Source organism: Ciconia boyciana, chromosome 1 (genome assembly GCF_034638445.1).
Source record: "Ciconia boyciana chromosome 1, ASM3463844v1, whole genome shotgun sequence".
Lineage (NCBI taxonomy): Eukaryota > Metazoa > Chordata > Aves > Ciconiiformes > Ciconiidae > Ciconia > Ciconia boyciana.
The window spans coordinates 59,500,704-59,571,085 of NC_132934.1; the positions used below are offsets into that span (position 1 = coordinate 59,500,704).

Here is a 70,382-nt window from a genome sequence, read left to right on the forward strand (position 1 = left end):
CCTGTACTCAGCACTGGTGAGGCCGCACCTCAAATACTGTGTTCAGTTTTGGGCCCCTCACTACAAGGGAGACATTGAGGTGCTGGAGTGTGTCCAGAGAGGGGCAACAAAGCTGGTGAAGGGTCTAGAGCACAAGCCTTATGAGGAGCAGCTGAGGGAACTGGGGTTGTTTAGCCTGGAGAAGCGGAGGCTGAGGGGAGACCTTATCGCTCTCTACAACTACCTGAAAGGAGGTAGTAGAGAGGTGGGGGTCAGTCTCTTCTCCTGAGTAACAAGCCATAGGATGAGAGCAAATGGCCTCAAGTTGCACCAGGGGAGGTTTAGATTGGATATTAGGAAAAATGTCTTTACTGAAAGGGTGGTCAAGCATTGGAACAGGCTGCCCAGAGAGATGGTGGAGTCACCATCCCTGGAGGAGTTCAGAAAACGTGTAGATGTGGCACTTCGGGACACGGTTTAGTAGGCATGGAGGTGTTGGGTTGGTGGTTGGACTAGATGATCCTAGAGGTCTTTTCCAACCTTAATGATTCTATGATTCTATGATCTCTAGCTGATCAGGGTTACTTGGGATGGAGCAGCTGTGAGACCAGGCCCAGCTCTCTGGAAAGGCCCAAATGCTCTGCAGCAAGAGGGAAGGAGAACTGAAAGTGGGGTGTCATCATCTTTGCAGTTGCTGGCCTAGGGCGTTTCTGGCCCCATCCAGTGTTCTGCAGTGAGGACTTGTATAGTTTCTGCTGTGCTTTTGCTATGCCGTGTGGGAAAGGATAGTGACACCGAGCGTGCCAATGTGCTGGCAGAGATTTGCGAGGGACCATCTCTTCCTCGAAGAGAACTTGGGAAGTCGACACTTGAGAGCGATGCACGGGGAAGGAGGTGTATGCTTTTAGTGGAAGGAACAAACTGGCCCCCAGAGCAACTCTGGGCGTAGTGGGCCATGGGAAAGCAGAGGCCAGCCCGCATCCAGGTCACTAGGAGATTTTGCTTGGACCTCATCGAAGTGTCAGACCTGTGGTCTCCACTGTGCCTGCCAGAAGTCCTGTCATCTCCTATTCTTCCAGTGAGCAGTGGCTGGGTGGTGCCGGAGCTACTCGCTGTGAGGGCGATGTGCATGGGCACCAGTGAAACTGCTCAGGAGATTTCTAGCAAAGATGAATCAAGTAGCCTCAAGCAAGATATTTGTAATAGTTCCTGCTGGGCTTAAAAGCCTCCATCTGCACAGAGAAAATGCTTAATCAAGAGGTGGGTTAGATGAATGGTTAACAACAACAGAAAGTTATTGAGGGGTCGGTGTTTTCATCAGGAATAGGGAAGTGGGGGATTTTCTCCTCTTTGGAGACTTAACAGTGTATTCTGCCAATAGATTTATGGTCAGAAATGCCTAGTTACACAGGCAGTCACAGAGTGCCAAGTCAGCTCTCCTGAACCCATGTGGGAAGTGCTGTTCCACGCTGGGCTCTGGCAGCTCCCAGCAGCTCGGCTTGGCTCGGCTGGGCAGGGGAGGCACCACTGGGTGAAAACCAGCCTTCCCTGCTCGGAGGGGTTAATGGGCCGTCTTGGACCATGACACAGCAAAACGCACCATGACACAGCACAATGCAGCCACCCGGTTTGCACCCGGAAAGCTGACTCAGTAACCAGGACTTGCTGTGTAATGGCAGAGGAAAAAAAAAAAAAAGTTGCGATAACCGCTTAAAATGACTTCCTGAATAAGGGAGTCAGTGCTGGAGTATAGAGGGATACTCTGTGGGTTAATTCATGTTTACCAAAGGGAGGTTGCCCAGCCCAGCCCAGCCCGGCCCTGGCAGAACTGACTGTGCTTGCTGTGTCAGCATCAAACAATCCAACAATCCAAGTCTAGATCAAAGATATAGGTGGGAAAAGGGAGGTCGGGAGTGCAACACACTGGAAATCCCATGGGGAGCGAAGGCACTGCAGCTGTCCTCTGGACTGGCGTTGCTGCTACCTTTGGGAGGGTCCTGTAGACAGACACGGCTGTGCTGGGCAAACCCCGCACAAGGGAACCCCAGAGACCGACGTGGTGGGAAAGGCAGGTGCAGGCAGGTTTCTCAGGCATAAATGAACCAGCATGGCAAAAATAGGAAGCACAGATTACAATACATATTTTTATAGATGTATGGATGTATGTGCTGCAGCGCATGGGTGTCTCCAGCACATGGCTACGAGCAAGGAGAGAACTCCAGGCTGGCTGGGAACAGACCTGGGAGGAGGAGGGAGGACAGAGCAAGCACCCTGCAAGGCATGTGCCTGCTTTGCAACCAGAGACCCAGGGTCAGGCAGCGACCTAAAGTATGAAGCAGCTGTCCAGGTTACAGGTACACTGGGCTGAAATTTTGGGGGAGGGTGCACAGAGCCCACCACACTCCTCAGAGTCTCAGTGCTGGTGGGGACAGACCCCGTGCCCTGCTGGGGATTTGCTTTGGGAGCAAAAGGGAGGTGTGGAAGGGAGTAAGGCAGAGTTAGCAAATAAAAATCCCATTTGTGCAACTGTTTCAGACTGTGCCGCCTCCTCAGTTTCAGTGCTACAACCATGTAAAACAAAGCTTGCCTTGACTATGAGAGGGGACAAACTGTGAAAGTCTGGATTTGAAAATCACACCTATGCAACAAGGAGGACCTTGTGCCACAGCTCATACCCCTTTCTCAGAGGAGGTGAGGAGACGGAGCTGGAAACCAAGTCCTGCAAAGACCGAGACACCCCCCTACTCCCCCCTCCCCCCCCATGCCAAACCACCCCGGCATGGCTCCCTGCCCCTGGGGTAGGGTCCTCTTCCTCCTGCGGGCAGCCGGGGCTGTTTCTGGAGAGTTCTCCGATTGTCCCGAGAAGCGGGACCGGGGCCAAGAGCAGCAGCTGCAACCTCAGAGCGGCATGCAGGAAACCGCCCCTTAGTAAACAGCTTCACGTGGACCCTGCTCCACCGTGACTCAGCAAAAGAGCCTGTCTGCCACAGACTGAAACCTTTACTCAGCAATTAGGGGCGGCCCGGCGTGACCCTGACTCAGCAGGACGCCCACGCTGGGGAAAGAGCGAGTCAGCATTAGCGGGAGGCAGGCTGCGGGGTTTGGGGGTTCGTGCAAGAGTGGGGAGTCCCGGCGGGACATGCGGCATCACTGCTAGCGGCAAAACGCTCCCCCTCCATCTCTGCTTCCCAGCCCTCTGCAGCTGCACTGCGAGGGGGGGCAGGGGGGACACGGTCGGACAGGAAAGGTCAGAAAAGCTGGCGTCCCACGCTGGGAAAGCTGCCCACCTTGCTGACCCGGGACCACGGAGGATGCCGTGGCCGTCTGCCCTGGGAGTGGGACAGTCCCTGCTCCATGTGGGGGGGAATCGAGGCATGGGAACCCTGCTCTCTGGGGTGCTGCATGGGCACCTGGCTTTGCCTGTGCTGGTGGAAAACACCAAACCCAGGAGATACGGGGTGTGGGAAGGAGTTTATTTTAGAGGCTGGGATGCGGGGCGTGCCGAATTTAAGCGACTTACCCAAGGCCATACAGCGTGTCTGTGGCACAGCCTGTGTCCCCGCTTCCCCCTCCCTTTTTCTTCACTCATTACAAAAGATCGCCTCAGGGCAGGCAGGCAAGACTGAATTTACCTGAGCTGCTCTTTGGAAGAGATTTGTTTTGAAAGTATGACGCTACGTGCTAATGAGAAGGAATAAGAAAAGAAGGGTTTAACGGGCAGGTATTTCTTCAAAGCCCGTCGTTTAGGGGCAGGGTGGGCTCAGCGTTGGAGAGCACTGGGCACCGCACTGCTGTGCTTACGGACCGCAGCTGCTAGTGTGAAAGAGCAAGAACATCCCCCTTTTTTGGGTGGTCTTCCCTAGCATCCTGGGCACCGGGGAGCCGGGGCTGTCAGCCCTGTGTGGCCGAGACCGCCTTTCCCTGCGCAGCATCTAGCCCAGCAGGACCTCAGGACCATGGCTGCGGCTCTTAAGCTAAATAATTATTAACAAGAGCACCTGAGCAACGTAGGATTTGAATTACAGTGTTCAGCTGCCAGGTGCGGTCTGGCAGAGGCGAGAGGGACCAAAGGTGCTTGGCACAGGGTGAGCCACCCCCTTATCGCTCTGCTGGAGCTGCTGATTGATGGTGTGAATCGCTGTACAAGACATGTCCCTGCCTGGAGGCAGTAGGGACAGGCGGAGGGGCACTGCTGGCAGGAGATCACCCACACCCTGGCTTTTTTTCTTGTTTTTTTTCTATTTGGACTGAAATTGTACAAAGAAGCTCAGAGAAACTGGCACCTATCTCCCACTGAGACTGGCCTGGTATTTAAGGCCCTTTTTTTTTTTTGGTCAAGGAGCTAAAAATACCACTGAAATGCCTCACAGCAATTTTTCTAAACACAGATTTTCCTGCTGCTCTGTGCTGGAGAAAGAGCCTCCCCTAAAGCTGCAGGAAAGCTGCCTCCTCGCCTCACTCTGCCATCAAATTCACCTTGTGCCTGATCCACGCTTTTCTGCCAAGATCGGCCAGGAAAACACAGTGCCAGAAGACTGGCACATATGGCTTTTCAGTGCCAGGAGGGAATTACTGATTCTCCCCAAGAAAAGCGCTGCTGCAGACCCCATCTCCCCGGGGGTCTCCTCAACAGGGCTGAGCCCCCAGCGTCGTGGTTGCAGAGCAAAACACCCCTGCGCCCCCCAGCCAGGGGCTCCCGGCCCCACCAGAGGCTCCCGGCAAGGACCAAGGTCCAGCCCTGCAGAAATACTGCTGGAGACAGTGCTGCAGCGAACTTGTCCTACCCCCAGAGAGCGACCCTGTCCTCCCCTCACCCATCTCCATCCCTCTGACTGCTGGTGACCCCGCCAGGAGGGGAAGCGAATCTGCCCACTCCTGCAGTCTGAACCCGCTGCAGTTCCCATGCACCCGCACACACACAAGATTTTGCAAGGACGACGGCAGATAGGGAAGAGGAAGCTTTTGCTTGTGACGCTGTGCCCCTGAATCCTCTTTCCCTTGCTCACGTTTTGCTGGTCACTGACACAAAGCAACAGGGACAGACGGCAGAGCTGCCAGGTGCCATGCGGGATGCTCTGGGTGCCCGAAAAGCCAGGGCAGAGCAGGCAAATCAACGAAAGAGAAATCTCCTCAAGGCTACCAACCACCTTGGCATCACCCTGGTGCAAGAAGTCACTTCTGTCTGCGTGGTTTGTGAAATATCTTCAGGAGAAAGAGAAAAAAACCCAGACTGGTTGCCAGTACAACTCCTTGTGTTGCACCAGTGACCATCAGCCACTTCCATTTCCTTGCTCCTGAGCACTGGGGTACCTACTTTGCCTCTCATGTGTTTGCAAATTTTCCTATCCTCCTTCCTTTTTTTTTGTCTCTTTCCTCTCATGCTTCCATTTGCTTATGCCCCCACACAGATAAAAATGAGTTACCTACAGAAATGTTTTCCTTCCTCACAACCCCTCTCCCTGCTGCCCACTGGGTCCCCACCGTACGTCCCTTCCCAGCATCTCCATCTGCCCCAAGCAGCACCACTAACAGTAATCTGAAGGGAAGGAAAAGTGGCTTTATTCTCATTTTGTAAAGGAAGGGGGAATTTTGTTATCCAAAATAAGCTTTGAGGAAGTTTTGACATGGCAGAGCAACATGAAAGTCCTGTGGGATGGAGAACAGGCTTCCCAGTGTACTAGCACGGGACATTTCTGTGCTGATTTGTGAGGCGATGTTGTGGGAAATCAGGAGATATTTTTGTTAACCACTCTTTAAAAATAATATTCATATACTATTTGGAGGTTAGTAGCAGGTAAAGAGAAGCATGTATTTTTTTGCCTCTATGAATGCGATGCTGGTATGCTAAGAACCACACAACCCAAACATCATGGAAATTCTCATTAACTTTTAGCATATATTTGATTTTTAGAGGTGTGGAACAACTCTGACCCAGTACAAGGAAGTTATGCCTTTCTTCAGCTTACATAGAAACAACTGCTCTGGGTCATGCAAAATATCCGTCCAGATCAGGATCCTGTTCCTGGTGTGGTTATTAATGGATGCTTAGACACAGCGCAAGTGCTCCTTCCTGGCCCCCGTGCAGTCACAACGCCTGAATACGTGCTCTGGAGCGGTCGCCGTGTGAGTCCGCGCTGGGCTAATGGTTGCAACATAATACTTAGAATAAGGAAAAACTTTGTTTTGATTTGTTTCCAGTGGTTGCATAGCGTGCTAAGCAGGTCACTGCGAAGAGAGGTTGTCCTCTGCAGTTGGTGGAGCTCAGGCTGAGTGTGTGAGGGACCACGGCCATCTGGTGGTCAGAAGCAAGCAGGCAGCATTAGTTCTTTTTAAAATAGCAACATTAGAAAACACTTTTAAAAAGGGAAAGGCATTTAAAGGAATTCTTTATAGTGGTGTCATTTTATCTTTTCGCAATCATAAAGCAGTTTTGCCAATGGAAAACACCTGGCCTCTACTTAAGCGATCCCTTGCAGACCTGGCAGGTTTTTTTTCCAAGTTCCTCCTCAAAAGACAGCTTGCAAAATGATTCAAGCTATTACTGGTATAATCTATAACAAGTACGACAGTACTAATTTGGGCATGAAAACATTCCATGCCCTCGTCCCCATTCTTCATATTTTCAGTTGCTTGAAAAAAAGAGACGTCATCCCTGTAGGATAAGTCTCTGCGCTGAGTGGCCCGCAGTGAAGAGCACCACGACCACGGCTGGCTGCGTGGTGGGGAGGGGACAGGCTCACCCGGAGGGCCACGAGCAGTACTCTGAATTTTCACCTGTTGGTCATCGCTTCAAACTGACTCCACTTGGCAGCCACCAAAAACCCTTCCCATCTCTTCACCCCGTGATGAAAATAGCAATGAGCCAATTCCCCTGCGCTCAAGTCGTGCTTAGGGACGGTCCCCTCTCGGCTTTGCCAACTCCGGTGCAGGCTGTCTGGGGAGGGAGAAAACAAGGTGAGGGTGGAGAAGATGTCCTTACCCCGAGGTGGGCTCAGGGCATCCCAGGGGCAGCAAGGAGGAGCTTGAACTCCCCATGCTGGAGGTGTACATTCAGGGATGGCTTCGTTTCTCTTTCAGGGGAAGTCACAGGCAATGCACTGAGGGAGTGGGAGGCACCGAAAGCTTTAAGTGCTCGCTGAGGCACGAACTGGTGTTCAAAACATCCCTGGTGTGAACAGGCTGGTGCCCTCTGGAAATGCTGACTGGGCACCAGAAGCCCTCCCATCCTGGCAGGGCCAGGCAGCCCAAGTCCAGGGACTGGCAAGAGGGTTTGGGCATCGGGCCCCTTGCTCCGGAGGTCCTTCTGGCCCCACAATTACAAAACCCACCAGCCTGGGCTCCATCGTGCCTCTGTTCTTGCTTACTCTCCTGCAGGTGCTCCAGGAGGGGAAGCTCAGCATTTCACCCTTTTGCCTTTCCTCCTTGTTCTCTGTTTTTCTGTTGAGACTCGCAGGAGGGAAGCTGCAGGGGCTTTCAGACCCTCACATCTCAGCTCAGAGCCCTGTCTCGCAGGAGGGACCTGCCCTTGCAGGTCTGCGGCACTGGGGAGATGCTGCACTGGCCTGTAGCTCATGGAACCTCATGGTCTCTTGACTTCGAGTGTCCTCCTGCGGGCCACACTCATAGCACAGAGCCTTTGGTGCAAGCTCTGCATGCTCTGGCTGGGAAGGGGGGGAGGCTGCTCTCCAGGGAGCCGAGTTCGGCTCTGGGCTTGCTGCAGGGGTGACAGCAGAGGCCAGAGCCAGCAATGCGTGGGCAAATTCAGCTTCTCCACCCAGGTTTCACTTCCAGCATCTGCTGGAACAAGGATGCTTTGGAGATTAAAAAAAAAATAAAGAAAGAAGGATATTTCAGGAAGCTGTGAGTATGGTAAAAATGGCCTTGTGCTGGGTCGGCAGCTGTGCCACTCCCCAGCATTTACTCGTGTTTCCCGCGTGAAACCCTCATGCAGTTGATAAGGCAGAAACCCATGGCTCTTAGGCTGCGCTCTTCAGAGAGAAAGTGCTTTGCACACTTCATTTGATCTAAGCCTTTCTTAGGTGAGGAGCATAGGGTCCTGCGGCACAGTGAAGTCGTGCTGGAGAACTGGCTGTGGGAGGGGGAGTAACTCAGAGGTGAAGCCATGACCCTTTAGCTTCAGGCAACCTCCAGCAGAGCCACTCATGGACTCATCAGCAAGATGGGGCAGGACGGGTGTCTTTTAGGCCCATTAGGCTGGGCTTTCCCCTCCCCACCACCTCCAAACGATAGCATGCACACCCTGGTTTGAGGACTGCTGCTCAAAGAGGGTTATATTAAATATATAATACAAACTGGTTCAGAAAGGAAGGGGGATCTCCCCCCGTTCCTCCCAGAGGCATTGGGAATGCAATGAAATTGGAAATGGCGATCCATTTTTCCAAGGGACAGACTGTCCAAGGATGGTATGTGCTGTCCATCTTGGAAAGCTGAAGAAGAAACAAAGCCTCCTCCCATCCCACAAGTGCTTACAGAGGAGGAAACCCAACACCCTGCTTTTTCCAGCCCCGCTACCACTAGCTACAGACCAACTTTGCTCACAGCTCTTATCCTCAAGCCTCTGCCTGAGCTTGGTACAGCTGAGACTGCAGTGCAGGCGCAGGGAGAGGGAGGTGCTGAGGTTTGGACAACTTCAGCTAATTTCACTCCTTCCTACAAGTCTGGGGCTCAGATGACACTTTTGACCTGTTCAACCTCCTTTTAAGAATCCTTCCCCCAGCTCCCACTCAGCTGGACACCACAGGATGGCACGGGGACAACTGAGGATGCCCTATGGATACCAGAGAGCCCTTTCATAGCAACTGTATTTCTTGCATGTCTTTAAGTGATTTATGGGCTGCGAGGTGGGTATTAGGATCTGGTCACAAGGCAGAGAAGGAAAGGAGAGGAGGTAGCTCACCCTCTTGCTATTTTGAGATGGGCTGTAGTCACCTCCCCAGGAGACTTTTTAAGCAGCAAGCACCTGCCTTGGTTTGCAGCACCCTCAGCCCCTATGCCGTGCCTCATCTCGGCACCACAGTGCCCTTGCCTTTTTGCGGAGAGCAAATGTGGCTGCATGGCTGCACCCCTCTTTTCCCCCACAGCGTCCTCCCCTCACCACACCAGCACTGACAGCACACACCTATCTTTGAGGGAGGCTCAAGACTTTGCTCCTTTAATGTGCAATAAAAAAGGGCAGTTCTCCCACACTCAACAAGAAATCCCACGAGCAGGAGCCCCGGGCTTGACACCCTCCTCCCTGGCTGCCTTTTGCAATTGGGCAGCTTGTGCGGTTTGCTCAGAAGGGTTTTTCTCCCCGTGTGCAAAGGAGCTCCTGGCTGCTGCAGGGCTGCTTTGCTGGCGTGAGATGACTGATGTCTCGCTTCACCTCTGTGCTCACCAGCTGAAGAAGCTACCCCAGCAACAGCATGTTCTCGCTGGTATAGCAGTGCCTATGTAAGGGCCTCCTGCTTCAGGGAACACAGCTCTTTGCCCGCCGCACGCACAGCTACCCCAAGGTTGTCTATAGCGTTGGCCTGATGAGAGGCTCAGATAGACTCCCTGCACCACGGCACAATGTGGTGGAAGGCATCAGTGGAAATGAGAGAGGGAGGTGGGATCGCATCGGGGAAAGAGGGGAAAAAAGTATAATAATGGGAGAATTAAATTAACTGCAAAGAGTTTGCTGAAGGCACATCCTACCCCATAGCAGACAGCCCCTTCAGCCTGGGGTACCGTTCGCAGCTCAAGCCCTGTGTGCAGCCAAGGGCTTTGGTAACAGGCTGTCATGCAATGGAAACATTCGGGCTGTGGGTAGGATTCTGGATAAACTGATGGAGCAAGGGAGGAAAGGAAGAGGAAGAGAAGGGGTTGTGACTGGGAAGGTGTTGCATACCATAAGCACTTGTGCAAGAGAGACTAAAGCAACAGGGCCCCCCTACCATTAGTGTTCCTCCCCTGCCACCTGTAATGCTTTGCATCCTTATGCTTTCCAGTCTAACAGTGGCAGGCAGAGGGATGGAGATCCATTCTAGGGATGGGGCAAGGAAAGAGGCAGGCAGGAATGATTTCAGCAGCAGACTGCAGCCTCTCCTGTTTCTTGGGCAAGATCTCTGACTACCTCACTGGAGAGGAGGATGAGGAGCTTGTTCTACTTTGCCTGCACTGTACCAAAAAAAAAAAAAAAGCCCACTGAACTCCCACATTCTCTAGCAGCTTTGAAAACCCCCTTCACAAGTCTATTGTGTGACATCCCTAAACACAACAAAGATTATCTGAAATCTGAAAGCAGCTTAAAAATAAAAACAACTCAAAGGGAAAACAGGAAGAGAGTGGAGGAAGGGGACAGAGTCCTTCCCCTGCTGGCCCCTGGTCGGAGGCAAGCAAAACAGCACACACAGCCTCTTGCTCCACAGCACACCAGTCCATAGCATTCACAAGGCAAACATAGCATCATCTTCCTTTGCTTGCTTCCGATGATGGCTGGCAGCAGGAGGGGAGACAGATGTCCCTGCTGAGGAGCTGGACAAAGTGGGTAGCCGGTCTGCAACTTTTGCTCGCTCTTCCAGAAACTTGTCAAACTCTGGGGCAAGAGAAGAGCAGAGCATTAGCAAGGAGGGAGGTTTGTGGAAGAGCCAAGGTGCTGCCAGGACAGCTGGAGAAAGGGGTTGGCTGCCAAGTCTTACCTTCACTGGTGACACCTTTTGCATCCTCTGACTCTCCCTAGGGAAGGAGGAGAAGGGCATGGTTAGAAGCAAGGTAGTCAAAGGCACCTCCACTGATGTGATTCTTTGTCTGCATGGAGGGAGACAGGATAGTGCTCCCCCCACTTCCGCAGTACAGACATGTTAGAGTAGCCCTGAGTCTCAGCTCATTAGCTATGCCTCCCGGAGGCTAATCATACTGGTGTGGTATCCCAAACCCTGTGTACTTGGCTTTTCCCCCCCTGCTCCCTCTGAGCAGCCTGTGTCACACATTCAGCAGTGCCAGTACTACTGTACACTGCCTAAAATCCAGCCCTGCAGACAACTCTGGCAGGACTGCTGGCTCCAGGAAAGCAGCCCCTCACTTACCACATCAGTGGAGAGCCACTTTTCTATGTCTTCCATGAAATTGGCTTGGGGAACCGGCACCTGGGACAGAAGGAAAGAGAGCGATGAGGCCAAAAAAAAGAGAGGATGTTCCAGGAAACCCACTCTGCAAAAAGAAAGCCCAGCCCAAAAGCTAACCCTCTTGCTCCACTGTTCAGTCAGCTCAGGCCCTTTCAAATCCAGCCAATGCCACTGCAAAGCTCTCCCAGCTACCAATGCCACTGCTCACCTGCTTCTTTTGCCTCATCCACACCCAGACACACATACTTTCCAGGATACGTGCCATTAAAAGCATCTGGGGTTTGGTGGTTGGCTTTGGGGTATTAGGACTGGACCAGTCTTTCCATTTTGGTGAGGACTCACTAGGTGGAAGTTGGCTGCTTGTGTTAGGCAGCCAGAGAACAAGAGATGTGCTTTTCTCCACATCTCCTCCCTTCTACAAACCAGTGACAGTCTGATGTCAAAGTCTGTGATGCTGAAGATACCAGACGTGCCAAGTTTGGCACCACATTAGGGGGGAAAGACACCTGCCAAGAAGTGATTCCCTGGTAGGATCACGGAGCACAGCAGGATCTGACATCACACCAAACTACAGAAACAGACCCATCAAAGAGAAAGTCCTCTAAAATTCCAGTAGTGACTAGGCTAGCTTAGAAGACTTCATGTTCCTGGCCAATTTAAGCACCAGAGACACTCTGTCTAGTGGACAGAGATAACCTTGAAGGAAACCAAGTCCAATTCAAAACCCCAGATCCTTTTCTCCAGTCACAAGCTCCTGAACAAAGCTGAGCAAGGAGCAGCCCTTGCTAGAGGCTCCACAAGCACAAGCACGAGAGGGACTTCTGGGAACTTATTTATTAGTCTCCTAATAGGTATAGCTCCCTTGCTCTCAGGAAAACAGCAAGACCAAGAAAAAGAGCAATGCCCTCTTACCAAGGACAGGCAGATTTCCCCAAACCAGGGAGCAAATGCAGATAGTTACCACAGCTGGCAGATGGATGAACGGGGATGGAAGAGGATGTGTGAGATTAGGGAAGTTTCAAAGAGAACTGGCTTTGTCTTCCCAGAGAGGAACTCTTTGGGGTAGAAGTGCATTCAAGCCAACTGGATAGCATGTGAGGAAACTTCCTAGAGCAGACATCAGTCTGGGCAGTGCCCATTTCAGGAAGACAGGTTAATGAGCTTCAGACCTGGGAGTGTGTCAAAACCTCAGTGTGCCTGAGGAGATGTAATTGCAGGAATTCCTGCTGCCAAAAGACCAAATTCAACAGCCTGAAGGCTCAAGCACTTTAGCTAGAGGAGGAGGCCTTGAACAGGGTAAAAGCCGGAATGTGTTTTCCTCAGTGGGGCAGCTCATGCTGAGCAGGAGAGGCTGCAGTGGGAATGAATAGCAGCAGCCTTCCTCATGGTGCCACTGTCTAGTGCCTCTGCCCCAGACACCCACCCCAAAACAGGCCATCCTCTAGCTCAAAGAGTGGCACATGCTCTTTTGGCCTCAGAGCTCCTAGGATTTTTTCCTGCAGACATGTTTACTTGAGGAAGGACTGACACACTTCCTGCTTCCTTCCCAACCCTGGTCTCCACTACTGGCCCAGACCAGGGTTGCTCCATTTCAGTTTGCAGTCTCTGCTCATGTCTCCTGTGCATCTTCACGTGCTGTGCCAGCGCCACCTCTAGTTCAGCAGCCCCAGCCTCCTTCCTCCCTGCTGGCACTCCACCATCTCACCATTCCTTGCCGCATCATCCACTTAGTCAGTTGGGCTCCATCACTAGAGGTACCAGACTCCCCCTGGTCGAGAGAGAGTCTGCACTGAAAGCTGCTATCGTGGAGGGTGAGGGGAGAGGGGAGGCAGTGGGTTTAGGGTGGGGGAAAGAACACACTAGTACTGGTGGCCTACTTCTCTGATTGCAGAGAGAAGGCAACTGGACTTGGAAACCTGCTGAAGAGGAATAAAACATACATTTCCAGGTAGAAATTTCCCTGCAGATATAAAGAGGCCATCCTGTTACTGAGTCAACCCCAGGCCTTCCATAACTCCCCACCTTTGGGGTTTAAAGAATGAGGTATATAGCCCAGGTAGGAAATGCAGGTTGGTGGAGACTGGGAGTTATCATCAGTCATGTTAAACACTTGATTTTTTCCAAACAGACAGCCCATTTATTGCATTAGTGAGGAAGGAGGATACTCTCATTCCTGGTGACGCACTAAAAGCTCTGTGGCCACTTACCGTTCCTGTGTTCTGCTGCCGGGCATCCAGGGCACCAGCGAGTCCTTTGGAGGCTTGGGGATCTTCGTACTTTACCCTGAAAGCATGAAGTTAGATAACATACAGGCTGATGAGATGCCTGAGAGCGAAGAGCAGGAACCCCTAAACATATTCAGTGCTTCTGACTGCACAACTTTTAATCTCTCATCATTCTGCTCCCAAGAGCTTCTAGAAAGGTGCAAAACCCCATACTAAAAGTGTAGCCCACCACACAACAGACTAATCTACTCAGTGCAACATCACTGTGGGATACCACAGGACAGCCCTGGCACATGACAGGAGGATGACAAGGCATCATAGGAAAACAACCATCCAGCAGACTAAAACACAGACTTACAGACCTAGATGCATCAACCATGACACTCGTCTCTGGGGTTGACTACAGAAGAGAGATAACTAACGCAGGCTGACCAGAAGATTACAGCTACTTTAGAAAGGATTCGAGCAACAAGCTCCTATATACTCACCTACCTTCACAGACACAAACACAGCTCAAAACCATCTCTTTAACTGATACCACTCAAGAACTGATGGTGGCAGAGACTCACTGGTCTATGCTACATAGGAGGTGAGATTGGATGATCAGAAGAGCCTAGTGTTGCTTCAAGGTCTCCAAATGCACCATTACAGCAACCTCTTCCCACACACAGACACGTCTCACCCATAATCTCCCTTATCCCATTTCTGTGTCTCCTCTAGGCTGCTACCACACATGCTAATACCACACGTCACCATTTGATCCATGCAGAGTGGGGAAAACAGTCCGTCCATGCTGGGAGAATGAAGCCTCTCCCAGAACCTCTCCGCAAGTCTCCTCTCCAGCTGCTCCCAGGCCCTTTTTCGCAGATCCAGCAGACCATCAAGTGGAGCTGTTTTTGTTGGGGGCCAGGGGCTTGGGCCACCGGCGCTCAAACTTCTCGAAGAAGTGCTCATCAGTGAAGGGGCCGCTGTGGACAATGGCATCAAGGATGAAGTACAATGCTGCTATCATGCCACTGATGAGGAAGAATGGCAGGAAAGGCTTGAGATGTTTCAAGCACTGCTTCGCCGAGACGCACATGAAGCATAGGGGGTTCAGGAACAAAACCCAGCGGCCCTGCCTGTGTCTCCTGCCAGCACGTCCTGTCTGGGAGCAGCAGGGCAATGGGTCTGTTCAGATGGAGGGAGACGCTGAGAGCAGAGGCTGGTGAGTGAAATGTGAAGCCTGAGCCAGTGAGAGTAGAGGCTACCTGGCAGGAGTGCAAGTGCAGGCAGATGGAGGGCAGTGAGGAATAAATAGAATATCTCGTTACTTGTAGAGAGATCACAAGCTTCTGTCTGTTAAGGATTGCACCACAGCGGAGAGGATATGACTCCACCCCTGCCCAGATCTCCCCCAGCCTCCAACACTGAGCACATACCAGTGGCTCGGATTTCAGCCCCAGATTGGGTGCTGTCGGGCACCACTGGTTTTGTCCTGGACTGCCTCTGCCCTCAGACAGCACACTCCACAGTAAAAGTGGTGGGGAAACCCATGGCCAAAACACATGAAGTTGTGTGTAGGCCATGGGTTTCCCCACCACTTTTACCAGAACCAGTCTGAGGCAGAGGAATGAAAGGAGACATCCTTAAGAGATCTTAACTTGCTACTGCCCAGCTGCAGAACAAGGCATTCCAGTGGATGGAGATCAGGAGCACAGGTCTTTGAGGGCTGGAGGCAGAAATGTGCCTGTGAGCTCTACTGCTTGGTAACTGATGGAGAGCAGTGGATGAGTCTGACAGAGACCCAACTATAAGTGCTATACACCAAGAGGTCTCAAACACACTATGGAGGAAGAAACATCAGTCCCACTTACCATCAGGGAAGCTGAGGCACAGAGCAGTGCCCTGCCTTGCAAGGCACAACTGACTGCATAATTCCTGCACTCCAGATCAATACTCTGTCCATTAGGCTGCATCGATATTCAGCAATTCCCAAATTCAACATCACCCCAGTCACGGCACGAGTTCAGAGACAGACAAGAAAACTCAGCCAGTCCCACTCCACACTTTCATCTCCAGACACGGCATCTCCCCAGCCCATGCAGCACTGCAGTCCCCACACGCAGAGACCACTTCCTTCTCCCCATGCCCAGGAGGACACTGTGAAGGGGAGATGACAGCAGCAGGAAGGACTGGGAACACAGAGGTTATCCTACAAACACTGTGCATCAGAAGAGTGCATTTCTATTGCATCCTACTGTTTCCCAGGAACTGCTGCTGGTTGGGGTCACAGCCCCAGTTGCCCTGAGCCCTCCCCCCTTGCAAGAAGGCAGGACAGGACAGAGTGGGCTGCTACACTCACTCTCTGCGCTGCTCAGCCAGCGAGCTGCCGCGGGTCAGGGCAAACATGTCAAACTCTTCTTCCAGCTTGCCAGAGGTGTCGAGGGAGTGCAGCCCCGCACTCACGCTGCTCGAGCCCAGGTCTGTGGGAGAGAGAGCAGGGTGAGCAGGCAGCACAGAGCAGTAAACAGAGGGTCACGGGCTTGGAGGTGCTAGGTGGAAAGCTAGCATCAGAACAGGCTAAACTGCTCTAGGACCACCTATCCTGCCCCTCAGCTGCAGCACAGTCTACATCTGTGTGCAGCATCATGGGTGAAGAAACAGAAGCAGTTTCTTCACCTGCTCAGCAGATATTTTTAGCTCAGTCTCAGGCAGCAGCAATTCACTGCACTGATGCTGAAGGCTAGATGTTCCTGACCATTTAAGACAACTCAGAGGGAATTGCTCCATAACCTGTGGAAGAGGATAACCTGTGCTTCTGGGCAAGCACCTCTGAGACAGATGAGTGGATTTTCATGACTCAGGCATCATCTGAAAAACCCTGACTTGAAAAATATCTCCGCTGGCTTGTCTGTAAAAATAGTCTTGCCAATTTTCTGTAGCTGCACCCAAGCTGTACTGAATGTGCTCACAGCCAGTGACAGCTTCAGGCAGTGCTATGCAGGCTGTTGGTAAGTCCTGAAGACTCCTCAGGACCTCTAAGGCTTTTTGAGTAGACAACCTGTCAAATCCTGGGTCCTTAGCCCAAGATGCTCACGGCTGCCTTTGCAGCACAGTTCAGCTGCTTTTCTTCTCCCAGGCCTCAGTGGTCTGCCTGACACCACAGCAAGAGAGGCAACTGCGCTGCTACTAGGCATTGGAGAGGGAGCAACTTTCTCCCCTGCCCTGCTGGAAGGTCCAGTCCTTAGCCACAGCCTAATGCTGAGGTCCTTCTTAAGTCATGTCCACCTCCTGCACAATGTGAGGTGTGGATGCTGAGATGTATGCTTGTGTGCCTTGGGGCATATACAGGTTTCTTCATGAGTTTATTAGTTGACAATATACCCTGTTTCTCTAGGTTACTTTATGAATGTGACTAAATAATTCTGGGAGGTGATTCAAAGGCATGAAAGGATTCCCAGGGCAACACAGGAGGAGGACTGAGGGGAAAACTGCATGGCAACATACTCATTCCAGCCAGCTGAGAGGAAAGGTTGTTGGTGACTTCAGGTTGTCTCACTGCAGAAGGAGTACTAGGTCCCAGGTCAATCAAGCTGTTCTCTGCCTCATTTGGTGCCTTTGGAGAAAAAAAAGGAAGATGGTGGAGAGTTTCAGAAGCCCAGACACCCTGACCCTTCAGTCCTAGCTCATTAACACTGGAAAGGGAAGCCCTTCTGTACCCATTGAAAGATATCAGTTGTGAAGCCTCTTCCTGTGAGAAGGGGGATAATGATCAGAGAACTGGCTGGGAATAGTGTCCCAGGGCAGAATACACCTTGGCAGCCAGCCTTGCAGCTCTGCTGGATGTCAGTAAGTATGGTAGGTGCTGGTTCAGAGGACAGGGCAGTGCTCAGAGGACAAAGGGAGGCTCATATGGGAATTGGTCCTCTCAATGTTCAATACCGGAAAACCACAACTGCTGCTGGTCTGCTCCTGCTCTTTGGGCGAGAGGAAGGCTCCCACTGGCAGGGAGGGAGAGGCTAGTAGTGGTAACTGAAGTGTCCTGCAGACCAGTGTGGCCTGGTGCAGCTGGGTTAGGAGAGCAAAGCCTACAGCTTGTAAGTGGGGCTGGCTGAACCTTTCTCCAACTCAGCAGGACGCATCAGGGCCTGCAGGATGCAAACCAAGCTGCACAGAGGGGTAGTTGCTCCAAGTTACCTTAACAGGCTGTCCTGTTCGAAGACGCTCAAACCTGCAAGAATGATGACAGGATGAATTTCAGTAGTATGTGCTTATTCACCCACAGCCCAAGAGATTTTTTATCAGGCTTGGCACAGTCTGCCCTTTCCTACATACTAGGAAAGGAGGACCATGGCTCAGGGCCCAATTCCTCCTCAAGACCAAAGACACCACAACAAGGCCCACAGAGTTGATGTCTCCTGAGAGGTGATGTGAGGAAGCTTCTTGTGATCCTCCAGAGCTACTTCTAACCAAAATGGTTCAAACCCAGCTCTCCATACAGACACAGGGACTAAATTCTCCAGACTTCATCCTAGCTTAAGAGATGGGTTTGATGAAATGGAAATAAAAAAAGGGGTGCTGACCCCATGTGGGCAAGTCCTTTCTATCCCTGTCTGCCTTACAGCTAGAAAACCAGCTCTTTCCATCCAGTTTCCTCCTTCTTCTGGGTTTATATTCTTTATATTCCATCAGTAACTTACATAGCAGCTTTGAAGGGACAGGAATAAATCAGCAAAAGCTGAGAACTGTCTTTGTTCTCAAAGATGGATGATACAGGCTGATAAATCTTGAGCATTATAATCATGGGCAGATCAAAAGGGTGGCGTAGAAGGCCTTCAGGGAGCAGTAAACTCTTGTGGAAGAGCAGGGCAGAGAAGGGAGTAGAGAGGTACCTTTCATGGCGCAGAAACACATTGTTGAGATTGTCATTGATGAGGAGTAGCTCCTCGGTGAGTTGCTCATGGAGGACACGGGGAATCAGCTCCAGCACACGCTGCTGCATGGCTCTGCATGTCCGATTCAGCTCCTGCTCACAGCAAGGGGAAGTTACCACAAAGATCAGGCTATGACTGAGCACTCATAGATCTGGAAGTCTGACAGGCACAGACAGACCCCAGAGGCTACTGAGGTCTATCAGCAAGGGTTGATGGGCAACAGATGTTGGTGTGAGAGGTAAACTGAGTCTGAGCTTTACAGACAATAATTGTATGCCTCTTGTGTAACACATCATCCAGAAAGAAAGGCCCTCAGGGACCACAAGTCCCCGTGTGGGATGATTCCAGCCTCAATAGTGCAACTTCCCTTGGCTGTTGAAACTCCACCTTCCCTGTGTCTCCCTTACCCCATCACTCCCTGATAAGCCCCACAGTAAACTGTCCAGTGCAATTGTTCCCCATGCCTGGCATGCATAATGTTTCAGTCCATCAGGTCATTGCTAAATCAAGCTGCGTGTGCCAGCCCTCTACCCCGCCAGTGTTCCTTACTTGCAGCAGCTCCAGGTCAGAGGGCTCAGCCTGGGACGGCACCAGCTCTGTCAACATCTCCGACATGACCTTCATGTTCCCATTCACCACTTCCAGCTCACTGCGCAGCTTCCCAATCTGCAAAAGGGAGGGGAAGTGACTGCTCGGCCTGGGAAGACTGGGGAGACAGCTGAGGTAGCTCTGAACTGCAGTGCACCACATGTGTGTGCACATTCACAGAGCTGAAGGGAACAACCACTGAGGAGCTCGTTTGTCACTGCTCAGTTCGGCTCTTGGGAGCTTCCAGCAGAAGGAAGCTCCGTTACTTACCATGAAGTTCATTTGCTGGTAACAGATGCCAGGCCCTCACCTGGGATCTTTGGCCACTAGCCTAGCCTTGATTTTCAATAGCCAGCACAGGCTGCTGTTATGATTCAAATCTCTCCCTAGCTAGCAGCTCCTGTGTGGCAGCCACTCAAATCGTTTCATTTCCAAAGCAGTATAAGAGGGGAAAAAAGTGAATTCCCATTCAAAAGGCAAGCTTAGGCTAAACGTACAGTTGAAGCTTTATCCCTCTGGTTTCATAAGCTGCTAATGAGCCTCCTGAGAACAGTTTCTAGCCTCTTTTCTGCAAGGGGATGCAACCTACCAACAGCTGGATGTTTGGTGCTGAACATGGTGTCATATGAAGTCAGGGTGAGGAAGGAGAAAAAAGGATGGGGAAACAAGAGAGAAAGCCCTGGCCTTTGGAAACCACATAGCCAGACAGGGTTGATTCATATAAAGTCAGCAGTGAGGCAAGATAAACAAAGATGATAAGGATGCATCTACTGTGCAAGCTTTTGCTGTACTGCGCTACAAAGACCTTGCTCAAAACCTCTGTGTCTCAGTTCCCCGCTTCCCTATAACCAAGAGATCTTCCTCTACCTGCAAGCAGCCCTGCCTTAGGAAAACATAACCACTCCATGTTTGTGGTATCCCAGCTCATCACTGTGACCACAATGGAGCTCTGGGGAGCTCTTGAGGGACTATGCTTTGATGGAACAGCTCCTTGAGGACAGAGGCTGAGGAAGGACGAGGACAGCAGTCCCAGAACAGTGTTTATGAAACAGCCCCCAAACACAGGGAGAGTCAGCAGCACCATGGGGCTCATGTCCAACTCACCTGCTCTGGTGTGGGTGTGATGGGCGCATCGCTGGATGTGCCTCTCCTGGTGGGCAGGGTGACAGGGTGGAGGATGGATTCTATCTGCTGAGGGGAGTTGACCGCAGGTGAGTTCTGTCCGGACTGGGAGTCAGAGCTATACACAGTCTACAGACAGAGGTGGGAAAAGTGACAGAGAGAAGGAGATGTTAGACACTCACAGCTGAAAGGGCAGTGCAATTAGGAGAGGAATGTGGATGGCAACTCCCCATCTGCTTTCAATAGCTCTTTCAGCAAAGAGGCTGTCCTGGAGCTTCTCACTCCCCAAAAGCCCTCTAAATGCAAGCCAGAGTTCCTGAAGTCCCCTCATAGCTCCAGAATGGCAGCTGCCCAACACCCTTCTCTTTAGCAATGCTCCCGTACCCTCTGTGGTGTGTGGATGGGTGACAGCATGTCCAGATCAGTCATGGGGAACTCCAGGCCCTTCCGTCTCAGGTCTTCATAGACAGCAACGACACCAGTCAAGTCCGGTGAGCTGCGGAAGGCGTCCGCCCAGGACTGGGGAGAAGGAGACAGTACAGCCCATAATCATTTACAGTCGTCTTCTGTACAAACACCTAAAGACAAACACTGTCTGAACTGGCGCAGATGCTCACGCTTCTTGGCTCACCTGGATGAGGGTCAGCACCTTGTCATGCACTATGGCAGGTGGATTGTTCTTCGGCAGGATTGTTCTCACCAGGACACCTTCCACAAAGTCCTGGCTGGACACAAGGACATGGAAGCGATGGCCGCAGTTTTTGACGCATGTCTCCAGGACCTTCAAAGGCAATGAAGCATTAGCTATAGCCTTCTCTGCCTACGTGTGTTCGCCGTGTTGGCTTTAGGTACCCATGTCTTTTCAGCCAGGGACTCAGCTTTACAGCAGGATATCACAGAGCTGAGAAAGAGCCCTGACCACTCACCGTCAAAGCCAGCATAACTTCATGGAAGTTCTTATTCCCTACAATTCTCTTCTTAATGGCTCGGAAGGCATCTTTGGGCCTGCAGGAGAAATCAGATGAAGAAAGATCATCAGAAGGTTGAGACCCACCTACAGAGAGGCAAAGCAAAACAGCCGCTGGCTCTGCATGCCTCATACTCAGCAGGTGACCTTCCCCACCATGTTTTCAGGGCAGCTTGAAGCAATGACTGGTAAAGTGGCTTCTGCCTGTGGTTCTGCAAGAGGAGCTGGGTCCTGCTAATGAGTGCTGTTACTGTAATTGGAGGCCTCTGTGCTGATGTCTGCAACAACTCAAGGTGTACAGGACACAACAGAGAGCAGAGTAAAAGCAATGCTAGAAATGCACTACTTGGGGGTAGAGCAAAATCCCATGGCAGAGAGACTGAAGAGGAGGAGATCACAAAAAAGCTTGGCATGGGTTAGAAACAGGAAGGAGAGAGTGAGCTGCAGCAATCCCTGGGTTGCTCAGAGAGAAGCTGTTTAACGACATTTTCCTGGAGGAAAGGAGGCTAAAAAGTAGCAGGGGAGATGCAGTGGCAAAATCTTGCCTATACTGCAGGTGGGCAAGAGAGCAGCAGCGTAGCAGGGTCTCCTTAACCATTCTCAGATGGGAGAAGCGCGGTGCTCTCAGCCCACTGTGGTCTTGTGAGAGGGCACAAATGAACCAACAGGCAGAGCACAGGAAGAGAGGCTGGGCTAGAAGAGCAGCAGTGCTGGAGGAGAAGAGTGGGGTGGAGACACTGAGGCAATGAGGAGGGCAGGAGTGTATTGGCCCGTGTGGCAGCATGGCTGCAATGGATGGGCATTAGCAGGGCAATGGGAGAGCCTGCCATGCCAGGAGGGTACAGCTGTGTTATCAGGCACCCAGAACTGAAACACCAAGTGGCCACAGCTCAGGACTGAGAACTGTGGGCAGACACGCATATTTGCACTGTGGGGATAGCATGGAAAAGAAGTGGTGACAGATCTGTGAGTAGAGATGTTTGACTTTGTTTTCATACAACTGTGAAGCTGAAAACTGGGCTTGCTAATCCTCTGTCAGCATCACTGTGGGGTAGGACAGCAGGAGTGAAACCTACATTTTTTATTCCATGTAGCACCTTGTTTTTTACATGCTGCTCTTGACATCTCCACTGTGAGGAGGAGCAGTCCCCCTTGAAATCACTGGCAAATCCCCAGGTCCAGCATTAACAAGTCTGGCAGATTTCTGAACATCTCCCCGCAGGGAGAGGGAGACAAGGGCTCCCCCACCCACTTTGCGCATGTCTGAGTGACTGTACATGAAAATACCTGAGAAGTGAACCCCAGCAGGACTTGCACAGTCAGAGGACTGAATAGCAGCCTGAGATTTTCCTTTCTCCTCAGTCACCAGCCTGCAGATTTTTACATTCCAAAAGGAGAGAAAGAGAGGGGTATGGAGGAGGAATAAACCAAAGTGGAAGAATTGCAAATATGCCTTTGGGAGATGGGAGGCAGCCTGGCTTGAATCGAGGTTTCTCTGGGGACCCTGAAGGCCTGTTTGAATGGCTCCCAGTGCTCACGATTACGGGGAAGCATCTAACAGATGCTCTGGCAGCTTTGCTGTGTCTCTAGGTCTCCTAGCAGAGTCTCGTCTAAGGGACTGTTGGGAAGCCTAGTTTATTACCTCCACCAGTGCATGCTACCACTGCAGTCTAGGGATGTAGTGTTACAGAGTGTGCTGGGACCTGCCACTGGATATGTACCCTTGCCAGCTCCCTTACCCTTCTTCAGTCTCGTTAATAATGTCGCAGATTTCCATGTTGAGAGCCCAGTCCTCACTCCGCAGGGACCCATCGGTAGCTCTCTCTGGAAAACAGAAACCAAGACATGGCAAGGCTAAGAGCGGCCCTGGCACTCTCATGGGCTGCTCTTCAGCTGTCAGGTCACCCCAGAGCCCAGCCACCTTCTCCCTGGCTTCCACCACAACGCACAAGGAAGCAAATCCGACTGCAAAGTCCAGGCCACCAAGTGCTCCCCGCTAGGTGTCACCACCGCAAAGCACATGGCTGGCCGGCACTGGGACGGGTGGTTGCTGAACTGTGCCCACGCCACCCATGCTAGCAACACACAAACAAGCGCTGTGTGATCTCTGGTGTCCTGCACACAAAGGGAGGGGGCTCAGTATGACTTCAGCTTCACAGCTGGAGAAAAGGGGGCTTATTTGCTTTGTTGCTGCAGGGCCAGAAACTGTGCATTTGGTCTGCTCACACTGACAAGGATCTAATGTCAATGGCATCACTCTTGGTTTGCACCAAATTAAGGAGACAAAAGAATCAACTCCCTTCTTTTTACATGGGCCCTACAAAAACAAACAAGCAAACATAAACAGCCCAAGCAGGGTTCTCTCTTGTTTAACATTTACATCCCTCCTCTGAACTTCCAGCATTTGGGCAGCATGGACAGAACTGGACTGCAGGCTGAAATTGAAGCAATATTGTTTCAGCTTTGATTGTGTCCCCTTTAATTAGGAATTCCTCAGTCAGCCTTCACGTTATTCAAGGCAGAGATTTGGGAAACAAGCAGCTATTACTGAGAGCACGAGTGTCTCCACCCTATAATTAGCCATATCTTGGTCCTAGCCACGCCGACTGACTGATGCCTTCAGGGACACCACCAGCGGCTGAGGGAAAGAGAACGGCCAGCGAGGCAGGACCCAGGCACTCTCCAGACCACGGGGGAACATAGAGACACAGCAGATGGCAAGCAGAGGACAAGAACCATCCTTCCCAGCTCTCCCATCCTGTAAAATGCCTGACTTAGCACTGGGGCAAGAGAATTAAAGCTAGCCAGACTGGTTTAGCACCTACCAGGTGCTCTTCAGGAGAGCTCAGACCCAACAAGGTAGTTAAAGAAGTGCCTGCATTTTCAAAACTGCTGTCTCTGCAAAATCTGGAGCTGGCCCTTACTGCTGTGGGTCCTCTATCCCTTTGGAGAGGCCCTTCCTCTGCAGAGCTGCCGCCTTCTGCTTTTGACCCAGCAGCTAATGATCCCTCTGTGGGAGTGAAATGAAATGCCCATTCATGCAGTAACGGGATAGGGCCATAACACAGGAAAAATAAGATTTTTAAACTCCTGCCTGGGTAAGCACATCCATTATGGTTTGGGATGTCCTGTTTTTAACGTTAGGCAGAGAGCTATTCACAGCACTGTGCAATGCAGCCTCTTACACGTGTCCCTCCCACAGATTACACATCACAGCGTGAAGTTACCTATCCACATCTTATCGCAATCCAGCCACCACCTTTTCTGTTGACTGCAGAATGTATTGATTGCACTGTGATTACGCTGATTACATTGTGGCCACAGCCAGATGGAAGAGGGCAAACAAGCGAAGGAGAGTGGCAGAACGTTCTTGATGCTCTTCCACCTTTCTGGAGATCTGGCTACTACTGTAATATTCTGAAGGCCCCTTGATTCAGGTGAACTTTTGTCACTTTGAGTATTAATTTTATATAGGAATCCTGGTCTCTTGCAGATCTAAGCTTCCTCAGTGAGGAACAGGAGGTAGCATCTCATTGATGTGGTGGAGAATATATCCAGGGTAGTGGGCTACAGGGGAGCATGTCTGGTGCACCAGGGCATATACGAATGAATGGGTGAAGCTGTGGTAATACATGGGGGAAAATGTTTTCCATCAGGCCTCCTTTGGGATCAGGACTTGGTACAGTAGCAGAGCTCCAGACTCCCTCCTGCTCTGGGACACCACACAGCCAGCCTTGCTGGCAGGCAGATTGCAGCTCACGTTGGTCTGATGGATTTGGCACACATGGTCACAAAGCCACCCTTCACTTGCGCTCTCCTCTGGCATCCCCTGCTCATGACACACCTCGGTTTGAACCCCAGCCTAGCCAGAAGCTTCTCCATACTGTTTGCTGCCCCTGGCAATGAAGCACACAAATCAATCACACAGGGGTTCCTTTCTACTGAAAGGAGGTCCACATCCACTCTTCTAACCCCTAAAGAGAAACACTGCACATGGAAGGAAAAAACCCACAACTCAGGAACAGGGCTGAGCCTGCTGGGAAGCTCTGAGCTACAGAAGAAACCAAGGATGAAACAAAGCCTGCCTTTAACCATCAAGTCCTTGCTGTTCAAGTCTCTTCATCCTCATTTTCACTGTACACAAACATGAACTGAGTCTGCAAACACCCTTCCCTCGCTTCCCTATGTTCGGTGGCACTCTGTAACCTGCTCCCCACCACCACTCCTTTTCCTCCAAACACACCAGTCCTCCAAACACTCCAAACCAGTCCTGCCAAGGTCAGCCAGCAGGTTTGCTTTTCAGACAGGAATGCAAACAAACTGTGCGTGCTCCTTCACCTGGCTGGCCACTTGCGGGAAAATGGGGCTTCCTCAGAAGTGACACATACTGGCCCACTGTTACCCCACAACGCTGTGGTCATCCTGCTACCATCACCCCCGTTCACATGCTGGTCAACAAAAAGCTACAGGAAAGCAGCAAACCTGCCATAAATGCAACATAGGCTGAAAAAATACAAAGCTGGAAGAGCAGTATTAGGGCATATGGAAAACAGGAACGTGACCATGAGCCATTTCCAAGGACAAAGTGCTTGAATTTACCCAATACAGATTAAAGCCTGGCCTTGCTGGCCTTGGGAGAGCTGGAGCTAATGCCCTTTTAATTCTCCTTGCTTGCTTCAAGCACTAAGGCACTGTCCAAGCCTAGTAAGGTATGTTGGAGTTTTCTCTGAAATCCTGAACTTTACCCTTTTATTAAAGCCTGCAGAAGGGAAGGAAACAAAGTCTATTCATTAGTCACATGAAGGATCAGGGTGGCTGGCCCCATTTCACGAGCCGTTATTAGCACATGAGCTGTCTACCCCTCATGAAATCTGAGCCCGGGATCACTGGGGACAGCAACAAGTCCCTAAAGACAGCGAGCACGGGAGGCAGAGCACAGCTCCCGCCCAGCGCTCTGCATGGCGGGGCTTATCAGGCAGCTTCCACTTCTGCGTGTTAACGAGCTGAGCCTGACCTGCCACGGAGAATTCCCCCCGGCGGAGGTTATCAGTAAGCGTATGAACACCATCTCCCTCCAAGCCCAAAACTAACTGGCTGTTGAACGTACAGGAGGCCCTTCATGGGGCCGCTTCAAAGCCACATTGTTTGGCAGCCAGTCCAGCTTCCCGGGTGTGTCAGCATTGGGGTTTGCCTGATTCCAGTATGCTGCCTCACAAATTGCTCGGATTGACCCAGAACCACTGAGGATTGTGGTATGGGTTGAACAACAGCATCGACTCTTTTCCTGCCTGGCATTTCATGTGCTCCTGATGACTGCAGCTAGGTTATAAAAGTTATCTGGAATCATCAGATAAGAAAGAACTCTGAGCTCGGCATAACTGACACATCAGAGCTGTACACTGCGTTGTGCCATGAGTAAATTTCACAGCTTTGCTTCTTTTCAAGTTTATTGTCTCTGTCCTCGTGGCTGGGGAGAGCCCACTGTGGGGCTGGCGATCCCACCCAGCCGTCCCCGCAGCAGCACACCGGCAGTACAGTCAATAGAGTGGGGAAGTACGGGAGCCAGGGACAGAAGGTACTGTGCAGGCTCCTGTCCCCTTTTCACAGATCTGAAACACCCCTAACCAGCCAGGCGCTGTTCAGAAACCCTTCACCCACGACATGCTCTGCCATAGCTCGTCAGAGACTGTGTGCCCCTCCTCCAAGTCAGGCCCTTAACCAGCGTTCCCTACAGCGCTCAGTCTTGCTGGCTTTAAATTCCTCAGCAAAGCCATCAAGCGCCTTCTCAACCCATTTCAACAAGTGTTTGGGGGCACCAGCATTTCATTGCACAAGACAGCGTAGGTTCCAGCAGAAAGCAACGCAACAGTCCTTTCTCCCGGCCTCCCCTCAATTCATAAACCCCCCTGGCCCAAATCAGCATCCTGTACAAAGTCTCCTTGCTAAGCCTCATGCTTTCACTTCCCTTGAGGAAACTTCAGCACCAGCTCAGTCAGGACTCCACCATTCAGCCGTATTGCTCCTGTGAAGATGGAGGGGACAATGCGCTTTCCAGAGAGAACAGAGATATGGCTCCAAACCTAATTCAAGGATGGTGATGGACACAGACTTGTGCTGACATAAAGCTGTGGGTATTTGGCTCACTGAACTCCTGCTCCTTTCCTGTGAATGAGCTCAAACTCTTGGGGATCAAACGACTCTTCGGCTGCTGCCTTTGCCCCTTCTCCTCCAGACAGAGCGGGCACAGAAGACACGGCAATGCCTTTTTGAGAAGCACTACCTTGCAGGGACCCGTCTGGCTCCGACAGGAGAGTGTTACTGACAACAGCTGATAACTGCTGCCCACCAGATCCCAAGGTCCCAACGCACAGAAGGGTGCAGGGACACCCACAAGGTGGGATCCAAATGGCTGTGGGGATTTTTCTGGCATATTGTGTTGTATCTGCCCCTCTTCCTCACCCATGAGCCTCCCTTACCTGCTCCTTCTTTACAGTCTCAACTTTTCCTGGTTCTCATGCTTAAACCAACCCCCAAGCATAAAAAATCCTCTTAGTCTCTGTGCTACACCGTTACTTCTCTCCCTTGCCTGCCCTCACTCACTGAAATAACCAGTCTCTGTCCCTTTCAGTATTGCTATAATTACAGTTATTCCAGACTTCCAGGGTCAGGAGAGAGCATTGGTGGTTTCCTCTCCATTCTCTCACTCAGAGCACCTCCTTGAACTTAGATTTTCCATTTTGAAGTTTCTCTTAGGTCCTAGATGGAGGTGCAGTGGATTTCCCTTTTGATGGGGGGAATCCAAACTACAATGCTTCAGCACTCTGGAAATTTTCTCACTGGTCAGAAGTAATGTGTTTAAAAAAAAAAAAACCCCACACAACAAAAACAAATACGAAAAAGCCCAAACAAACAAGTCTATATTCATCTTACTTGGGAAGAGACATCACGGTCCAAAAACAGGACAGAGGCAACTTTTGTGACTAAATCTCAGGACTAGGAGTAAGAAGCTAGAAAACCTACTCCTCTGCAACTGACTCATTCTGTTACAGATCACTGAGATTATCTGAGCATTGGCTTCCTTGTCAGCAAAATAAATGGGATTTACTAGATCAACATTAATGAAGGAATTTGAGAACGTGGCTGCAGTGTGCCACAGAGAATTTTTTTTTATTCCATAGCCTTAATCTAAAGTTATTTTAGATGCTGTATCAGGCACATATGGCTTTGCCCAAGTAATTTACAAGGATACAGTATTAGCTTTATGCAGACAGCCCAAAGCAGCAGCGCTATGCAGGTTTGGGGATCAGGCTCATGGGTTCAACATGCAGCTGCCACAGACCTACCGAACAAGTTTGGGTAAGTCATGTTCGCGTCTCAAATTAAACAGGGAAGATAGCATTTATCCATGTCCCCAGGATGTTGACAGACAATGTTCAAAAGGAGAAAACATTCATATTTTCATCCACCAGCCCTTTCAAGTGCTCCACACTGAGTTCCTTGCTCATACACTGCAATTCCTCCACTGCTGTGGACTCCCATAACCCAAATCAACCCTAGTCATTAAGATCTCTCTACTGTCACACCTCTGGTACTAAGGACTCTAAACTCCTGTTTGACAACACTCTTGAAATACTTGTTTCCTCTTCTTTGCTGTTGGTTTGTTGCTCGAAAATCCCTTCTCTAACCAAAGCAAAGCCCAGAGGGAACCCACTTACAATCTGGCTACTATGCTGATCAGAAGATCCAGAGGGCAAGAAGTGATCTGTGGCATTTAAAGATAACTTCAGATTGCCTCTACCCAAACACAGAAACCTATCTGATGCGCTCATTGAGGGAATCAAAGAGCATTCATTCTGGAAAGAGCAGGAGACGGCTTCGCCTGGAAAGTGCGATGAAACATGTGACATTCATCTGGGGAGACGTCAAAGATCATCTGGAGGTTTTTGTTACAGAAAACCTTCTCAGGTGATCCTTCCCCCACCTTGCTGTTGTGTGTCTCACCTATCTTGCCTAACACTAGAGAGTGGCACATCACGGTGCCCTCTGCCCACATCATTTGGACACTGCTTTGGGCAGCCTCTAAAATAAGCGGCACTTATAAAAACATTACCTAAGGCAGCTAGCTGCTTGCTCCCTTCCCACCCCAGCCACAGCAGGCTATTCACCCATGCAAGCACACCAAAAACTACTGAATCAGGGACCAGCTGTTCACAGCAAAGAACTAAGGTCTGCACAAGTGACAAAAAGCAAGACTGAGCAAGTGTATAAACTTGCAAATGGCCGTTGCACATGCGGGAGAGTTTAAACAGGCAACATCAACCTTCAAGCACAACCTGAGGGCACTTAGATAATACAAAATGGGGTGAAAAAAAATCTTTAAGTATTTTAAGAACTGCATCTCTGTTTTGAGAGCAGTGTAGCTTTGATGGTCTTGTTCTTTCTAACTGTAGCATCTCTTTGCTCCACTTTCTCAGACTACATCCTTCTCCTTTGTTTGTCTGGTTGACCTGAGCACAGAGACTATGAGAGACTGCATGTCCGCGGGCCTGCAAGGTCACAGACTGGACACTACGCTCCTGCTGTTGATTTCACTGCCAGAGCTGGGACTCAGCTGCGTGAGAAGGCCCGTAGCACAGGGGAGGTGCTCTCCACAGAGCCAGGGCATAGCCCTGCCAGGCCCTGCTTGTCCCAGACCTCTGCGCTGGGAAGTTCAGGGTGGGCAGCCACCCCCGTGGTGCCCTGAGTGCTCATACTTCAGGTGGGGAACGCTGATCTGACTAGGTGAGCCGTGACGCCGCAGGGCCAGGCCCGCCCGAAGCCCCTGACCCCGGCAGCCTCCCGCTCAGTGACAGCCGCCCGCGGCTGCCCTGTCACCTCAGGGAGAGCGCGGCCTCTTCCCGCCCAGAATGTGATAGGCCGCTGCGGCTGGAGCCCAGCCAATCAGCAACTCCCGCTGTGCCCCCCAGTAGGACACCGCCCCTCCCGCGAAGCCCCCAAAGAGGTGCGGGCGGGAATGGCCCCGAGCCAATCACGGACCTCGGCTCTGCCGGGGGGGCGTGATCGGACCACCGGTCTGCGGCCCCTTTAAGTGAGGAAACTTCACCTCGCCACCTCAAGACCCCCTGGCGCCCGGATTGGCTGGCGGGGCCGCCGACAGAGCCGCCTCGGGCTGCGCGTCCACTATTGGTCGACAACGCCCGTCAGTCACAGCGGAGCTCTCCCCTGACTGGTCGACGCCCTCTCCGTCCCGCCGCGAAGGCGGGGGCCGCCGCTTCCCGGAGGAAGGTGTCCGGCGGGCGGGCGAGCGCCCCCGGGGGCGCGGGGGAGGGCGAGCGAGCGAGCGGGCGGGGAGGGGCGCGGGGGCGCGCGGCCGCGGGGCTCACCGATGCGCTGCCCCACGGGGGAGCTGAAGGGGTTCCCCAGCAGAAAGTCCATCTCCGCCGCGCCGCGATCAGCTGACGCCGCCGCCGCCGCTGCTCACGTGACCCGCGCGCCAGGCCGGGGCGGGCCCCCGCCCGGGCCCCGCTGTGACGCCAGCGGCCGCCGCCCGGGAGGGGCGCGCGGCCCGGCCCGGCCCCGCGGTGGGGCTGAGGCTCGGAGCGACGCGGGGCCCGGCCGGCCTCGCACCGCCGCTCGCCGGCTGCAATCGGCCAGCAGTCAGGCGCTGGAACGGGGACGAGCTCACACCGCGCTCACATCCCGGTCCAACGCCGCCACGCCTGACGTCCGTGTAACGCACTCGCCTCGAGCCCCGTGTGCCGTTCTCACCTTAACGCCGCGAACCTGCACGGAAGCGAGGCGGCGGGGAGGACAAATGCCCCGATGCCGTCTGCGGGGCCGGGTGGTGCCTCCCTCCCGACAGGCGCCCGAAGGGCCAGCGGTCCGTGCGCGATGCGTTGGGCCAACCGTGCTGCCGCAGTGATTGAGTTCAGCGAGTTTAGAACTGGACGTGTTTTGCTGAGAAATGCTCCACACTAGTAGTAACAACAGATGCAGAAAACACAGCGCATGCCAGAAATGAATGATGATACTCCAAATGTTAGAAAAAAAATTATATTGTAAGTACAGTACAAAAATGTTTCTTTGTATAATTGTAATCTGGATCAAACAGCAAGGAAATAACAAAAATATAAAAACTGCTAAGTCTTGCCAAAGTTTTCCCTCTAGTACCAAATACCACAAGATACAGATTATATAAAGTGTACAAATTTTAAATAAAAATACAATACACCAGGGCTGTGAGTATTTTTCAAACTCTTCAAGTTTTCCACTGTGCAGATGACAAAGCTAAAGCTGATCCCCTTCTGGTCCTTACAGAGCAGATCTGCCCCTTCACCATGATGCTCTCGGTTGTGAAGGGCTGGGAAGAGCCAGTCATTTTGTGCTGCTCCCAACAGCAGATGCTTTAGTACGGGCCAGGATCTGAAGCAGGATCAGACTGCCTCCTTCCTGGGCCCTTCCCAATTCCAGGCTCACTGAGATTAATCATGTATTGTTAAAACATGTATGCTCTGGTCTGAGGCTTGGGTTGAGAACTTGTACGGTGGTCTGAGAACCTTCTGCCTCCTCCACTAACTGACAGAGAAAACCTCACGCTGCAGTGAGAAAAGCTCCGTAAGAGATGGACTACCTTCTACAGGCACAGCTGGGGAATACATAGTAAAGAGGAATGGGGAGAAAACCCCTCCCACACACCTGAGGATTTAATTTAAATATGATTTGGGGCTCAGCCACAATGAGGGACAGCTGACTTTCAACTGCCCTGAAAAACAGAAGCTAGACTTCAGGTTGGAAGTAAAAAAGTGCTCTTCTGTAATTTTGAAACTTTTATAAGGCTGGCAAGGCTAGAGTCAAATTATATTTCAGTTGTTCTACCTACCTTCACAAGATAGCCTGTTTCTACAAATGCTTAAAATCTTCCTGGTGTTTCCCCATACAATGCCAATGCTTACTACTACACATAGAGCTGATTTCTGCAGGAAGTGGGGTGAGGCAAACTTGATTCCTATTTTCCACACCCTGTTGGTAGAGGGAGGGGTTTTTACTTTTAAATTATGTATATATATATATATATACACACACACACACAGAGAAATATACAGGATAAATTAAAATCTGTTACAGATATTGGTAAAAGTTAAATACATATGATATGAACACCACATATACATACAGACACACAACAGCCTATATGAGAATCAAGTGCTCTCCTGTGGCTCCTCTTCTAGAGGAGCAGAAAACCAAACACCAAGTATGTGGCTGGAAGGAAGGGGAATCGGTCCAATCAACCCACATGTCCCTTACTCAGCCATAACTGCTTCAAACTGGTCATTAGTCACTGCCTCACAGCAGCACCATGGCTCTTGCAATACTGCTGGTGAAAGGGATGGGGAATCAGCGATCTCAGAAACCAAAGCTGTCTGTTCACAAAACAGGTGCAAGATGGGCAGAAGCAATCCAAGTTTTTCCCATCTGCTTCCACGCTCCTCTCCATCAAAGCAGGCTGACCATGCCCTGGAAAAATCAGCAGGAGGTTCACTCTCTCAAGCCAATGCAGTTGGTTGATATATCGTGCTAATGACGATTTGGGTGCAAGGAAAGATTAAATTCGTTGTCATCTTCCACTTTACTTCAAATGCCAGCTACCAGACCAGCCAGCTGATGATGACAGCTTTCAGTTATTACTGACTGAGGAGGGGGGGTTGGAAGAAGTGACCAAGAGGCAAAGACCTCTGTATCTTTGATCAGCTATCCAGCTTTCCCCTCAAGCAGTAGATGTTAAACTGAAAAACAGTTAGAAACAGGGCTGGTGAAGACCTCAGTTCTATTCCTTGGTCCAAAATACATTATAATCTGTACCTGCCCATAGAATATCAGAATACTTTAGGCTAGAAGGGATATCAGGAGGTCATGTGGTCTATCCCCCTGCTTAAATAAAGTCCAACTAGAGCAGGCTGCTCATTCAGTTTTTAAGTATCATCAAGGATGGAGAGTCAACAACCTCTCTGGGCCACCTGTTTCAGTGACTCCTCTCATGTTGATGTTTTTTTCTTTATATTGAGAAGTCCATTCTCTGGCTGCTTCCCCCACTAAAGGATCTGAATTTAAGGCAAGTATCTCAAAAGCTTTCTGAATTCTTCATCCAAAATACTTTCAGATTGGAGGACATTTCACCCACCAACACAAAAGGGTTTTCTCAGCTTAACTTCACAACTTTTCATAAAACAGAAGTCAAATAGTTACAATCCTATGTACTATACCGATATAAAACTGTAAAACCCTACACACGGAGCCCTTCGGGAGTGCCGGCGTAGTGCATATGTACACAAGTCAGTTATGCAGAGGTTGAGTACATCCCAGGATCCTTTCCCATCAAAGTCCAGGCATGATGTATGCGATGTTGTCTAGCGTGTTTGACTGGAAAAAGAAATTCAGTATTTTTTAGTGTCAGGTAATTACTCAAAATCCTTAAAAAATGACACAGATGAGGGTACTAACCATGTTGACATGTCTTACAAGTTATCATATGATGAGACAACCAAATCTGCCTAGTCATCACTACCACTGCTAGGCTTATTTTCATATTTCTGGAAATGTAGGTTAACTAAACGTAAAGATAGCCTCAGTATTTGTAAGCACCTGGAAACAATGAAAACGCTTGAGGCTTTCCTCACGTGACCTCCTCTTTACAAACCCCATACTCTTTCTCTGAATTTGAAACAAGCCACATCGACTATATCACATCAACCACAGGAAAGACTAGTGATGAAGGACTTGAGCGAAGTGATCAAAGTTGTAGGATATAACAATAAATTACTTTACATTCACAAGTCCTTTATGAAATTCTGTAGTGTAAAAGTAAAGAGAAAACCCCTCAACCACACCCACTAATAGGGTGTCAGATGGGAAAAAGAAGTGCCCTCCAGTTTTCCTTGCAAATTGTAACAGAATTCTGAGAGTAAGAGTCCTTCTTGTGCACATCAGAAAACAAGAACCAGCAGTATATTATTTGTATGTTCTTCAAATGCAGTATTTCAGTAAGCTCAAGCTGGATGGCTGAAGAAGGCCTTAGGAATACCACCTTTTAATTGCTGAAGACAGAGGAGCTGGAGCTGCACCAGTTGTGATTCTAGAATTTAGCAATGCCACCTACTGACTGAAAAGACAAATTGCATTCTACATGCAACACGACCGCTGACAATTTTATCCATGTCTTAAAACACCACTGTTGTTATGTGTCTGATGGTAAAAATCAGAATGATTTATTATCAAGTATGAATACCAGTTTTCAGAAGGGTAAGCGCCCTAATCCACCTAAAGCTCCATTGCTCCTTGCAACAATAAGTTGATCAAGTTCCCAATATACGCAGCATTAGTCATGTGGTGTCATTGCTCTGAATGCACTTGGCAAGCAAGAAGGAAAAAAAGCATAGGATGTTTTTCCATGGCTTAAGATGGGAACACCCCACTGACTCAGCTTTTGTGCAGACAGCCAGTTTGTGGGAGCTCACAGCCTAAGCTGTCAACTTTGTTGTTGTTAACAGTCCTTTCTCAGAATGAATCCATGTTTGGGCTGCCCTGTTATAACATGCCAATTCATATCCCATTTTTGTGGTTCTCTCTGCCAGATTTGTTTTTAATCTCTTATCTTTTGCAGACTATATATTATTTTTCATTTCTGCTCCTCTCCTTCTCTACTTTATTCATGTCTCCTGTTGGAGGTATGATTCCTGATTCCTTTTATGCTGCCACCATCTTATTCTATGACACATCACGCCACATATATGCCACAAGCTGTTGCTAAATCAGGGCTCAATATTAAGTGTAGTTTAAAGTGCAAAAGAACCTGTAGTTATGCAGTTCCTTAAAACATAGACTATTTTTCGTTCCTTGGAGAAGGTTACAGCCACATGTAAAAGGTATGCTACTAAAGGAAAAACAGATTGTGTGATACAGAGCAGCTAGAATGTGCTTTTTATTTTTACGGAAAATTAGAACTTTCAAAAATACTGGTATGTGTGCAGGCGCTTTTATTTGATTCAGATGGATTGATTCAGTCACTAAAACAGGATCTACACACACTGCAATCAATGCTACAAATATTAGGTCAGTTGCCACTGGGAGAAAAAAAGTTGCACAATACTGTACAACAGTAACGTCTTAAAGAATTTCAAGAGATATTCCTCTATAAAAGTGTATGACCAAGACAATTTTCTTATTGCACTGGAATTATAATCACAGACTGATTCATCAAAAAACTAGCTGGACTCTACTGAAATTAACAGTGCTAGAATGGAAATAACCACAAGGAACTCACCAAAACATGTTTAGGGCAGCCATTCAACTCAGGTAGCTGTGTGGTCAGACATGCTAACGGGCCCAAAGCACATATGATTGAATCCAGAAGTACTGACAAACTTCCTGAAACAGCCACCATTCCCTGGAAGTAAGGAAAGAAAAAAAAGGATAGGGGTGAGTAGTGGAAATTATGGTTCTTTCACAACTGTATTGATTCTCATGCAGATACACTATCTTCACTCTTGAGCTCCTCTAGTCCACTTTCATTATTTACACAGTAACAAAACTATGCCATGTGCTTCACAGAGAGACTGCTGGCTCAAAAAATTTAAGAATTCAGTAGGCAACATACTGGTGTAGGAAAAAAGCAGGGAACAGAAAGGGTCAGAAAGCTGTCAGTTGCATAAAACAATTCCACAATTTTTTGTAATGTAATTTCTTTGCCATTTCGTTTCATCTATTTTGTTAACTACATGAGTCCTAAAGACAATAGTTGTTTCATTATTGAAGTCTAAGGAAATGCTAAGTCTAACAAATGCTTTAGTCATTAATATACTTTTAGGAACGGAATTTGTTTGTGTGCCTTTCTGTGAAGGGGGAGATTTTACTCCAGTTGTTCCTCTGAAGAATGACCTCAATCGGTCACACCAGAAACAAAATGCAAGAACATTTATTTTACTGCTTTAAAACAAGCAAGCATAGTGGGATGACATGATCATGTTAGCCATAAAATTCAATGATAATATCTGAGCCGAGTATGTGTTCTCCTTACAGGCTGGGCTGAGTTCTGAAAGTGCGTCTGTGTGCATGCATAGAATCACTATCATCTAACAGTAGGAAACCATTAAAATGGTTTAAATGGTAGATGTGGCACTTAGGGACATGGTTTAGTGGTGGACTTGGCAGTGTTAGGTTAATGGTTGGACTCGATGATCTGAGAGGTCCTTTCCAACCTAAATGATTCTATGATTCCAAAATACATCATCTTCTACGTTACCAGGTAAGTTGAAACAATAGTAGCCCCTATCCATAGCACTGGCAGTATGATACTGCCAGAAAACAACAGGACATGCAAAAAACATCTTGGTAAAGGCCTTCTCTGATGGTTTTCTATGAAGGCTTGAGACAGTAACAAAAACTGGACCAGAGACTGGCAAAGATAGCAAGGAAGTGCCAGATCCAAGGTGAACACCTAGTAAGAAAATACTGAAGAGTTTGTTGAACTAAGAATTGCCTTCAAGGACCTAGAGCTGCAAAGGACCTGTCTTTCTTTGATGCCTACTGTTTACTGAGAAACAAGGCTTTTTATTTCACTGAAAACAAAAAACAATGCATCAAAGAAACATGACACACCATCTCTAATTTATCTTCCTAACAGAGAAGCACTGACTAAACTTTTAAGTAAAATAAAATCATAATCCTCCCCAATCCTGTGTAGATTACATGACATCACTGTGACATTGCTGGTTACCTCTGTTTCCTGCAGTCTGTGTCCAATGAGGCTCAGAGATTCACCCAGCAACTGTAAGTGTGCAGCTACGTCAATAGGATCTGTCTCAGGGACTTTGGCTGGTGAGGAAGACACCACCACGGTGCTGGTGGGGGATTTCTTATGAGGGGAAATCACTCCTGTTGGAGAAGCTGGAAACACACAAATTAAAATTCCATATTCTCTTCTTTCGTTCTTTTACTTACAAGCCTATTTACTTAGTGAAGTTCAAATCTCAAAGGCATGAGATGCTTAAATAGTTCTGTGGACTTGGTCCTGCGGTCTTTGGAGTCAAAACTTTCCTTCTACATGTACAAAGCACCTACCTCAGCTGAAAGCAATTTGGGAGATCTGATAAACAGAGATGCCAAGCCAAGAACAACCCTTTTTCCTCTAGCAGCAAACTACTCCCACTAGAACTTCCCTGCTGCCTCTTCTTCTTTTACATTTCAATCCCTGAACTGTTAAACCAATACCATTCTACAAATTAGACACAGAAATCTTCTTTTAGAAATGCTGACGTCATTCTCACTCTCACAGAAACATTGTTTTTGAGTAACATGATGAGTGAAATGTCAAGACTTGTGAGAAAGCAGGTAGGGGTGTGAAGCAGGAAAGGACCTTTGTTCCTTATTTCACAGGCAACACTATCTTCCCTGTCCAATAAAGAAGACCAGAGCAAATAAAGTGCAACAATTACCTTTTATTTTTGGTGCGCCATCTGAAGATGATGCCTTTCTCTTCACAGTGGTGGCCTCTGCTTTATTCTGCTTGTGTTGGAGATATTGAGCTTTCTGTTTCCAGATCTGCAGTTACCATGGTATGAAAAGAGAGATTCATAACATTAGGTAATTCTGTTACCTGATGCCAGGACCTGGAAGCAGAATGATGTTATGTAGCTAACTGGTAAAGCAATATCATGAGAAGAAAATGGATGCTTTTATGATCACAAGGGCAAGGTTTCCGTACTTTCCATCTTTCCATACTTTTTAGCATTTGTCAAGGTACAGTAGCAATGCTGCCAGCATGTTCTGACCTAAGCACCTAGTTTACAGAAATCATTTTACAAAAACATCTCACACACACTTACCAGTTTATCCTTCTCAGGTAGCTGCTTCCACACTTCTGCCAGTTTTTTACTTAGCTCTCCAAAATCTGGCAGAAGGAAAGAAGAAAAATGTTTAAAACAAATGTTTAAAACAAATGAAATCGTAAAATCATGTAGAGAACATAGGAAATTTACTGGCCCATGCATACACATTTAGGAAGCAACCCATTCCACAACTGGAACTCTCACACTATCCTGAAAATGATTGCCAGTGTGCATTCCCGTTACTGTTTAAAATGAAAAAAGAAGCTGATACCGGGAATACAAAGTCACACGTGTATATACAGGAAAGTAACATAATGAAGATAACTCTTTAAGTAAAGCAAGAAAGAGCTAGCAATTTCTTTATCCAGATTCACAGCTTGGTTAATGAAATTAAACGAAAGCAATGAAATCAAATAATGAAATCCACTCCTGTCCCCTTTGCCACCTCTTATTCAAAGAAAATTGGCAGATTAAGAGGTTGGTATGAAACAGAGATGGTATGTTCTGCTAATTAATCCAACCGGTGTATAATCAAGAGAAGGCTAGATTATTCTCTCACCTATTCCAGGGTGCTCAGACACAATAGTTGTACGATATTCCTTACAGAACACTTGATAGGCAGACATGTTTTTCTTCTTTGGCTAGTCAGAAGAAGAAAAGGAAACAAAGATTTTTAATTATAATGAGACCTACTCAAATTTAATAAGAATCTGGCATTTAATGGAGACTTAAAAGAAAGATGTGGTGCTTAGGTCAGGAACCTAAAAAGCAGCATTTTACATGTTCTGGCTGAATTTAGCATTTATGAAAGTGCAGGAACCAACCAGAACCAGTCTTAGTACAAGGCTTATCTTGCAACAACTCTATCAATGTATTTCATTCATAAGTTACAACAAGCTGCTGCTCTAAATCCAGGATCAACATACAACTCTGTTAATATATTGTAGTTTTAAAACTTAAAATAATAAAAAAAATATATCTGCCATACTATTCACAGTACCTATCATAGATCTGTCAAAATAATTCAGTCCTCATCATAATGTTTTGTTCCATTCCTTGCATCCTTACAAAACACTTCAAATTGGCAGGAAAATAAGACAGTATGAGTATAATGACAGCAGAGGCATAAGCAGTTGCCAAACTATGGTCAGAGAAAACTTACCAAATAGAACAGAATAATGGCTGAACAAATCTGTACTATGTCTGCCCATTTCCTGACACAAAGCAACTCTTGTCTATCTGAACATACAGAAATGGCTTTTCTCCATTTATATACTGACACAGCTATAGTTGTATCACTTGTAAACTCATTCATATGCTAGCTACCATTTCTCCTACTCATATTTTTATACACTAACCATGGAAAACTGAATTTATGAGTACAGGACAAAACTGGGAATGTGCTAGACTACAAGAACTAGAATTTCATTTGAATACAGGAGTAAATGGGTAAATATCTTCACTTTTCAGGTTAGAGCTCAATTCCTTTTTACAGGAACCATGATGATGGACTAGATCATTAGTCCAAAAGTCTGCCTGGCAATAGCTAGAAAATTATGCAGTTGTGCTTGGTACATAACCTGTACCAAACAAATTTAAGTATAACCTTTTCAAAGAACCTCTATTAGCTAAAGACTGCCTGTGCCACAAAACCAGAATGATATATATTCCTTTTGCTACAAACAGAAATCACAGTGGCTGACACATTTTTTCCAAACATGCTTCAGTGAAACCATCGATCCTGGTATTAGTTATCCTTCTGTTTCAATTTAACATGCTTTTGTAATGGAGTGCCTAATTCACCATGACCCATCACCCAATTTCTATTTTCCCTCTAATTTTTCCTTACTTTTTCTCTTTCTCTTTCCTTTTCCTTTTCTCTTTCCTTTTCTCGTTCCTTTTCTTTTTCTCTTTCTCTTTCCTTTTCCTTTTCTCGTTCCTTTTCCTTTTCTCTTTCTCTTTCCTTTTCTCGTTCCTTTTCCTTTTCTCTTTCTCTTTCCTTTTCCTTTTCTCTTTCTCTTTCCTTTTCTCTTTCCTTTTCTCTTTCTCTTTCCTTTTCTCTTTCTCTTTCCTTTTCCTTTTCCCATTTCTCAGCTTTGTCCTTCTCCTTGTCTTCCTTTTTCCTCCTCTTCTCACCTTGACCATCTGAGTGAAAAACAGCAGGAGGAGGTGGAGGAAGAACATGTGGGGTACTGGGAGGAGGTGGTGGTGACACTGTTACTTCTGCTACTGCCACAGGAGCATGCCCAGAACTCTTCTTAGACTTAGAGTGCTTCTTCTCTCTGTGTTTCTCCTTGTCTTTTTTTTTCTTACTTTTTTTTGACTTCTTCTTCTTCTTGATTTCCCGGTAGGAGTCATCTATCACTAGCTCTCCAGCCTCCAACTCCCCACCAGAAGAGGAACCAGATTCTGGCAGTGCCTCCATACCTGAAATCTCATACTCGCTCCCATGGCCCTCTGAAAAAAGGGAGGTGTCAGCACCAAAACTCTCAGAAGGTGGATGTGGGTCCGGAGGTGGTTTGTGCTTCTTCCGGGATGACTTCAGGAAGCTCTGCAGTTCATGTCCCAGCAGGAATGAGCCTTGCTCATCTCGAGCTGATTTCTTTGAAGATTTCTTTGCAGCTGCTGGTGCTGAAGAGTAGGAGAAAGAATCATCATCTGCTGCACTACTTTTCTCTTTCGGTGAAAGGATGAGCTTCATCTTCAAGCCATCAGGTTCACGAAGAGTAAGTGTCTCTGTGTTCACGTAGAGAGGTTTCATTTTTTTAGATTTGTGGAAGCTGCCATCATCCACTGAGTGCTCCCCACTGCTCCCACTCAGCTTCTTCTTGTGGTGCTCCTTTTTGCTTTCAGAATGGCCAGAGGCAGAATAGCATGATTTTTCAGAGGTCTTCTTTGAAGACTTTGAGCTTGTGGCCAAAGGTGAGGTGATAGCCTTGAGTAAATCCATGGTTGTGTCAGCTGAGGATGGGCTAGAAACTGCTTTTTTCTTCTTCTTTGATGGTAGATCCAAAGGCACAACACCTGAAAAAGATCAAGAGAAATGTACATCAAGCTGATTCCCTTAAACACAGCATTACACTAGCCCAAGGAAGTGAAGTGGGAATCCTGCAAGACTTATGATTACAGCTAATAGATTTGCATCCTGGCCTAAACAGAAGATCTCTGAAGCTTGCAGCCAGCTCAGCATGGCCTTACTGATGCAATTCAGGAGCTGTAATGCCCAAGCTGGTCAAATATTTTAAGGCAGGAAGACAGAGTAGGAAAGTTATTGAAGTTTTGTCAAACTCTGTATTCTATTGTGAAATAACATATTTTAATGAAAATGTGTCTTATTGAACCTGAAATTATACCTCAAGTGCAAGGGTTTCTTGCCATTTTTAGCCAAGGTGAGACCCATTAATTGAAATCTTTTTCATTCTGAAAACAGATTTTGACAAAATTTCAGCTTGGCTTTCTCTTTTCATTGGGCCAAAAATAAATCTTGAACCTGTTAAGCTTTTATGAAACAGAATTGTCATTTTCTGGCCAGCTTATTAATTGTGAGAATAATGTTTCTGTATTTAAACTGAACCCAAAAGCTTTTATTTTTCACCCTGATGCATTCTATTTTTATAAATTCAGAGAAAGTAACATTATCTGCAATTAAAACTACAGTTTGTAATGCAATAGGGAAAAAAGATATGCAAATGCCAAAAGGGAAGGCACGGGTTAGAAAACTACAACTTGTCAATGAAAAGGGGGGTGGAAGATCTCTACCCCCAACAATGGCAACTTGTTAAGCTAGACTCTGAAAATATCATTCCCTAATCTTTTGCTGTCTGGTGCTGATCAGCATCAGGTTTCTGATTACTTCTCCTAAGACGGGTTGATGTACCTTCCCCCCATAAAGTGCTAACCACAAAGCTTGATGACACTGGTTTAACAGTATCCTTTCCTTGAAGTCATGATCTGTTAGCCCCTTCCCCTGCTGGATTACTCTTTTACCTCTGTAGCAGAACTCATCCGATGAGTGCTTTCTCTTCTTTTTGTGGGGTTCTGTCCCCGGAAAAACCTCACTGTCCTAGAATACGAAGAAAAACATTGCTGACAAACAAGAGAGAAATAATATGAGATTCACATGGATTATTGGCATAGATAATAATTTGTAGGAGATATCAAGAGTTATTTGTACTACTGTAGCATCAAGGAATCCTAGGTATGAACCAGGATCATTATTCCAGGTGCTAAAACAAGCAAAGGAAACGTACTCTGTCCCCAGGAGCCCACAGTGTAGGTTTAAGGTAAGAGACAAAAAGCATGGTATGGACAGGTGGGAGAATACAAAAAATGGTATTAGTCAGGACTGGTTTCAGCACATCAGCCACCTAACTGGCATCACGCTTTCTGTAGGCATTGCAGCACAACAGGGCTATAAGGAAACTGAAAGACAGATCTCTAAAGGGAGGTACCCCAAGTGAGAGGAGCAACACACAAGAAAACTTGAAAAAGCACATTTGAAAGTGTTAAGAAATGGGCAATGAAGATCATCTGATGAGTTGATAAAAGACAGACATCTACCTCTTAATAAAGCTAAGAAATAACTAAGCATGCATAGGCCGTCAAGCCTTGAAAATTAAGGTGAGCAGTTCATGTTTAATATGCTGAAAAAGATAAAAGAAGTGAAAGGAGGTACAGAGAGGTGACAATTAAAATGACGGGCCAAAAAATTGACCTTAATATGTCATGTCACCCAATTATTATTTGTCTCTTGACCAATTCATGGTCTGAAAATGAAGCTCCTCTCCAGAATTCCATCTGTGTGGTAGAAAAACATTTTTATTTTAAACTAGAACTTCTTTTCCAGATTAAAAAAAATTAAAAATAATCACAAGATAGTCACCTTTGAGCTAACAGCAGAAATTTTAGCTCAAAGAGGAAAGTTTTGAAGAAACTTAAGTTGTCACTACATGATTTCAGAGTTAAGGCCCCAAAGAGGTGAATAGGGCAAGTTCATACCTCTCAAGAGCTATCGTTTCAGGCTGTCTGTAGAATCAGGAAGACAACAGCACATCAGTTAACATTATATTCATCCTTTGCTGGCTATTTATACAACCATAAATTCTGAAAATATAGGGTTTTTTTTTTTTTGTGTAAAAAGTTATTCTTGCTATCTTATGACTTGCAAGGTTCTACATCAAGACTGGGACAGCATCATACTACCCTATTTTCTGAGGCCAGAAAAATCTGAATCAGTTGTAATTGGGACTAACCCCCTCCTTTTCCCCAGGAAAGTTACTGAACAATACAGGACATGATTAGCTGCTCTTGCAGTCTTCTACATGCATTTCTATATAAAAAAGAACAAGAAACCCATCCATCCCATTCCATCACTAGCTTTACACATATCCTTAACACCTTCAATCTTTTCTCTGAGGGCTTCCTGACCTGAGTTGCTATCTCGTCTTCCTCTTGCAGCAGATCCTTGTAAGAGCGCTTTTTCTCTCGCTGTATCCTGCCAGTTGCCAGCCCCACGTCATCAACACTTCGGTCACTCTCTAGGAACTCTAAGATTTACGTGAAATGGAAAAAAAGGAAGAAATTAAATACCCCAATTAAGGAATGATAGACATGTGGACTATGCACAAAATAAGTAACAGTGGACTCTGGCACAGAGTGATGCACAAAACCCAACAAGCACAGGGGCCTAAAAGATAACAATCTGTACTCTGACCACAGGGATGGGGCTCGGTGCTCTAATGCTATAACACAATCACTCAAGACTTCATTTCTAACCATTGTATATTTCTTCCTAAAGACAACTTGACCTAGAAATGTTACCATGACTAAACATATCCCTATCCCTGGTCTCCCATTCAATTGACCTGGCAGGGAGAAGAAAGGCTGCAGTGGCAGAGTTTCCAATCAAGGCATTTGCATTAGGAAATACCACCCGTTTCTCTCAAGTTCTAGTCCCACTACTTTACACCTGGAAGTCAAGGGCTTGCGATCCTCCAGCAACTCAGCCAGGTTAAATTTAAGGGCTTCACAGCATACTAGCTTCCTTTCCCACTCTGACTGCATGGCCTGGCAAGGGCTGCAGAGGGTACCCTTTTTTTTTCTACTCCCTCTGAGATTATGAAGCAGTCATACCTTCTTTCTTCTTGGAGTCATCATAAGCCATGGTGGTCCTGCAGGAGCCTGAGAATGTGTTGCCACGTCTGGGCTCCTTCCCCTGTTCCCATCTACAGGAAAAGGTCTGAGAAACAGAGAATGAAAATAACCCTCCCATAAAGAAGAATCATGATGTAAAATGGGGAACTTCCTCTGAATCAAGTGAAGATTCTCTGGAAGACAGTGGGAAAGGAAAGGAGTCTACCTTCTGGTTGGTTCATGCTCACCCTTCAGGCTTGACAGATTTTTTTTTTAAATTAAATTGGAGGTTGTTCTTCTATTATCTCAAAAATATAAAAGACCACCTCTTCCTTGTAAAATCTCCAAATCACTGAAGTAATTTATTTACAAGAACAGAAAGAGGGTGAGAAGACAGCTGAGTTTGATTTTCATGACACACAAAACTGCACCCAAACTTGTGTGAAAGACTTTTTTTTTTCAGGAGCTGCTGTAGCAAAGAGTGGGGATGTTTAAAGAGAGATTCCAAACCCTTGAATCTCAGATGAAGTGAAGGAAAAGAAGGAACCAGGCAGGAATCATTGTACTACAAAATTATTTCAAATCTTTTTAACTAAAGGATCACACATTTTGTAGTGAAGGTGTGCATCCTTCTGATGTGTTTCCCAACACTACCACTGCAGCCATTCTGAATGCCAGCCTGGGAGAGGGAACGGAAGAAAGCACTCCTTTTTGCTAGGGTTTCCGCAGCACCCCAACCCCTGTGAGGCCCCCAGGTTTCAGGCCTCCTCTGAGTCATTCTGTTCCACAGTTGCTGGCATATAGCAGGACAGTGCCCTTATGGAATAGCTGCACTCTGGTTCTCTCAGAGTGAACAGCTTTTGTTCTTCAGTCAGTGACCAGCTTAGCATGAAAAGATTGACCTTTTGCTCATAAGCGATTAAACCAATTGCACCTAACTGATTTTGTGTGTTTGTGTGTATGTGCACATGTGTAAGGATTCAACCACAAAGACCATGCAGCTTGTTCATTCTAGCTGTCACAGTAATCTTGCCACACTGAAGTTACATTTGAATACCTTGAGGGCAAGGGAACTTGTGCTTGTACATCCCTGCATGTACCTCAATTTTATAAATAACTGTCTGAGGCTAATCGTGTACAACATATTCATCCTATAGTGGTTACTTAAGTGAAACAACAAAGTCGCAACTAAATCAAGCTTGCAGGTACACAGGAGATATTTCTGTTTAAATCCATAGGAATACATGTTATTTCTTCAGGTTTTGGGAAACCATCAGCCACAAAATGTTTTAAGTCAGTATTCTGACCACTATACATTGTTGGTAGCAAGCACAGCAATTTGTAGGCAGAATTTATGTATACACACTAGAGCACTACACTTTGCAATAAAAAAGAGCATCCTGCCACTTGTGGGCTCACAATCTTGAACCAGATCTTGTCAACATTTCATGATATTCAGCTGTCATATAGACTTCAGTGGAAACACACATGATACTAAATCATTGTACTCAAGAGGACAAAGGCCTAATTTAGATACTCTTCAGCAAAACAAAGCTGAAGACAGTCATTCCTGAATGGATGACTTGGAGAAACGAAGATTTGTTTATAGCTACACATATACCTTTTACTCTCTTTTTAAATCTTATCTGCTTGGCAGGTATAAAGGTTGGTAGGTAATGCCCAAAGGGGTTTACAGCCTAGATCTCTAACCCTGCAAATACGTAACATATCCATAACTTGTCGCATCCTATAAATCCTAATTAGGTTCCCCTGCTTCAAATTCTTCGGTTTCAGCAGTAATCCCACAGGTTCAGTGGAGAAACTCTCTCTTCACGCCTCCCGTTCCTTAACGCACTCTTGCGGGATCAAGGCCACATATTGCTCTTCTGCAGCCCGCCGGACTCCACAGGGACTCCGCACTTCGGTCCCCCAAGGAGGCTGCACACCCCACTGGCGACAGACCGCGGTGGGTGCAAGCAGCGGGGCGGCGGCGGTTCGGGCCGGGCTCTCTCGTCCCCTTTCCCGCCGGCGCTCCCAGCGACCTGGGGGAGCCGCCAGGGCGCGGGGGCAGGCGGGCCCCGCCGGGAATTCCGAGCGCGGCGGAGGGAGCAAACGTCGGCACCGGACCCTCCGCAGAGACGGGGCCGGGCCCGTCCCGGAGCAGCCGGCGGCCCAGCCCCGCGCACGCGCGCCAACGCCCCCAGAACCCGGAGCTCGCCGCTGCCCGCACCCCTCCCGCCACCTCCGTTTGAAGCGGGCTCGGCCGCCCCACTCCCGCCCGCGCGCCCTCTCACCCGAGCGGACACCGGCCTCACTCCAGACCGCGGCTCCACCCCTGCAGCAGGCCCGAGCGTGCCCCGGCGGCGGGGCCGCCCAGCGACGACGGGAGATGCCGGCCCGCCGGTGCCGCGCCGCAGCCGCAGGGTGGGGGAGGCGCCGCGGCCGCCTCACTCTGCGCCGCCGCTTCCCGCCGCGCCGCCGCCACCCGCGGCCGCCATCTTGGAGAGGGAGACAAGAGACACCCGCCTGGCGCCGGGGCCAGGGTCAGCCAGCCGAGCGCCGAGCACCTCCAACGTGGCACCCGCGGGGCGGGGGAGCAGGCGGGGTGCGGGATTGCCGAGCGCATCGATGCGCGGGCGTGGAGCGCCGTTCCCCGGCGTCCGAGCGGGGCCGGGGGTGCCGCCACCCCGCGCCTGGCGGCACGGCCTTGGGGCGGCAGCCGCCACGCATTTAGCCTTCCCCGCCACGGCCCACCGCTCCTGCCGCGGGCGGAGTTCGGTATACCGTGCGCCGGGGCCTGCCTAGCGGCTTGGCTCCGGGGCCTGGCCTGGGGCCTCCTCCCCCTCGCCCGCCCGGTGCCCGGCTGGTGCAAGCGCGCGGGCCCAGGGCAGGGCCCAGAGTGGAGTGCCACAGTGCGCTGCTGCTCGCACTGGGGGTTGGGCCACCCGCCGTGCCCCCAGACACCCCAGCGTGGTTGCCCGGGTGCCATGTGCCCCTTCGGAGGTTGTGCCTGGCGCGGGAGCCGTGAGCAGGCCGCACGCAGGGTGCCTGTGGGTGCCATGTGCCCCTTCGGAGGTTGTGCCTGGCACGGGAGGTGGGAGCCGTGAGCAGGCCGCACGCAGGGTGCCTGTGCTGGGCCCCGGCTCTGCCCACCTTGTGCGGAGCACGTGCCCACCTTCCCCCATCTTCAGCACAACCTCCTCCTTGTGCTACGTGTGCTGTGCTGTCGTGGCACAGCTTCCCCTCTCTTCTCATCCCGTTCTTTTAAGAGAGAAGTCTCCAAGCTGGCTGGGCTTGCAGCGTGGGTTAGTTGTTGGCTGCTTGTGCCTGCCACTGTGGGTCAATGGGAAAGGGTGAATTCCTGTTACTAAGCAGTTACAGAGCCAGCACTTTCATGAGATTAGTCATGCATGCACATGAACAGGCACATCTCCTGTAAGCCTATCTGATTGCCTGAGGAATTGAGTGGATGTACTGCACAGGTGGAGAGTCAGGACTAGCAGGAGCTGAGATAAGCATGTCTGAAGAGCACACTCCGGGCTACTGCCCGAGATGGCTGTCATGCAACCCTCGTACCCTTCCAATCTACTGTCCAAAGGTGGCAGGCAAGAGAAAGGCAAATTACCCCCAGCATCTTCTCAAGGGCCCATTTTTTACCACAAAGGATTCAAGATAGAGGTAAAAAACCTCAAGAAACAGCCTGGTCAGAAAAGACAAGTCTTTTTCCCACCAGCTTAGCCTTTCTTCACTCTGACCACTTAGGAGGTCCCTGTTCAACAAACTTCATTTAACTCTTACCTTAAATCCCATCATCTCCACTGATGCAGGAGTCGTCTTTTTATTTAGATGCCGGCAGACACTCACATGACTCTTTGTCAGAAGCTGCTCAAAGCCACATGCTGTCTGCAGGCTACAATTCCCAGCCATGCCTGAGGTTAAACCTGACCCATCACAGGCATGCTGGTTCCCCAGTGCTTACAGATCCGCCTTCTGGTTCTGATGATGCTTTTGTGTCCTAACAAGTACATAATGATGACACTAATTATTTGCAGTACAGTAGGGCCTAGAGGAATTAGAAGAGGATAGAGGCCTATGCTTGTTATGCTGTGTGAAAGTATAGTTTGATCCAAAGTGAGGGGTACAGCCTCTATGCACAGATCAATGTCTGCAAGTGCAGCAGCTGTAACACATAAGGCTAAAACCCACCAGCCCTTAGGCTGAACACGAGGCCTGTGCAGATGTTCTCATGCATGTACACATGTGTGCAGATGTTATCACGCATGTACACATGTGTGCCTGCTGCTGGTGAAACTCTCTCTAAAATCACTCCTTGCCCTCCAACCCGTAACCCAGGGAGGAGTTACCCAGGTGGACAAGTGCCTCTGCAGATTTATGACCAGGACCTTGACAGAGTTGAACTCACTGAGACCTGCTCTTTACCTCCGATTATTGATGATGTTTCTAGGGGTCCTGGTGATGGATCCATACCCCATTCGGCAATGCACAGTACAACAAACAACACAGCTCCTGTCACCAGGATTTTACAGTCTTCAGCTTTCTGGCTCGTGTTACGGACTGTACGGAAGCATCAGTTAACCCCTGGGAGCACTTGGCCTAGGGGTCAGGTGGAGGCAGAATAGGAGCAAGTCAGAATAAGCCATTAGCATGGTTGGGAGGGGCTAGGTGCAGCCTAAAGGAACAGGGATACAGATTGCTTTGAAAATGGAAAGCCTAAATTAGCCCGGTATTTGATGATGACAGGCATTTGATAATGATAGCTAGTAAAAGTGTAGGGATGGTATGTTTAATATTCTGCACCCTAGAATGAGAAAGGATTCTAGCTCCCCTGCAGTTTAATGTTTTTAGTGCTGGATGGTTCGTAGGCATTAGATTGTGTCACTGATTGCGTGTGGAGGAGAGAGAATGAATTTGCAGGTGAATTTGCAAAAATGAGCATATAGCAGGATACTTGCACATAAAGCCACTGAAGCACCAATCATTCAGACTTCCCCTGGTGAGATCTATCCGTGTTGCTTTCCTCCCACAGAACAATCATAATAATAATAGTAATTGTAAGAGTAACAACAACAACATGTAGTCCCTCCTACTGCACTTTTCATCAGTGCAGAAATGCTCAGAAAAACTCATTTCAATCATTCCCACTCTTCAGAGCTAATAAAGGGAACCAGCCAGCACAAAACACTGGCATTTATTGGGTGCTTTCAAACAGCTTAGCCTTTCCCTTTTCTAGAAAATCCAGGGATCCCTTTAGAGTGTACACCTAAATTATATAGGTCAGGTGGGGAAAATGTCAGGATGCTGATAGCAAATTTAAGAGAGTCACAACCTCTTCAAATCCTTAACACCTGGCAGAATTGTTTCTTTGTACTCTTGAATACAAGAGGTTGTAGTGAGGGAATCGGAAAATCAAACAGTCCCCATAGTTTTTAAGACCTGAAGTGCAGCTTCAGTCAGTCTCAGACTATTGTGAGAATATTGCTAATTCCTTTTATTCAGAGCATCTTGCATTCTTTTGCCTACATGCCAGGGAGTGAAACTACAAAAGGGTACATGGTATGTTCCCTCAGGTGTCTTCTCAGCAGTGAGATACATATTGTATGAAATGCTCTTGCCAGTGCAGAACGTTTTAGCTCGTGTGTATACTTTCTTACGCTTAATGTGAGATTAGTTGTGTGCTAAGGGTTACTGCCCATGATGCCACCCAATATGGTCTTGCTTTCCCCAGATTATATCTACCATCTATCCTTGTCTGCCTATTTTCCCCTGCCTGCACTAAAGTGCAAGTTTCTAGATTCAGTAGCCCTCTTTCTGTTTCATTGCTTTTTAGTGCTTAGTTCAGTGGGTTCTCAAGCGCAATGAGTATAAGGGGAATGAATAGTAACATGAGCATGAGCCCACAGCCAAGTTACGTATAGAACAAAATACAGCACTCAGAGCTGTATGAACAATTATAAATCCTTCCTGTCATAGTTTGCAACTCACAAAGCTCTCTTCACTCCTGTCCCATTTTTCTGTATTTTTTTCCTAGATTATCATAGAATAGTTTGGGTTGGAAGGGACCTTTCCAAGATGATTTGGCATTAACTGGAATGGGACCTGGTTTAAACTCTGGGACTCTGTTCAGAGTCTTAGCGTCCCAGTCTGGTTTTGACATCTTGCTAACATAAAGGAGCAAGTACACAGTAATGCAGCTGTTTGCATAAGAAAATCTACTCTTCCTTTGCACAGCTAATTGCAGTCTTTGTGATAATATTTTTTACTGTTGAATAACCCATAGTCAATAGTTCAAAATCAAGCTTCTCTTTTTGCAGTCATCCTTTCTTTTCTTTTGGCTGACAGCAGAAGCTTTGTTCAAAAGATAGCCCTATTTGTTAAATCCTGTCTATCTTGCTGCTCTTGTTGAAGGTTGTGTGAAATTTGCTGTCTCTTGCTAAAACTTCTGATCCCTACCTGTCCATGAAAAGCCTTGCTTTGTTTTGCACAGGCAGTGCTACTCTGTGCACACTACAACACTTGTATGTTACTAGCTACCAAACTGCCCTTAAAAAGGAAGCGTGGCTTGTTACATTTGGATAGGTTCTATAAAAAATAAATACATTTTAAAAGGCTTATGGATATGAATATGGAGGAAGTGACTACAATGTTACAGTGGACTTTAGGTGAAATGGACCTTGCATGCCAATTACCTCAGCCATATAATTTCCTTAGTCTTATTTACAAACAAGGCTAGTGAGTCCTGTTTGAATACAAGGACTTGCTTCCTTAGAGAAGCAAAACTTCAAAAGATTTGTTATGTGCATTGTTTCGGTGTTGAGGGTTTACTTAAATTCCTTCCTGTTTGTCTTCATTTTTTTGCAGGGCACATTCATTTTCTTGCCTCTTCATCTGGGAATATAGTCACTAATGAAGCCGCAAGGGTGCATGCATTCATTTGTAACGTCAATAGAACATGAGTGTTCCCCAGAGCCACGGTGGGGACACACCTTCTCCCCCTGCTCCCAGCACTGCACCCTCCGTATTCACATGCTGAGAGACGTAAGGCGAGGTAGGAGGATGGTGTCTCAACCACCTGGTGGGAAAACAATACTGCGTGTTACAGCAGGATTAGTGGGGTCCAGAGAGGAAGAGCGTGCTCCTGGGTGTGGTTAGGCAAAGGGAGAGGGACGGTACCAGGGTGGTGTGTGTAGAGGAAAGGCTAAATGCAGAGAATCAGTCAGCCTTGGATTTGCCTCTCTTCACTGATTTTTATCTCCTCCTCCTCACCACCTGCCAGGGAAGTAGAATTGGTTTAATCTGAGTTTCACAGAGCCATACATGGCCTATGCCACTGGTTTCAGTGCTCAGCTCTCCCTCCGTGCCTGCTCCCTGGGCACCTTGCTGGTCTCTGCTGACCATAATTCCTCACAACCATGGTCCCATAAAATGTCAGGCATTCAGCCCTATCTGTATTCTTGTTTTACATTTCCCTTTTTTTCCTTGGATCTGGTGATTTATTTAATTTCCTCCTCTCACACCTTGACTCTCTCCATAACAGCCCTCTTCTGCACAGGCCAGACTGACCTGCTCCTCTCTTTTTAGACAGAGTGGCATGATCCTTCACCTGTACGAAAAAGCCTGTAACTCTGGGCTGCTTCATTCCTGCAGTTTTCTGTTTATGACAGAACCACAGCTTTAGCATCTGTCCTGCACTGGGTAGCAGAAATTATTGTATTGCTAAAATTTATCTTCAAATAATGTCGATGGGTCATGGCTGTTTCTGTGGACCAAGCCTGCATATTGCTTCTGCTTCTGGCTACAGATGTTGTAGCTGGAGATCAGAACTTTTGGGAAGAGCAGAAGACTTCACTGTTCCCTGAACAGCTGCAAAGTGGCAGTGGAATTTGCAGAGGCTGGCAACAGGACAGTGCTGCCTGCAAAACTCTTGGGATGCTAGCTGGGCTAATGCCAACCTCATGACTGTGATGTGCCATGATTTATGGAGCTGCTGCAAAAATATGGGCAAGCAGTGACATGTGGAAAGGGGTCCAGAATCCCAAAGTTTGGAGGCATGGCAAAGGCAATAAGAAGATGCATTGGTGTTGGTACCAGGTGAGGAATAAAAAAAGGTGCCTTGTACATCTGCAGGCATTGCAGAGTTGTATGTGTTGGGGGAAACTGGTGGTGTGGCAGGACATTTTACATGTTGCAGCCGTTTACACAGCAGGTAATTTGCAATGCTTTCAGGGTCACGGGAACAGATGGGGTCATCAAGTGCTGTTCTCTGCTATTGCAGGCCCACTGTCATTCAATCCCTATTGTAAACTGATCGATCTTTATCTTAAAAGCAATCAAGTCTCATCCCCCTACAATGCTCACTGGGAGGCTGTTCCAGGATCTCCTTCATCTGGTGGTTAGAAACTGTCTCCTGACTACCAGCCTAAATGTATTCATGGTTAGCTTGCATCCATTTGTTCCTGTGCCAACATTTTCTTTTAGCTAATATAATTATTGTCTCTTGTTGCTGTTTTTGTCTGATGTATTTATAGAGAGCCGTCATACCTCCTCTCAGTTCTCATTTTGCTAGGCTAAACAAGGCATGCTCTCCTAGTTCCCTCCTAGCTGTTGGCCTCCTCCTTCCTCTCCCCATGCTGGCAGCCTTGCTCTGCGCTTGCTCACATTGAATTCTTCCCTGAAGCTGGGTGACTGGTAATGGGCACAGTTTGCTCAGAGGTCTCACCAAGGTCTTATACAGTGACTCTAATACTACCCTCTAGAGGAAATACTTCTCCTTTTTTTTGTAAGGATAGAAGAGTTGAGTACTTTCTTAAAACCTTTGGATACAACTTTCTGATAAGATGTTAAAAAGCCAGCAAGAGTCAGTCTGCATTATAATTTCACCTGTAGTCACAGGGGGATATGGCAAACAAAGAATATATACAGCTTATTCCCAGCCTTTTGGGGACCAGGACAGAGCCTGCTCAGCTCTAGGTTTATTCTGTGACTGCAGCACTTGTAATGTGGAGGAGGGACTGTTGTCTCAGGTAGGTAGCACTCTGTGATATTGCCTTGCAAGGTGGGCCACCGCCATCACGCTGGAGGCTCTGGAACTGACCTTCCTTTTGCTTCATTTCTCCAACATGCCCTAGCTCCTGCAGGGCTGTACCATCTTTCTTCTCTTCTTTCTCTCTTTTCCTCCCTACCCTTTTTCTCCTGATAGTCAAGGTGCCAGTGGGTGCTGAACATGCAGTTATGACCCTTTTGCTGCTTAAATGCAGATACTCCTTTTACCACTCTCCATGAACTGGTCAGCTGCCTGCTTGATCCACATCTGTCTGAGATGATACTGGATTTATATTTAGGTGGGCACCAGTTTTAACTGTCTTAAATAAAAATTAACTGTTTGCTATATTGTACCAGACAGATTGTTGTAATAATCAAATGTAAGTATACAATTCACATAATATTGATGCTGCTGGAGAAATCCATTGTAGAGCCCTACCCTATCTCCATAGGAACTTAGACAATGTACCTTTGTCTAATAACCAGGACGTGGCTGTCAAAAGCAGAAGTCTAACTGAGATGCATTACTACTCTAGTAAACCATTAAGAACTGCTTAGATCTGCCAAAAAAGTAGGAAACTAGGGGAAAGGTAATTCCGGCAGAGGGCAATTGTGACCACCGACTCACGGACCACCTACCCCAATTATACCACCGACTCAAATGATGAAGTTGAAGAAGAACAACTAAGCATGCGTACTAATTTACATGCTGGGCGACGAGATTTTAACCCATCATTTACTAGGAGAATGTTGCATATGTATTAGGAAGCTGAATATGTTAATGCTTTGTGTATAAATAACTGTTAGTTTGAAGGCTTGGGGTGCTGTCTTGAGACAGACACCTGTATCTATGCAAATATACGATAAAATACCCCTGCTCTGTTTGTATATTGGCATTTTGCATACTGGGTAAATGAACCCTGATTTTTGGGACCACAAGATCACAAGACTTGTAGCATTTGCAAATGGAATACGAGATGAAATTACAGAAGTAGGAACATGGGAGATGGTTGTAACATTTATTAGAGAGAGGATATTTATCCTGGTTATTTGGCTTATGTGTGCGGGGGCACACATCATGGTGGAAAGACCTTGGAGTGCTGAGACTTTCTGGGAATTGTCACTTGAAGGAAAGAGAAACTGTACTACACGGAGCCATCAATCCACTTTTCCCCAGATATCTAAAAGCAACTGGTCCTTGGCCTTGGGGTAAATAGAGCCAGTCAGGGATACAGTGACTTTTTTGTGTGGTTGCACTAGTGTTTGTTACCAAACTTGCTTAAAGAAGCCTCCCTTCTCACTGTGCCACAAGCTGAAATAAATATTAACTTAAGCTCACTTTTCTGGGTTACACGAGAATCTGAAAATAAGGATCTGTGGCATTGTGACATGGTACAAGAGAACTATCTAACTGGGAAGCCTGCAGCGTGGGCCACGACTGAGCTAATGCTTGGAAAGATGTAGGAGTGGAAGGCCTCTATAAAATGAATTTTAACTGTACTTTGCACCAAGCAGACAAAGGAGTCATAAAGCTGAGCTTAAATTTTTTTTGTGAAGACAGTATCAGTCTGAAGTGTAAGTAATAACATGGGGTAAACTTGCAAAGAGAACATTTTCTGTGCAATCCTCATCAGAAACCTACAGAAGAAGTTGAGGTGCTCTGAGATGAATCAGAGTGGAAGCTCCTACAGCTCATCGCTCGCTGCAACCGTGCAACAATATTTTGAAATTTCTTCTTTTCTTCCTTTAACTGCTGTCCAGATGGAAGTTGAGGGTTTTCAACATTGTCTGGGGGTGCTGAAGCTGTGAGTCTGAGAAGCAGTTTTGACCATCCTCCCAGTGATCCCCAAATCTTTGCCATGTGCCCAGGCTGTGTACTGATCAGTTGTACACTATACAAGGGAGGATAAATTGTTCTCCCAAGAAGTGCTGGTCCCAAATAAGGCACACAGGTCTGTATGCCCCACATTTATTTTGGTGAGAAACCTGGGGAAGAATTTGATGTTTTGTAATTAAGGTTCCAGACTGGGGAAGTCCCAAACAAGAAAAAAAGCTGTTGTTCATTTCTGTGAAGGATTTCCAGAATGTCAGTGTTTAAATAAAAATGCATTTGCAAGTACAGTAATTACACTAGAGTTAACACAGAAATTTCCACCCTTGTTTAGAGCTGTGCTCCTGGACTCCAAGAAACACGAAAGCAGGGATTTTTAGGGGAGGTTTAGTGTACTTACTTAGAGAGAAGTAGGGAGATTGTACCAGTGTACATCCCAGTCATAACTCATTTCTCTTTTTAACAGTACCAGCATGGTAAGGCTATTGAGTATTGGTGCTGCACTTGGAGCACAGAAAGAACGGGATGTTTTATGGTCCTAAATTCAATTCATGCTTAAATATCTCAGGTAATGGAAGCTTTTACCACATCACTTGAGATGATTGTATTGTCTGCTAGATTTCATAAGTAAGGAGTTTTCTTTTTTATTTAGTTGAGCTGCTTGCTTTTTCTGAAGAAATAAATGACCAAATAAAAAGCAAATCTGGAAACCTCCCCCACTGAGTCTATTTCAGTTGTTGCTGTTTTCTTCACATTTTTCTCCTTGAAATGCATTAGTTTCCAGTTGAAGGAACCTGAAGAAAAGATGATTATTACCAAGAAATTTGCAAATTAGCACAGCTCAAAACACCCCCACAGCAGTGTTCTAGTAAAATAAGTGAGGCTGGGCTAAAACCTCTATGTATTTATTTGGATCATTCTATATTTGGATTTAGCAATCCTATTACAGAGCTGAAATTTAGGACTCTTTAGATACATTTGTCCTGGAAATAGCACTGGTAAATTATAAGCTCTGATAGGTGGGAAGATGAGGACAGCAGCTAAGATCAAACAAGGAGAAACGCAGCAGACATTCTTCCTTTTCTATTAAGTGCGTTTGCATATTTTCAGCACATTCAGCAAATGAATAGTTTCTGTGGATGGACAAAATTAGTGGTTAAAGAGAAGCAAAATGCACCAAGTATGGGATGTGGGATATTGCAGTGCTATTATACAAATTGATGCGATGCCTTCAGCAGGAGTTTTCAGTTCAATTTAGATCACCTCCAAAGGAGGAGGAGAGGGCAGTTGAGTCAGACCACCAGGATGATCTATGCATGGAAAAACTCCCATATAAAGAAAGATTGAAACATTAGTGAAGAGATGAAAGGAAGGGGTGGGAAATGTACACCATATAAGGTATAGTGCAGGAGAAGACATGACCACTAGCTGCTGGTTTTTATGAAACAAGAAGAAAGGAGATTTTAGTGGAGAGGAAAAAGACTGGTAAAAGGATGCTTTCTTCCATTTGACAAAAGGAGGCAGTGGAAATCCCTGCTTTCATGTTTCTTGGAGTCCAGGAGGACAGCTCTAAACAAGGGTGGAAATTTCTGTGTTAACTCTAGTGTAATTACTGTACTTGCAAATGCATTTTTATTTAAACACTGCCATTCTGGAAAGCAGAGCCCTGCCATGTTCCAGAACAGAAGTTGAATTTGGATTCTGAGAACTTGTCAAGAAACTCTCCTGGGAGACAAATGATCACATAAATGTCACCTGCAGCATTTCTTAAATGTTCCTTCTCCAGTCATTGCCAGCAATAATGTCTCAGTGATATAGAATCATAGAATCATAGAATCATTTAGGTTGGAAAAGACCTTTAAGATCATCAAGTCCAACTGTTAACCAAGCACTGCCAAGTCCACCACTAAACCATGTCCCTAAGCACCACATTTAGACGTCTTTTAAATACCTTCAGGGATGGTGACTCAACCACTTCCCTGGGCAGCCTGCTCCAATGCTTGATAACCCTTTCAGTGAAGAAATTTTTCCTAATATCCAATCTAAACTCCCATGGCACAACTTGAGGCTGTTTCCTCTTGTCCTGTGGCTTGTTACTTGGGAGAAGAGATCGACAGCCACCTCGCTACAACCTCCTTTCAGGTAGTTGTAGAGAGCGATAAAGTCTCCCCTCAGCCTCCTTTTCTCCAGGCTAAACAACCCCAGTTCCCTCAGTGGCTCCTCATAAGGCTTGTGCTCTAGACCCTTCACCAGCTTCGTTGCCCTTCTCTGGACACGCTCCAGCACCTCAATGTCTCTCTTGTAGTGAGGGGCCCAAAACTGAACACAGTATTCGAGGTGCGGCCTCACCAGTGCCGAGTACAGGGGGATGATCACTTCCCTAGTCCTGCTGGCCACACTATTTCTGACACAAGCCAGGATGCCATTGGCCTTCTTGGCCACCTGGGCACACTGCTGGCTCATATTCAGGCGGCTATCGACCAACACCCCCAGGTCCTCTTCCACCAGGCAGCTTTCCAGCCACTCTTCCCCAAGTCTGCAGCGTTGCATGGGGTTATTGAGACCCAGGTGCAGGACCTGGCACTTGGCCTTGTTGAACCTCATACAATTGGCCTCAGCCCATCGATCCAGCCTGTCCAGATCTCTCTGCAGAGTCTTCCTACCCTTGAGCAGATCAACACTCCTGCCCAACTTGGTGTCATCTGCAAACTTACTGAGGGTGCACTTGACCCCCTCGCCTAGATCATTGATAAAGATATTAAACAGAACTGCCCCCAATACCAAGCCCTGGGGGACACCACTTGTGGCTGGCCACCAACTGGATTCAACTCCATTCACCACCACTCTTTGGGCCCAGCCATCCAGCCAGTTTTTTACCCAGCGAAGCGTACACCTGTCCAAGCCATGAGCAGCCAGCTTCTCCAGGAGAATGCTGTGGGGAACGGTGTCAAAGGCTTTACTAAAGTGTAGGTAGACAACATCCACAGCCTTTCCCTCATCCACTAAGTGGATCACCTTGTCACAGAAGGAGATCAGGTTGGTCAAGCAGGACCTGCCTTTCATAAACCCATGCCGGCTGGGCCTGATCACCTGGTTGTCCTCTACATGCTGTGTGATGGCACTCAGGATGATCTGCTCCATAACCTTCCCCAGCACGAGGTCAGGCTGACAGGCCTGTAGTTCCCTGGATCCTCCTGCCAGCCCTTCCTGTAGATGGGCATCACATTTGCTGACCTGCAGTCAAGTGGGGCCTCCCCGGTCAGCCAGGACTGCTGATAATTGGATTGAAAGTGGCTTGGTGAGCACTTCTGCCAGCCAGGATATCTTTTGGGCTGAATGTGGATCTACATAACATTATGTTCATTATGTTCTGAAGACATCCAGCACTGAAATTTTCACCATATTCCTCTCTTTACCATGGCTAAGTTCACAGTTTATGGACGTATTATCCTGTGCTGCTAAGCTAGTGCTGCCTGCCAAGATTTACAGGATCTTTCCTTAAGCTCAAATGGCTACAAAAATCACCAGATGGCAGCAGAGTCATTTCTGGTCTCCTCTTGCCCTAAACTCCTGGTCACAGCTGCATGCTCTGGGGTGCTCCTTGCAGCCACAGTTCCCAGCTTTGCAGTGTATGCAAAGGCAGCTATATGTACTGAGAAAGTACTTGCCTCTTCCTCAGCATGTGATTTATGTTCTCTATTTGGTGCCTCCATGAAGGCTGGGTTTTAAGGGATGATTCTCTATTTTTTGTCCAGATTCCTTGTCTATCTCCAGAATTGCCCCAATTTGTAGCTTGCAGATACTGGTATATACACATGCTAATGGCTGCGTTCTTATGGTATGTTATATGCTGCCAAGGTAATGCAAGGTAACTAACTTAGCTTTGGCTAAGAGCAGAGACTGTCTCTGCAACCAGCAGAGGTTAACTCCACGGCTCAGGGATGAAACTAGCTAATAGGAATCTTGTTAATGGTGCTGTTTGCTGTTGTTCCACCGTTGTGGTTGGTTTTGCTCAATAAAATGCTAAAAGCAAAATGCTAAGAGGAGAGAAATACTCCAAAAGATTACAAAATTCAGAGTAATTTTGGTCTGGAACAGTCCTCATGTTTTCCAATTCTGGAATTTCCCATAAAAAGGAATAATTCCCAGGCAGTTTCCCAGCTACAACTATTAGACAGTGAGGCTCCATAGCAGCCTGATGGATGGCTGCACAAGCAGGAAAGCAGCCTGGCTGGCGGTATCAGTGTTGTTTTGCCTGCTTTCCCAAGAAACCTCACTGAACTTGAGCAGTCTCCAGGAACCATTCAGATGTCAGTGCCAAAAGCAGGAGAAAGTTTCATCTGGTAGTCAGGATCTGGTTTCTGTGGGTCCAATAGCTCCTTCTCTGCCTTCTTCAATGACAAACTGAGCTCTAGGACAGGAGGAAGAGGGAAAGGTTATTGTGATTCTTCTGATTGCTTATTTTCACAGAAAAAAACCCAAAACAACCCACCCCAAAACAACCCACACATTTATTCCTCCTAAAAGAGCTCCTTTCAGTTGAGTTTTAGGACTGGGAATGGATCAAGGCAACTTTGTTCAAACCTACTGGAAAGGACATGGCTCTTGTCATCAATTTCAAAACCACCTTTACCAAACTCTTGCAAAATCAAAAAATCTTGCTGTGCTCAGCAAAAGGTAGACGGAGGCTTCTAAACTCGGGGTTGTCAAACACATTCCTGGATAGAGATTCTTCCAAGGTCACCTCCTACGTAACCTGTGAAATTACTGAATTATTTTTTTTTTAATTGATACTGGGGGTTGGTGCATCTGGAAACTTTCACAAGATTAAGGGCTTAATTCTTATTCCCACAAGTGTCCCTATTACAATTTGGTAGTGGAAGGAATCCCCCAAATTGGTGCTATTCCACCCATTTTTAAAGCCCTCTTTACATGGCCAGAGTTGTGGAAAGGTAGTAAGTGGAAAAGAAAAGGTGACCATGTTATGTATTTGCACATTTAGGGCTCCAAACTTTCTCTTCCTCATTCTCTCTCCTACTTAACTTTCTCCATAACCCCTCCAGCAGGGGTTAGAAGTTTGAAATGGACTTAAAGCAAAAATACATGCTCTCTTTTATTATGAGCATATTTCAAGGGGAAAATGGATTATACTTTTATTGGACTGAATGCATTCAATTGCACCAACTTTTATTATTTCAAAACAAAGTTTTGGTATTCAAACAAAAGGGTAAGTGTTACCCACTACACCAACTCTAAGCGTTTTCCTATAGCTCATTTTTAAAATAGCCTCTAGGATTTACTTGACTAAATCAAACCTCAGGAAGGAGAAGCTTGCGGGAGGAAAAATCACTGCATTAGAGGTGATAAAATGAGAAATGAGAGAGACGAACATCAGTGCAAACTCATCAGCATCAGAATAAACTCAGAAATAGACATTCTACATTTCCATAATGCTGTCAGCTGCCACTACAGAGACAGGGATCTATTACCTCTGTTTATACTGCTGCTAACTTAATTTATAGCAATTTATTCTATAAAAGTAGACAGTAACTTGACTGGCTGGGAAAAAAAAATCCCCTTTGCGCTGGAAATAAAAATGATAATGCACATAATAGATTTGTGAAAGTAATTTGAATAGCCAGTTAAAACGCAAGGTGAGTTAGACATATTTTTAGTAAATCTCAGCACGAATTACCTACTTCCTTATGCACATTTGTAGATAGATCGATAAAGGGCAGACATGGGACATTTACTTAGTATGATTGGATGGGCCCAGGTTAGCTCACCGCTCGCAGGCTTCTTTATTTTGCTGGGGTTGCATGGGAGGAGGAAGTGAGAGCAGAAGGGGGCACAATGCCCTCAAGGCTGAAATCAGGTGCCTTTTCATGATCAGCACTGTGAGAAAAGAATCTGATACAGCTTTGTCCCAGCAAAAATGACCAGCTCATGTCATTTCTGTCCAGATGGTGGGGAAGATGAGAAACGCCAGGCTTTCCACAGCTTTCCAGGTAAGGAGGTGTCTGGAAGGTGTTTTGCAGGCAGACATCAGTGCGTTATGCTTTTGCTCTGATCCCGTTAACACAAGCCCCAAACTGGAGGCTTGTGCTAATGCCCATCCCTCAGCACGGTGTCTTAGCTTGAACTCAGCCCTGTGCTCACCACCACTGCTCCATGTTCAGTCTGGAGCTGACTATCACCTGTCAGACTGGCTCCCGAACAAGTTAGCATCAGTTTGCAAGATACCATGAAGACATACTTGAGATGTTGGGATCTCATCCCTTTGGGTGAGATTGCATCCCCGCTTGTTAAAGCCCACGGTCTGGCTCAGTCAGACCTGTTCTGCTCTCAGGCAGCGGTCCTCAGTCTCTTCATTCCGTCAACATGAGCCTGGACCTTCTCTGTAGCAAACAAGCCTCTTGGTGAGAAGCTTGCTCTTCTTAAGTACCTTTCAGGCCCCCTTAGAAGTAGTTCATGAGCCTCTAGGGGTCCATAAACCAGAGGCGGAAAAGCATGGCTGTGGAAAGTCTAAGGGATATAATCATCAGCCTACAGGTAAACATGTGCTTAAATGCTTTGCTGATCAGAGATGGACTGCTGAATCAGGGCCTTGGGAGCTGCCTTGTGACCACAGTTATTCCCTTTATGAAAAGAAGCTGATCTTCAAATTGAGGTGGAATGTTTTCCTGTTGCAACATAACCTGTTTTTGTAGGGGAAAGGAAAGGAAGGAAAGGACTGGCAATAGTTTGTGGCAATCTCTGCTCAGGATAAAAATAGCTGGGAGCAGAGCAAAATTAGGAGTACTGTCACTGCTGTGCAGATACCACTAGGTTTGAATGAAACAGGGAACGGGGTAGCTGAGAACTGAGCTGCATGGACCAAGCCACAGAAGGAGAAGTGTAACGCAGGAATAGCAAGGTTTGGCATATCTGATAGTGACTGTGGGTGGAGAGAGGCATGAGAAGTTTGCATGATACCTGTCTGCCAGCTTTCTGGCTCCAGAGAGTGCTGGTCCAGAAGAATCTCACATCTCATGACAATGCCATGAGCAAAAAGAAGCCCCTATCGCATTTTGCACCACATTGATCCCACTGGCTCAGTGGCATCCCCAGTGTTTCCAGAGTTAACAAGTGAGGTTGTCCTCATGTGGACTGTTGCTTCAGAACTGTGAGGACTCCCATGATAGCCCATGTTTCTCACCCCAACTTTGCTCATGCCTCCCACCACTTGGAGGCCTCCAATGTGCTTTCTCCTGAGCAGCTGCAGGATGGCACCACATCCTTACCTCCCATGGCTGTGTAAATTGCTGAGGTCTATGCTGCTGTGTAGGAGCATAGAGGGGGAGGACTGGCAGCACCCTCGGCCCCACGAACAGCCTCTGCATGTTCTCCTACTGCATGGTAACTCACCTGGCATACACAGAGTATCCACGTGAGTCCCATCTGAAGGCTCACAATATGGATGGTGGGAAAGGCCGGTCCTAAGGGTAGACTTGCAGGCTGTTATCTCCGAGATGCATCACCAATTTTGCCTGTGTCAGTGCCTCGGGATCAAGCCAGTGGTTGAACTACTTTGTTGATGCCTACGCTGCTTCAGATGTGAGCTTAGTAAAAATCGTTGTTGATAAAACAAAGCTGAACCATGTTCAAAAGCCAAACTAATTCCCTCTGCTTCAGGCCCTGGTCCCCTTAATTTGCTGCTACTGGAGGCTTATCCAGCTGCTAGCCACAAACTCTTCCTGCTGCGGGACTATGCTGTATTATGTTCCTGCTCTACCCAAAGGGAAAATAGGAGACAAGGGAAGCGTTGACTTTAGAAAGACTTTTGATTTAATATTTCAAAGCTTTACAAAAGCTGCAGGCAGGGGTCTGTGTAGACTCCTCATTCTAACTGAGATCTCATATTAAGAAAAACAAGCTGTTGATTCATTGGTGCAGGTCTTTGGTCGTGCAAACCAGCAGGGCATTGATTTATAGTAGGTGAGAGTCTAGGACTGAATCTGGTAGCCCACATAATGAGTAAGCATACAAAAGGCTTTATAAGAGTGCAAAAGGACAGTGTTTCTGGTCCTTATTGGTTTTTAGCTGCTTAAATACCACCCATTTCAGTGGGTGTCAGAGGATTAATAACTTTGAGGATCTGCCATCTTGCACATCAGTTAAAATGTCCTAATGGAGTAAGACAGCACAGACAAATTTTCTGAGGTTCTGTGTACCTCAGCTCCTGTGACAGTCTTTCCAAATTCACACAGTCAAGCAGACAACACTGGCATGTGTAACAGCATTGCAGGAAGGAAGGGAAATCTCATTGTGCATCGTAAGAGATGACAGGTCTAAGCCACAGTGCCTTATGAGACAGGATGCCAGGTTGGCTGTGGGAAACAAAAAGCAAGACTAGACTAGTGAGGAGTGACACTGGAGTAGAGAGTGTTGAAATGTGAAGGAACAACATGCATGGCAAGTCGAAGACTTCTCAGTGTACAATGTGTACTGAAAAGAAAAAAATCATTGTCTGTGACTTCAAGCCTAATTGCTGCTCCTTGAGGGTCTCAGTATAACAGTTTATTATCGATGTGAAAGCAAGAGCTTGCTAGAAAACATGGTTAAATAAAGTTTTGAACTCTAAAAGCTTTGATCATAGGGCTGATTTGTGTCCACTTCAACCCAACTTACTTAATGTATAGAACAATAACTCATGACAGCATTTTTGATAGTAATCATATATAAAGCTGGATTTTACTTTGTTTGACCACCCGTCAGAGAGCTAGAAATTAAGAGTCAGTTAGCAGTGCGATGTAATTAATTCAAACGTGACACATACCGCACCAGTCAGCCACGCTGCAGGTTACAGACAACATCGCACGTTGCATTCAAATAGCTGCATTGTCAGGTCTGTGGAACTCCATGAGGTTTGCCTTCAAGTGCTGTTCTGCTCTGAAAAGCAGGCTCTGGAAAGCTCACTGTGTGGCTCCATGTTTATTGCATTGCTCTAGTCCTTATCAGATCGCGCCACTTAAAAGAAGATGCTTTCTTCCTTCTATTTGCCAGCTCGTGGTGGGGTCAGAAAAGAAAGATGGATTGTTCTTCCATGTCAACTCAAAGAGGATAAGTGATACATGAATGATTTCATCCCATTATGTTTTCCACTATGCTTGGGCAGCCCTTGTTGCCTCATCCAGTAACACTGCTGCTGGAGCATTCACCATGGTATTTGCTTTTTATAGAAGCCAGCTTTGCCTTCCCTGCCTGGTGTCATTTAGGTTAAGACAATTAGTCCTGGAATGGCTGCAGTGCTGTAAGCTGTGTTTCAAGGTAAGGCAGCTCGCAGATCAGTTGGTCAGCTAAGAAGCTGTGGTATGGCCTCCTTCTTTTGATGTCTGTTCTCAAAGGTCTGGCCAGCCTCAGACTCCTGGGGCTGGGTGAAAAACATCATCAGACACCAAAGGGTGCACACCTGCTCGTGCTTGAATGAATCAAAATCCCTTGCTAACAGATGAGAGGGGAGCCAAATGAAGTGAGACACAGGGTATTGAACACATCTGTCAGAAAGTTTTGTGAGAAAAGCTGAGTACAGTTTCACTATGGTGCGATGTGATGCTCGTTGCTTTTCAGTAGCTGCTGACTGGGCCTTCTGGGTCTCATCTAGTTTTTCTAAGTAGCTGCCTTCTACCCTTTCTCTTCTCCTTTCTTTCTCCTTCTTTTATGCAGTTTTTCCTTTTGGTTCAGCAGGGTGGCATGGATGGACACGTGCTGAGACTCTGGACCTGTGCTCAAAAGAGGGGTCTCCAGGAGGCAGGACACAGAAGGGACCAGGCAGGAGGAAAGGCAGCAGGACGTGTGAGCACCAACACAGCACGGTGTCCTTGGGGTTTGTGCTTTGTGGGGTGATAAGTTCCACCTCAAGGTCTTACGGTTGGGGTGTCCTCAGTTGTCTCTTCCTTATGGATCCTCTCATCTCTGTGAGAGCTGAGCTCACTCTTGAAAGCTGTTTTTCAGCTGTGCTATTTAAGAGTCTCTCTCCACCACTCAGACAGCTTTTGTTTACTGACTTGTTGGGACATAACAGTCTCTGACCCTCTTTGTCCAACCTGGCTGGTATCACAATCAGCCTGTTCAGAAGTCACTCATGTGAAGGCAGGGGGACTGAAACTTGATGGTTTTATTAGCCTTTTTTATTAGCCTTGTTTCCATGGGAAAGCAGCGTAACAAGTACAGATCCAATGAGTTTTCCACCAACTAAGGAGATGGCTTGTAATACTGATGCATCTGGTTTCTTCTGATGTGCCTGTGGGTCTTTGATCTACTTTGTAGACAGTCTGCTAGGAAATGCTGGTAGTGAGCAATCTTTGCTTTTCCCAAGTGGTCTTCCCAACATGCTTGTTTGTTTTCTTCCTAATCCACCTTGCAGTGAGGCCATGATCTCCTGTGGGGTCCTATCTACACTATCTTAACAGAAACAATTACAATTCCTGCCTTAATTAACAGTGAGCTTGGCCCTCCCTTCCAAAACTGGAGGATGAATTTCCCTTGGCTGTAGCTGCACAGCTCTCGCTGACTTAAAGATCAGACAGGTGCATGATAGGAAGCACCCAGCCTCCTTCAGGGTTCCCACATGTATCACCAGGGGGAGAGAATCTTCCTCGCTTTCTTCTGAGAATGAACTGCTCAAATCCCTCCATAACCTCTAAGGGAGAGGAATTAACTCAGAAATAAACACTGCCTTCAGATACAAGCTGCTTATCTGAGTGCTGAGCAGGGACTTTGTACAGGAACCCCTTAGGAGGCACTCCATTGCATGCTTCCCCTCCAAAGCAAGCAGTCAAGTGGTGAACCCTCCAGCAAGAGACAGTGATACAGCTTAAACTAACCTACTTAGCCACCCGGCAGCCTTAAGCAGGTTCCCCTGGCTGTTGGCACTGCTCTGACACAGGGAGTCCCTGCCTTTGCTATGTTGCCTCACATCTACAACCTTGATGGTCAGGTGGGGTTAAAGGACTGCTGCCTTTGCCAGCATCCCCAGCTGTGTGTGCTCGAGTTCTGGTGGTGATGTTCTCCTGCCTCTGTGCTGGCTGTGCAGTCCACGAATGGCCCTTGATGATCTCCATTGCTGTCCTTGGGCCTTGACAAGGTCTCGTCGTTGTGAGTGGCAGTGGATTAGCAGATTAGTAGTAACCTAGTAAGAGGGAAGTCACCTGTGAGGTAGTCGTCACAAAGAAAATAATTATCCTCTCCCTTAAGGGCAGTTTAAAGGAAGGTGGGAGCAAAGGATGGTTTCCTCCTTTTATATAATTACAAGAGGAAGAGGGAAAACAGAGTCTCTGCTCTGCCTAAGCAGCCAGAGGGGCAAGTGGATGTGCTGGGGGCAGAAGTGGCAATTCTCTCCTTCCCGATCCCCATTCCCCGTTAAGGACAGAACAGAGGGAGGAGAGTCAGTGCCCAGAAGGGACACTGCTGATGGCCCAAGAGGTGGTGAAAACCTTCTGGGAGTCTGTAAGAGACACAGGAGGAAAGAAGTGAATAGTCGATGATGAGTGGAACTAATGAGGCCTGGTTTCAATACATTTTTGTCTCCAGTCAATTGTCAGTCCAATTGAAACTTTTCCTGTGGTTGGGGCATTTATAAGGCTTCTCATCTGTGTGGGCTGCCTTGAGTCTAATAAGCTGTGAGTTCAGCCTGCAGACTTTCCATCATTTGGGACACAGGGACTCTGTCCTCTACCCAGGCATCCTCCTTTTTTTATGAAAACCTTTCATTTATGCCTGTTATGCCAGTGAAATTCAGCTAAAATTGTACAGTGAGCTCAAGGGAGTGAGGGAAAGAAAGGCAGACAACTGAATGGACAGACACACTTGCATTAACACCTCTGCACAAAGAACGTAGTTGTGTGAATCCCATTTCCTTAGAAAATCTGGATCAAAATTTCTGATTTTTCAGCAAGTGGAAGATGGACTAAAACACCCTGAGAGCCCTGGGGAAGTGAAGGGCTGTGCAAGTGGGATGCTCAGTTTTTATTGTCCAGCTTCCATCGTTGTTCTAGAGAAGGAGGAATGCCACACATGATGCCTGAAATCTCCTGCCAGCATCTACCTCCAGCTTCTCCCCTGCAATTATCTTTTAAATGGAAGAAAATTGTTTTCTGCTCTCGATCTCTCACTGCTGCTTTCTTCTTCATCTTCTCCTTTTTTTTTTGTAAACATCGTGAAATCATCACTTGAAAAGAGGGAGAGAGGGAGAGATTAATTAAGAAGCTTGTATTCCAGTTTGAGGCTTTCACTGATAATCAGAAACTGCTTGAGTTGCGCTTTCAGGGGTTTGTAATATGAACAGAATCTCTGGATTGGGAGACAGGCTGTAATTAATTTCTCTCTCCAGGACGATTACAGATATAAATAGTAAAACAAAGACAGGCAAACATCAGCAGAGGTGCCCATGTTGCATGTACTCCATTGTAATGTTGCTCAATAGCAGATTATTTTCTACTCAAGGTCAGTGGTTCGCAGAATGAAAAGGATACGGCACTGGATTTCCAGGAGGTCACTGTTCCTGACCATTGCCAGCACACCTGATAATAATTGCTTTCAGCCACTTTTCTGAGTGTCAGGCATAGCAAAGAAACTGTCTTCTCATTCCATCCCTGCACTATGAGAGACCTGTCCTGGGGAGGGCTGGCAGCAAAAACTAGTTAAGCTGGGTTAGTTTGGGTGTTAGTGCAGTAGTATTGTGGAAAGCAGGAAGCCTTAGCAAGGAGATGAAAGGGGAGGATTGGCAGAAGCCTCTAGCTGCTTTTCAGCATCTCAGGTTTCATGGAAAAAAATAAGTGCCTTGCTGCCAGGGCTCTGCAGCAAATTTCAAAAGAAAGAGCAAGTCTAGTGTTGCAGCACTGAGCAAGTTTGCAGACAGCCTGCAAAAGCAGCTGTGGTATACGAATGACACCGATTTGTTTCAGTAGGTGCCATCTCCACAGCCAGCGCTGACACTTTCAGTGTCTTCAGCATGAAATGTTTTGTTGCTGAACAAAGCCTGGGAAGAAGAGGGAGAAGGCTGGGTTCATGTGTTCTTCTCAGACAGACCAGTGGCCTGGGCAATGCTTTGGACTACATGCTGTAAGACAGCAGGGGTTAGGGCTGGGGGGTGAACATGTCCTTGCTTTCATGTCCCATGAGGATGGGGAGATGTAATGTTCTGGAGATGTGGCTCTTCTCTATGCCCCTTGGTCCAAAGCTAAGGGAAAGCCAGTGAGATAACAGCCAGCTCTTTCCTAGAGCTCTTCATTAGCAGCCATCAATGTTTTTTCAAAGCAGGTCAACAGCATCATTGACTATTTTATAGAGAGGGACAATGAGGCATGAGAATACACAGAGCAATGTGCTCACAATCTCTGCTAGCAACAGATACTGTGTTTTCTATGACCCATATTGTGCCTGACCCAAAAATTACAGCTTCCTTTAAGGGCAAATAAACTCAAAAGAGTTAAACTATGAGCAGCTTCCAAAGCAAGTTGATGCCATAGCAATGAAAACTCCTCCTGTTGTTCTCTCCCGGCTTGTCAACAGCAATATCAAGTTCCAGCTCTGCATGTATGTTAGTAGTAGGAATGAGAGGATAACTCACTTTGAAAGCGTTCTGCTGGGGTTTACGTAGAGATTTTATCAACTTGTTCTCACACTGACAATCTGCCTAAAATAAAGGACTTTGCTGTGAAAACAGGGGCTCCAGTATCTACTTTTAAATAAGCAGAAAGGAAGCAATAGTCAAGGACTGGCTGAATAATGCAGCAGGCTCCCTTCCAGAGGAGGACAGGAAGGATTGAGCCGATGGTAGGTCAGAAATTGTTCTTTGTCAGGTGAAGAAAAATGTAGGAGATATTGAAAGGTCCAGAGAAGGTCAATGAAGATAGAAGTGTCATTGAATTTATAGATGATGAGAGATCACAGGGACTCTTTAGCCAGAAATGATGACTAGTTAGAGGGAGACTTGTCTGAGACATCCACAATGATTAAAGATGGAAAGTGAAATTGATTGCTCCTTCCTTTCTTTCCTTTTTTTTTAAAACTGTGTCCCGCAACATGGGAACAAGGGGTCACTCACTGAAATTAAAGGGCAGCAGCTTTAGAGCTGATAAAAAGAAATCTTTTTTCTTTTAAAAATGCTGCATGTAGTTTATCCATGGAATTTATTGTCCCTCTCCCTGAGGTCATGGAGGCAAAGGCTGTGGCCGGATTTTAAAGAGACCGGACTAATTTCACAACCCTTTACAACATTTGTGGCTACCTGAGGCAAGGCAAAAGGGGCAGGTATTGTATCACATGCTTTGGGGCAAAACGTCAAAAATCCTGCTCCTGCGGCAGGACGGACATCTCCTTGTCAGAGCATGGCAGGCAGCTGGAGAGAGTTTAAACATACCCACCCCTGTGCACCACTCTTTTGTGACGGGTTTCTGCCTCGCTGTGGAGGCATTTGAAGGGAACATGAGCCCCAACTCAGCTTCTCTCATTCCCAGAATGGGATCTTAACAAAAACTCACAGCTGCCCTAAGCCGTGAATTGGTGCACCCTGTGCCTCAGGGTTGTCAGCTCCAGCAGAAGGGTGAGGAGGGTGGCAAGGGACAGCCCTTCTTTAACCTGATACATCTCCACTAGGCAGAGCTTATTTGTCAGAGTCCACAGTTATCTTGGGCACTATTATTTATCCGGTGACTCTTCTCTTGCCTTTCCTCTGATGCAGCAGGGACAGGGTGTTGCAACAACACTAGGGACACCAGTGCTCAGTCCCACCACTGCCAACCTCACACTGCAGTACACTGCCAGAGCAGAAGATGGCAGTCAGGGTGGAAGGGTGGGCGCAGGATGGGAAATACCGCAAGGCACGGGTGGAAGGGATGTTAATGATGTACATGCTGGTTAGCAAAGCACTTGTGAGAGTCAAACATTATTGTCAGACTGACAAGATGAGCCCTCTGTCAAAGAAATAAGTACACGCCAAGCCCAGCACATGGCTCTTGAGTGCTCTCCAGAGTAACTGGGATCTGGGTTCAGAGCTGAAGCATGGATTCAGCTCTCACATTTATCTTGGGCTTGTCTTTTCTTAAGCAAGGTAGAAACCATCAGGTTTTGTTCTTTGGAAAGAGATGGTTTCATTATTCATTGGCCATGAAACTCCATCTGCTTGGGAAAATAGTGAACAAAGGACAGGTAAAGCTGCAAATCTGCTACAACATGAGTCCCAGGGTGATTCTGCCAAGGATGAAGAACTCGCCATTTTGACAGCTGGGCCCTAAAGATAAAATTACATCCTTCTAATGTGCCATAGATACCTCATGCAGAGTAAAACATGGGCTGGGCTTTCACTTTTGGAGGCTGGGATTTAGTTTTGTTTGCAATTCTGTCTTCAAAGGAAGATGGTGATGGAACATGTATGGTTGTTTGAAAGAGAGCTTGTCCTCTGGCAAAACACGGATTAGAGAAGTTTATCAGTACTGGAGTCTTCACTGGAAACACCAGTGGTCACATCCCTGTGTCCTGGAAAGCCTCAGCCATTTCCAGTGTTAAAGGACACATAGGGCTCTTAGTGCTCTTT

General features: G+C 47.4%; 2 protein-coding genes across 5 annotated transcripts; both read right to left on the reverse strand.

Moving 5' to 3' along the window:
• Positions 1-7,631: 7,631 nt before the first annotated feature.
• TOM1 (target of myb1 membrane trafficking protein) lies at positions 7,632-30,846 on the reverse strand. 2 transcript variants are annotated; one of them, XM_072870258.1, is made up of 15 exons: positions 30,289-30,845; positions 22,645-22,729; positions 20,865-20,943; positions 20,570-20,719; positions 20,323-20,457; positions 19,921-20,067; positions 18,778-18,894; positions 18,187-18,320; positions 17,492-17,525; positions 16,802-16,910; positions 15,657-15,777; positions 13,295-13,370; positions 11,049-11,108; positions 10,662-10,698; positions 7,632-10,558 (listed from the first exon to the last, which is right to left on the reverse strand). In XM_072870258.1, exons 1-15 carry the CDS (start codon positions 30,338-30,340, stop codon positions 10,410-10,412), a joined length of 1,485 nt encoding a protein of 494 aa, XP_072726359.1. In that variant the 5' UTR covers positions 30,341-30,845; the 3' UTR covers positions 7,632-10,409. The 2 variants fall into 2 exon arrangements, 1 of the variants encoding a protein (XP_072726359.1); XR_012043799.1 differs by lacking the exon at positions 13,295-13,370 and having other exon boundaries at positions 10,457-10,558; positions 30,289-30,846.
• Positions 30,847-30,936: 90 nt separating this feature from the next.
• Positions 30,937-46,454, reverse strand: HMGXB4 (HMG-box containing 4). 3 transcript variants are annotated; one of them, XR_012043796.1, is made up of 12 exons: positions 46,212-46,346; positions 43,918-44,023; positions 43,213-43,331; positions 41,773-41,848; positions 39,635-40,809; positions 38,345-38,426; positions 37,783-37,847; positions 37,393-37,498; positions 36,675-36,844; positions 35,223-35,345; positions 33,166-33,322; positions 30,937-32,419 (listed from the first exon to the last, which is right to left on the reverse strand). XR_012043796.1 is itself a non-coding variant. In XM_072870232.1 (11 exons), exons 2-11 carry the CDS (start codon positions 43,946-43,948, stop codon positions 33,278-33,280), a joined length of 1,992 nt encoding a protein of 663 aa, XP_072726333.1. In that variant the 5' UTR covers positions 43,949-44,023; positions 46,212-46,346; the 3' UTR covers positions 30,937-33,277. The 3 variants fall into 3 exon arrangements, 2 of the variants coding, with proteins under 2 accessions (XP_072726333.1, XP_072726346.1); XM_072870232.1 differs by having other exon boundaries at positions 30,937-33,322; XM_072870245.1 differs by lacking the exon at positions 43,918-44,023 and having other exon boundaries at positions 30,937-33,322; positions 46,212-46,454.
• Positions 46,455-70,382: the final 23,928 nt, after the last annotated feature.

What these genes read in the sequence shown, in the direction of transcription:
- TOM1 (XM_072870258.1), bottom strand. Translation starts at nt 30,340, where the DNA reads ATGGACTTTCTGCTGGGGAACCCCTTCAGCTCCCCCGTGGGGCAGCGC. An exon ending in CTGACCTGGAGCTGCTGCAA is followed by an intron (nt 18,321 to 18,777) that starts GTAAGGAACACT and finishes TGCTGTGAGCAG; the next exon opens with GAGCTGAATCGGACATGCAG. An exon ending in GGCAGCAGAACACAGGAACG is followed by an intron (nt 11,109 to 13,294) that starts GTAAGTGGCCAC and finishes CTTCTGTCCCAG; the next exon opens with GTGCCGGTTCCCCAAGCCAA.
- HMGXB4 (XM_072870232.1), bottom strand. Translation starts at nt 43,948, where the DNA reads ATGGCTTATGATGACTCCAAGAAGAAAGAAG. An exon ending in TGGCGCACCAAAAATAAAAG is followed by an intron (nt 36,845 to 37,392) that starts GTAATTGTTGCA and finishes GTGTGTTTCCAG; the next exon opens with CTTCTCCAACAGGAGTGATT. An exon ending in ACAGACTGCAGGAAACAGAG is followed by an intron (nt 35,346 to 36,674) that starts GTAACCAGCAAT and finishes CCTTACTTCCAG; the next exon opens with GGAATGGTGGCTGTTTCAGG.